Below are 69,147 nucleotides of genomic sequence, written 5' to 3' on the forward strand. Positions count from 1 at the left end.
TTCAAAAAATTTATGCAAATATATAAGATATAAATCACACTTAAAGTACTATGAGTGATAAAACAACTCGTAACAAAATAAATTATAATTATGTAAAATTTTTAAATAAGATGAATGGTCAAACATATGAGAAAAAGTCAACAGCGTCATCTATTAAAAAACGGAGGGAGTATTAGTTTATGACAAGCTGGGAGTAAGTGGTAATTAGGGTCAGCTCTTGATTTTAATTGTAATAATTCGTACAGTATTAACATCAAGGTTTGTCCCTTTCTCTGTTCCAATTACAGACATCGTGACGCGCAGTGAGATTGTTTAGTCTCTGGAATGGAGAGTTTGGTTGCATGGATGTACGTCCGGTCATAAAATGAGCGCAAATTGGGCTCGTTTTTTAAAAACCAACGTGTTGTAATTTCAACACCATTATCAGGACGGCGCCCCTGTTTCTGCAATTAAAGCACCCATAATAGTAAAGTAAGTTGCTCTCTATAAAACATGTACATCTCAGCAATAGACTAGATTAATAGTAAATCACCTCAATAGTATGTCTACATGGTTATCTATAGCTTTCTCATGCATTGTCTCGTTTTTCTCTATAGACTATCTCTAGGTTAGTAGATAGCTTTGCTCTCTCTCTTCATTTAATATCTTCCAAGTAGGAAAATATGCTGATATGGATCTTTTGTAGAGAGCCTATAGATAACCATTGCGGATGCCCTTAGTAGCCTATAAGCAACCTAGTCAAGTATGAGTAGCTCACAGCAACAGCAACCACTAACTAGTTTATTTGTAGATTAGGCACATTTTGTCAACATTTTTAACCCGGCCTCCTTGTGCTCGAATGCCTAACAAAAATTAAAACCTACTACCTCTGTCCTAAAATAAGCGCAGCCATAAGTTTCCGTATCTAACTTTGACCATTCGTTTTATTTAATTTTTTTTTGAAAAATCTAAAACACATAAGTCGCACATAAAGTACTATTCATATTTTATAATCTAATAGCAATAAAAATACTAATCATAAAACAATTTTTAATAAGACGAACGGTCAAAGTTGGACACGAAACCTCATGGCTGCGTTTATTTTGGGACGGAGAGAGTAGCGGCTAAACATGGGTATCTTTTCAATTCGTAAAATAGCTGAGCTTCTTCATGTAAAAATCATACATAATTTCTACATTTACTAAACTAGTCCACCACTTCCGCGGCCTCCTCTAAGATACAACAGTCTTACCAGGTTTGCCTAAATTCTCCTAAAATTTCTCCAGAATTTTATTGTTCCAAGGACCCCTTCTAACACAGCTGAGTTAATTGCTCATTTGTCATCTTCCGAGTAGTAGAGCCTGTTTGGGGAGCTTTAGATTCTGAGAAGCAGCTGTTTGTTAGCCAGCTTTTGAGAATCTGGAAAAGCTCTGAAACCCAGCTTCTCCAGCTTTTGGCTTCTTAGTTCATTTTTCAGAATCTGTAACTACAGATTCTCAGAAGCTGTGAATTGTTTGGGGCAGCTTCTAGCAGAAACAGTTTTTGGGAAAAAGCCGCATCTGGGACAAACTCCCTCAAACAGGGCCGTAGCGTTGCTCAGAACGCTGGGCAAACGACACCATCAGTGAGAATTAATCACCAATAATCCTACATTAACAACTAATCATGCGTCGAGACGGTGGTTGCTCAACGGAAGATTGTTTGCCTCTGTTTTTTTAATCAAAAGCTTGGTTAATTTAATCAGCGGTAGTACCTCATTTTAATTTTAGGTACTGTCTCCGCAAAGACTCGGGTGACAGTGAACGACACCGAGGTCACTGTCGCCTACAGTTCTGCTACACACTTTATTCTATGCATCGTAATGCCCGCCCGTGATCAACCGGAGCATGTACACACACGTGCTAATTCCACACAAATTTATATTAGTACTAACAGTTTTATGGTAACAGTGTTGAGACAGTAATAACTTTGTCGATAGCAGCTTGACCTGACGAAAATTTCGAGTCAAGATTAGAGTCTCGTCACATCGACAGTAGTGGAGTGTAGGTCCAATCGACGGAGTTGTCTTAGAAAAGTTATACGTAGTACTTAACAAATTTCTTGACATAGAAACATTGTATTTTTTTTTTGAGAAACATTGTATTTAACAAATTAACTTTTTAAATTGAATTTGAACCTATAATATTTTCATGTACTTCCTCTGTTTAACAATGTAAGTCATTCTAGCATTTCCCACATTTATATTGATGTTGTCTATCTAGATTCATTAACATCAATATAAATATAAGAAATGCTAGAATGACTTGCATTGTGAAACGGAGGGAGTATAAACCTTTGATAGAATTTTTTTTCAAACGAGCTGGTACTTAGAAAGTCTGAAGTTTCATGAAATATAGGGCCCGTTAAGTAGATCAGCAACTGCGGCATGCAGCTAGGATGCGTGCGTGTGGTACTGTTGGTTTTGGCTGCGGCACAGTCGTGAAATCAACTGTCGAACAGGCCCAAAGCATGAAAAAATTACAAGAATATAACCTTAAAAGATTACATAATCAGAAAAAGAAAAACAAAACATCACCACTATGCACACTTTACTGAGGAAGGACTAGCATCGAACCTGCTGCTATTAAGCTTTGACCGGTCATCGCTAAACCAACAATAAGCTTTAATTGTACTCTCCATCCTTAAAAAAGATATAGGATGCAGCACATTCTAGCACAACAAATCTAGACATATATACGTACAGATTTATTGCACTATTTTTTTTTTGCGGAGAACAGATTTATTGCACTATAATATGTCACAACTAGGAATAGATTGATTTTTTAAGGAACGGATGGAGTATCTCCAAAGTCGGGACTCCAAACAACCGAGGAAGATGTTTGGACGAGTATGTCGCGTGAGTTCGTGGCGCACAAATTGTTCGCGGATTTGCCATTTCGCTAGCAGGCTGCTCCACTAGCTGGCTCGAATAAACGGAGAAGCGATACGCGTATATACATACTTGTGGGCGTAACGTAACCGACGGAATCCAATAATACGCACTTAGTAAGTCTAATTTTGGGACAGCAACGTGGTCTACATATTTGGGGCAAGCAAACCGCCACCTTTTCTTCCCCAGCCCTTGCCCTTTTCAGGGTGACGTGGCATCCTTCCTCTCTTCAACCCTTTCTTCACGGGGCCCCACGTCGTTGCTTGTGGAGCTCGTCAACGTATATACGCACGTCCCGTGCCTTGTCGCCCATGACTTGTCAGTCCAAAAACGAGACAGAGTCACGGTTGAAATCTTGCTTCAACTGCACTAAATTTCGTCCAATTTGGACCAAGCAGGACACGATCTTTGGCTGTGTTCAGTTCATGTGCCAAAAATTTTTTAAGTATATGGACACATATTGAAGTATTAAACATAGACTAATAACAACACAAATTACAGATTCTATCTTAAACTACGAGATGAATCTATTAAGCCTAATTAATCCGTCATTAGTAAATGTTTAATATAGCATCATATTGTCAAATCATGGCGTAATTAGGCTTAAAAGATTCGTCTCACGATTTACATGCAAACTGTGCGATCAGTTTTTTTTCCACATTTAATGCTCTGTGCGTGTGTCTAAATATTTGATGTGATGGAAAAGTTAAAAGTTCAAAAAAAAAATTTTAACTCTAAACACGGCCTTTGATCAAATCGATAAATTTTTGTACGAGGACTAATCGTGGTAATTGATTACTAGTAGCAGTAGACTACCGTGGCAGGTCGAATAATGGGGGGTACAGTTGGCGAGATTATGAAATTGGATAAAGCCAAATTTAAATACGTAAAGAGATGATGATGGGGCTCAATTTGCGGTCGAGATTTACAAATATTTAAATCCGTCACAATATTCACATGCGCCGTTTGCTGTACACATACGACTACCACTAGTACCCTTTCTTCCCCAAACCCCCTCCCGATTTCTCGTTTTTGCTCTCCAATTTCTCGCGAGAAGCCGAAGAGGAAGAGAGCGAGAGAGAGAGAGAGAGAGAGAGAGAGAGGAGAGGAGGAGTTGGTTGAGATGGATCTGTTGGAGAAGAAGAACATTAAGAAGGGGGGAGAAGTGGAGGAGGAGGTGGCGCGCAAGGGAGAGGAGAGGAAGGAGGAAGAGGTGGTGGTGGAGGAGAAGAGCCATCAGCAGCAGCAGCAGCAAGGGGAGGAGGAGCTCGTCGGCCTCTCGCTCGCCGGCGGCAGGTAGTTTTCCGGCTCCGCCTTCTCCTCTCGCAAGTCGAGTCCTATTCAGCTTTGGGTTGATCGATTGGGTCGCGGGAGAGAGAGTATTTGGTTGGTTGTTCGGGAAATGCATCTCGCGCGGGATTCTAGCCGCTTTTCAGTTCATAGTATCGCCCCTTCTCCGAGAACTCGCCGCCGGGGAGCCGCTTCCTGCTGGGAGCCGAGCGGCGCCGCAGCCGCCTCCGAAGTGGTTTACCGGAGGGGATGGATTTTCTCCGGTACTGGACTCCTGGTGTTTGAATTTTTGGGTGGAACCGGAGACTCTTTTTTTGGTCGGGTGAAATTCCTTGGACCGACCAAAAAAATCTCGAATCCACTCGGAGTTTCCTCCGTTCCAGATGGAGCTCTTGCGTTGAAAATTTTCCTAAAAATAGAGTCAAAATGTTTCGACTTCGAGTTAAGAGTCCACCCTACACCGAGTTGCAACTTTCCCTTTTTTACGAGTTGGTGTAATCATGGAAGAGCCCTTAGCTTTGCTGCAGTGGATCAAATTGGTGGGGGTTCTTGCCTAGGTCATGTGAAGATTCTTCTGATTAGTGGTAGTCTCATGCTTCTCCTCGGCCTGCAATCCAAATCCCCTTTATTCCTTTCCCGCTCTCTTGCGCTTGGCGTCAGCTGTTCTTAACCTTGAACAAATTAGGGTGTCATTCTAGTTGCACGTGTTCTTATCCAGATGTTGGGAGTGCGGTGAACTGCTGATATTCTACTAAACCGATATCAATTATATGGATGTTCAATTTGGTTCACGTCACTAGGTAAATGATTTCCCACCTTAGACCAAACTTAACGGATAGGAAAGAACTTTTGGCAAGTGGCAGATCCAGGTAGTTTTTTTCCTTCCCTTTTTCTGTAATTGGCAGTTACTTGTTCTCCAAATACTTGGAACTGCTGTGAAAAGTTTCCAATTGAGCCTTGGAATCAGGAGCAATGGGGAACTCTTCTAAGTTACTTGCATTTCTTCTTTAAAGACTCAGAAATAATAAGCAAGAAACACACATAGATCTGGTGAAACTTGAGTTAGCGTGCAGTTTTTAACACCTCCATGTACCAAGGGGATTCAATGGTAAAGGCCTCATCCCCTTGTCTTATCTTTACTTCAAGACTAAATCTGTAGCTGGGGACCAAGTACCATAGTTTCGCAACTCTTATATAATCCACTAGGCTGCTGTGAAAACAATAGATGCAGTGTTTGTTTTGAAGTAAGTAAGGTGAAAGTAAAAATACCTGGTAATGGCTAATATGAATCGTGGCTATTATTAAATGTTTCAGCATTTTCTGAATAGGTAAACCACATATATGTAACTATGTAAGATGTTTTTAAATCTAGATGTTCTATTGAGCCTGTAACCTGGTCTTTTAGACTAGATTATGCTGAGACTTTGAAGAAAAAAATTTCAGTACATTCCGTCCATCTTGGACAACCTTTGGACAGATTATTAACTCTGAATCAGTCCCATCATGCTGCACATGTTGGATATTTCAGAGTGGACCATAAAGTTGCAGGCCTAGTTTGCTATTTTTAGATTTTAGATCTTGTGAGTTTTAATCTTGATCATGCTATTAGACTCAGAATGTGTGTACCAAAAACATTGATAATGGTATCTATCCTGACTTGGGTATAACTTGTGTTACTGGCAGCTGTGGGAGGGCTATGTTGGCGTAGCGTACTGACCAAGAGATAATCCTCTCATCAAGTAGAATATAGAGAGTAGAATAATTATTTATGAAGGAGATGGGCCTTTATCTGGCTGCAGACAAGGTGCATAGTAAAGCTCATTAAACCTCTAAAAAAGGCTGGAAATACGGCCTACGGTGTAATTGCACATTATACATCAGTTAGCTAGGTTGGCCTCCAATTTTATATGGCACTTTACCCTTGGATGCCCATCTTATGTATTGCCATGTACTCATGTATGCAATTAGTCAAGAACGGCCCACTTATGCCAATATCTGTGTAACTATGCAATCTGTTATTACCTTCTTGCACATTTACTAATTTCGCTTTGTCATAATCAGGCCCAAAGTATTTCCAATGTCGAGCCCTCCACCTAATCCTTCGCAACTTACAATTTTCTATGGTGGATCAGTATGTGTTTATGACTCAGTGCCGCCAGAGAAGGTCATATTCACCCCACTTATCTTCGTTATATCCTCCGACTAACTGTTGAAAGTTTATGCTAATTCGTTATCTGCAACATTGTCATCAACAGGCTCAAGCAATCATGCTTATTGCCGCAGCAGCTGCTGCAGCGGCGTCTGCCACCAAAAGCAATGCTGCCATTGCTGTTAAGCCCCCTGTGATGCCTGCAGCCAATGCTACCCAAGCAGCAGTCTCTCCTGTGCTCACAAGATCGCTCTCATTGCAGAGCACTTCTGTAGCAACTGGACAACCTCAAGTTGCCGCTGACCCTAGCTCAATTTGCAAGCTCCAGGCTGGTAAGACTACAAGATCTTTTTGTGAATCTAAAATGGGGCTGTTTTAATCCCTCGTCATATGATGTACTAAGTGATTGAAGATGCTACAAATTTATTCTTTATTTGCTGTGCAGATCTCCCCATTGCCAGGAGGCACTCCCTTCAGCGCTTCCTAGAGAAACGCCGTGACAGGTTGGCATGAATGAATGTAGAAATAGCATTCTATATTTGTCTGATGCATTTCCTTAGGTTTAGTGGTCCATTAGAACATGCTAAAAGAATGTGGATAGCTGGAAACTGACTTGTAGGGGATAAAACATTTGCTTTAGCTTGACTTGGATACGAACCAAGTATATGTGCAAGGACTGTTTTCAGTTTCATTACCATAGCCCATGTTTTCATGATACATAACAAAGTAGCCAGTAGTTATAGAAACACAGCTTTCTGCAAATTTGAGAAATCCTTAGCTTCAACTGATTAAGCCAAATGACCATGTTAAGCAGGTTGGTGAGCAAAGCTCCATATCCCACAAAATCCTCCGAGGGCATGGAAGCATCAGGGATGGAAGTAACTGCTGAGGGCAAGGCCCAGTAACTGTCAACTTCGAATGGTGGAGGCTGACGTTTGGAGGGGGAAGGAAGGAAAGGCGTCGCGTTCATTGTTTAGATGGTGTCGCACCCTAGAACCTTACTAATAATCGAACCTATGCCCTTATTATCGTTGTACTGTTCCTTATGTGCTAGTCTATTCTGTCATGAATTTGTTTACTCGAACAGCAAACTGCTATGATAGTAGTATATCATTGTACATCATGCATATCATTGCCTGACAATGTTATCGTGTTCGTCTAGTAATGATATCATCCAGGTTAATTGTTACTAGTAAATTTCAGTTTCAGCAGCTATGATAGTAGTATATCATTGTACATCATGCATATCATTGCCTGACAATGTTATTGTGTTCGTCTAGTAATGATATCATCCAGGTTAATTGTTAAGGTGGTGTTTACATCCAGGGACTTAACTTTAGTCCCTGTCTTTAGACACTAATTTAGAGTTTTAAATATAGACTACTTACAAAACTAATTACATAAATAAAAGCTAATTCACGAGACAAATTTTTTAAGCCTAATTAATCTATAATTAGAGAATGTTTACTGTAGCATCACATAGGCTAATCATGGATTAATTAGGCTCATTAGATTCGTCTCGCAAATTAGTCCAAGATTATGGATGAGTTTTATTAATAGTCTACGTTTAATATTTATAATTAATTTTCAAACATCCGATGTGATAGGGACTTAAAAGTTTTAGTCCCATCTAAACAGGGCCTAATTTCAGTTTCGGCACTGGGGTTTTACAGTGCCAGATGCATGAAAGTTGAGGATGGTTTTCTTGTATCTGGCATTCCGGCTGTTCCTCCATTTTACAAACAGCATTTGTTCCAGATCTTACGAAGCTTACAATTTTGCAGTGATGGATTCCTATACTAGCATTTTTTTCGCTGCCTCTGCTCGACTGCCGCTCCGGTACCATGCTGACAGTGTCAACCGGCGAATTAGCCCAACGCGGCAGTCTGACCGGCCGCCGGAGACGACTTGCCACCTGTTGCTGCCGGCCGCATTGAGTATTATAGTAGTACTGCACAACATAAGGTGTGTTTAGTTCACACCAAAATTAGAAATTTGGTTAAAATTGGAACGATGTGACGAAAAAGTTAGAAATTTATGTGTGTAAGAAAGTTTTGATGTAGTGGAAAAGTTGGAAGTTTGAAAAAAAAGTTTGGAACTAAACACGGCCATATTTCCCATATACAACCATGCCACTGTACATGCTGCCAAGGAGTACCGATGTTCAATCAAAATTCAAGACAGATTCACCAAACCTTTTATTTTTTCCATCTAGCATCTCACATGCTTAACCATAGGCCATATTGTACCAGAAAAGGAGTGAACTACGCCCACAACACAGGTACATGATCAAGAAGGAGAATGTCACACAGTTGCTGCAGATTCTAAAACACAAAAACGGAAGGGAAACATGAGGCTTAGGTAGGGAGTTGCATATAGTGATTGCCACGGCTACTGTCAGTTTGTCATGCATGAGTGCTGCGCAAGATCCCATGGATGTAACCACCGACCATGACCAAGGAGACGAGGGAAACGACACCAGCTGGGAATATCTTCCCGGACTTCTTGAAGCGAGATCCCATGACCGACAAGAGGGCAGCAGATATACCTAGAATGCAAAGCGAGACAACATCAGGGAAAGACTCCATGTTGAAGTAATTCCATGCCAAGGATAATAAGGACCACAAGGTCCACAACATAGGTGGCTCAGAAAATGATTTTGCATACCTAAACCAATAGATGATGCAAAGACAGGTCTCACTGGGAGTTGAGTGTGGACGAAGTACAGGACCAGGGCTGATATGCCTCCTGCGGCTAAGGATTTCTGGCTTCCACTCTTCATGTACCCCATCGCTCCACCGGCTACAGAATTTGGAATCACAATAGTCAATTTCTAACAAAAATGAAGCTCTCTTTTGATGGCAACAACCAATGCTTCAATATAATCTATCCTCAGATGCACCTTGAAGGCTAGAACAGGCTGTCAGGCTCTGATGTAGAACCTCACACAGGATGGTAACACCACACAGTCATTCACTCCAGTAGATCATAACGCTATTATTGAACCGATGATGCAGCTAAAATTATAACAGGACTATCATCTGCTAGTTTCACAGACATAATCACAATGGAGAAAAAATAATTCAAAATTTTAGGATGATCACTCTTGTGTTAATTTTCTTCTTTTTTTTTTTAGGATGTTCATTTTTAGGTGGTTGTTTAGCTGTACTCCATTTCATTCTTCCTAAGAGAAAATTTGTGCACATTGTGCTTGCCTGTAGGCCAAAATTTGTGCACATCCTGTGACCAGTGATATACAGAGTGCTAATGCACCATTTGTGTTTGTGTCTACAAAAAGCACATGCTGGTAGTTGTATCATCATTGTTCTGATACAAGCTGGACTTGAGAAACCAAAACTCAAAAAGCAGGCTGCTGAATCTGAATGTTGCATAGGTGTTCTGGTTTTCTACAGTTGGAAATTATCAAGTACCCAGTCAAGTCCAACAATTATTGATCTCATCAAATTAGTAATAATTCGACCTGACTAATAAGGATTTAATTTTATTCACGAGAATAACCTGACAAGTATGTGTGTTCTAACTTATTGGGAACTAGTTGGTGAACCAGAAGTTGAAATGCACACAATTACCCCAATGGCTAATCACTTTGATAAAGAAATGCAGTAGCTCTCATTCTCCAAAATCAAACTACTCGAATCCAAGGCGTTTGCACACTACAGTAGATCAGTAGGAGTACTAAAAATGAACTGGTCGTGGCATTACTGCATTTTTACCTCCGACGAGAGCGGCGTAGGCGAGGGTGATCTTCTGCGACATGGAGAGCCCCTGCCCCATCTTCTCCTCCTCCCCTTCCCCCTCCTCGTCGCCCCCACCACCCCGCGGCTTCTCGCTGTCCCCGCCGCCGCCGCTCCCAGAGCCGTCGCCTGCGCCTCCGCCTCCCGATCCGCCGAGCTCGGGCTCCCTGGCCGCGACGGCGACGAGGAGGCGCGCGGAGGGGCGGAGCGAGAGGGCGGCCGGGGCGCGGGGGCGCAGCAGGAGGAGCGAGCACTGGGAGATCGGGGAGGATGGCGGCGCGAGGGCGAGTGGCGCGAGTGGTAAGGTCGTCGTCGCGATGGCCATGGATGAGCTCGAGTTCCAACTTCGAGTGCTCGAGATGGAGGTGATGTGATGGGGATTTTTTACGGGGAGGTTGGTGGTGTGAGACTGTGGGTGGGCCCCCGGTTTTCTTTTTCTTTTCTTTTCTTTTCTTTTCTTTTCTTTTATTTCCTTTTCTTTCTTTTCTTTTTCTTTTTGGAATTCCTTTTTTTTTCCTTTTCTGTTGCTGGATTTTTGGGTTGGGTTGCATCTAGAAGGACGATTCGTTTCTTGTGGAGCGCGTGGGACGCATGACTGCATGTGCACCCCCTGCATCATACGCATGTTGCCCAATAAAGAATTTCACCACATTTCTGAATTATGATTTTAAAATTAAGTTTAATTTTTTTTCCCTGGTTACACGGAGCACACATACGCACACACCGTCGTACACGTATACCAGTGAAGAATATAAAAACCTTCAAGAGTTTAGGTAAACACGTACCACGCTTGCAAACCTGCGTACTCCTTCCGTTTCATATTGTAAGACTTTCTAACATTATTCATATTTATATAAATGTTAATTAATTAAAACACACACACATATATATATATATATATGTCTAGATTCATTAACATATATATAAATATGGACAATGCTAGAAAGTCTTATAATATGAAACGGAGGTAGTAATATATTTTGACTTACATATTTATAGAATAATTTAGGGAATTCTTTTGATCTAACAAACTATAGAGCATCGTGAGCACGCCTTTTAAGCTTCTAAACAATACGATTGTGGTGTAACTTGCATTATCAATATTTTTTAAACACTTTTCTAAACCAACCTTTTCAAACTTTATAATACTAGTTGATTAATTCATTTATTTGTATCTTAAATAATTACCATAAGAGCTATATTCTACCGTGCTACTAGTTGTACAGCCGCAGCTGTCAGACAACCATTGCTACCGAACATCCCTATAAGCTAAGGCCGTGTTTAGTTCGGAGTATTAAATATAGAAAAAAAAATAATTATATAGATTATGTGTAAATTACGAGACAAATCTTTTAAGTCTAATTGCGCCATGATTTAATAATGTGGTGCTGCAGTAAATATTTGCTAATGACGAATTAATTAGACTTAAAAAATTTGTCTCGCAGTTTACATGCAGAATATGTAATTTGTTTTATTATTAGACTACGTTTAATACTTTAAATATGTGTCCGTATATTCGATGTGACACGCACAAACTTTAAATAGGGCCTAAGTTTCATTTACAATACTATCCCCTTGGACCAAACCTTTGTAATATTCATTATAACAAACCTTTGGTAATGTTCATTATTGGATTATGATGCTTCACACGGCTAAACAAAAAAGCTTTCAACTTTATACATACCTAGTCCAAGATTGTGACTCTGACCAGTAACACCGGCACACTTGCAATCTTTACAAACCGGAGAAAACGACTTGCAATCTTTACAAACCGGAGAAAACGACCGTGTTTCTCACCCAACCTCAATATCAAAATCTCTCTTTTTTTAGTTTACTTCCAGTATATACAAAAAGCTTCAAAATTTATAGCAACCCAAAACTGACGAACTCGATCGCTTCACTTTCCACCAAGACTTCACCTGACCTTGCCTTGCCGGCCAGCGTGGACTCAGAAAACAGTAGCCAAGTCTCGGCAAAGAGGAGGAAATTGCCCAACCAAAACACCCACAAAGAAGAAGAGGAGGAGTCGCCAAGACGTCGTAGGCAACACCTCCCTTCCCCCCTACCCTTGAACCGAGGCCGAGTCGTGGTCGCCGCGAGTGGAAGGCAACAACTCTCCAAGGCAGGCACAGGCAGCAGCAGCAGGAGGAGAGGAGGCAGGCGCGGGCGGCGTGAGCAGCAGCGGCAGCGCCGCATTACAGCCTTGGGAGTAGGAGGAGGAGGAGGCAGCGGATGATGATCCCTAGGGAAGGGGCGGTGCCGGAGCCCGCGGCGGCGTCCTGATCCCCGACCGACGATCGCGGCTGCTGCTGTTGCTATTTTTTCAGGTTGGTTTTGGTGCTATTCGATTCGGTTTGGTTATTCACGAGTTCTTGGATTTGGGGTAGTTTGGATTTAGGATTAGTGGGTGTAGTGCTTGCTTTGGTTAGGTGCGGCGTGGATCTGGGAGGTCGATTTAGTATGCTCTAGTTTGGTATATGTGAATTATTCAGCGCGATTTGAGAATATTGAAGCTGATTTATGAACTTGAGCATATCATAGAGAAAGGAAGGGAGCGAATTTGTGGAGAAAGTTGCTTCTTTTTCACACTTAGAATAGTTTTATATACTTTTAATCAACTGATTAGACTTCCTGTGGTGGTGGTTATAGAGGATGGAGAATCCTCAGATTGAGATGGGGGCCTTCAAGGCGAACGGTCCGCAATTGCAGAATGGTGGGCTACGTTCCAGCATGGTTCAGTCCTGGAACCTGCAGAGATTCGTTGAGAGCGCGCTGCGGAGCATCAGGATTGTCATATTCACTTCTAAGCTCAATCTGCTCTTGCCGTTTGGGCCTGCGTCGATCATTCTACACTATACTACCAGCAGACATGTAAGTCCTGTTCACAGCAACTGAACTCTATTCGACCGCATTTTGTTTATATTTATCATTGTTCGTAGGCTAGAAACCAGAGTACCCTATCGAGATGAACTAATAATTGGGCTCACTGCTCTTTAGTAACATTACTAGTTTTGTATTTTTTGTTAATGTTTCATCAATTGAAGACTATCTGATTTAGTCAATAGGTTTTTCTTATGATGATCTCTTATTGCTACTCAGTACTTGTAACTGATTTCTACTTTACCAAAATTGCAGGGATTGGTCTTCCTATTCAGCATGCTAGGAATAACACCTTTAGCTGAGCGCTTGGGTTATGCAACTGAGTGAGTTAGTGAACTCTAGACCTATTTTTTTCTGACCTTATTTCGTTTAACCTAAACTACTGTTCTACAGGCAGCTCGCAATATACACTGGTCCAACAGGTATGCATTTTTATTTTTATGATTTATAACCTATTACAAAATGGAGAACCAGTGAACAATAACAGACATTTTCTTTTAATACCGATTGCAGTTGGGGGGCTTCTAAATGCTACGTTCGGAAATGCAACTGAAATGATCATAGCAATATATGCTTTGAAAAATGGAATGATCCGAGTAGTTCAACAATCATTGCTTGGTTCCATATTATCAAATATGTTGTTGGTTATGGGCTGTGCTTTCTTTGCTGGCGGTATTGTTCATCGGAACAAGGACCAAGTCTTCAGCAAGGTAATTTTGATGCAACATGTTGTGCGTCCTTTCCACTCAAAAGTTCCTGATATGAAATCAATTTTTATTTACTACAGGCAACTGCAGTTGTTAACTCAGGTTTACTGTTGATGGCTGTCATGGGACTAATGTTTCCTGCTGTCCTTCACTTCACGCATTCAGAAGTGAGGCAAGGAGCATCAGAGGTTTCTCTTTCAAGGTTCAGCAGTTGTATTATGCTTGTGGCATATGCAAGCTATCTCTATTTCCAACTAAGTGGACGGAATAATGCTTATAGTCCAATTGGCAGTGTAAGTGTATACCTCAATTTAATTCTTCATTGATGGTGACAAATATGATATGCTTGCACTTTGAATTGGAACAACAAGCAATGAACTAATCTCCTTGATAACAGTCAGTTACATTCCCTAAAAATAAAAATGTAATATCCATGTTCCATCGCCTGTCATAGGAAGAAATGCCCAATGAGGATGCAGCAGAGGAAGATGAAGAATCAGAGATTGGCATGTGGGAGTCCATAGCATGGCTCGCGATGTTGACATTATGGGTGTCTATTCTTTCTGAATACCTGGTTAATGCCATTGAGGTATTCCTTCTCTTCTAATTTAGAATGACAGCACAAAAAAAAAGTAGCTGTTCTTAATATGTGCAACTGACAAATGATTTTTTTTGGCCTGTTAAACTTGACAATTAACTCTATTTTGTTTATATTGGGTTACTCATATCAGGGAAAATGTCCACCTTAAATTTGGAAATGATTATTTGATATATGATAAGAGATGTTTACCTCTTTCTGATGAAAGTCCATGAATATTGCATCTCTAATACTGTATTTTAGGACAGATTTAACTGCTCTGGCCATGTTATACATTGTTTGTCTTACAGGTCACCTGAGTACCTCTGCATGGGTATACTATTGATCACTGCTTTGCTCTTTGCTATTTGCTATCAGGGGGCATCTGATTCACTGAACCTACCCGTGGCTTTTATCAGTGTTATTTTGCTTCCTATTGTGGGAAACGCTGCTGAACATGCTAGTGCAATAATGTTTGCCATGAAAGATAAACTTGTAAGCATTTAGATGTGCTCAGTTTTGATGTTTCTTTCTGATTCTTCTGTTGTCTCCTAACTGTCTGTGTACATGATTGTTTCTCTGCTGCAGGACATAACACTGGGTGTTGCAATTGGGTCATCAACGCAGATATCAATGTTTGTGGTAATGCATGGTCAAACTTGTTATCTCACTATGATCTGAGTATGCATTTCCGCACTTGTTCATCAAATACCATGCTGGCATGAACGTTCTACAGAATACTGTGTTCATTCCAGATCTTGCATTTGTTCATTTATCATATCCTATTTTCATCTTTGTTATTTTTTACATATGTTATTCTCCATATACAGATTCCATTTTGTGTTGTCATTGGTTGGATGATGGGGCAAAAGATGGACTTGAATTTCCAACTATTCGAAACAGCAACGCTCTTCATAACAGTACTAGTCGTGGCATTTATGCTACAGGTAGGTTATTGTGTGAAATATTAAGAATTATTTTGATAAGGGATGCCTGCTTAATGAAGAGTTTGTCAAGCTGTGTTTGTTTTTGTATGCCTTGGCACATATAACCCCTCCAGAGTAAACATGTTCTAGCGGAGTAGCGGTACTAAACGATTGTTTTAACATTATTAAGTATACAGTCAAGTCTTTCTCAAGCATAATGGTCGGTGGTTGCTATTGGTTAGTGTTGTAATGTTCATATTATCCAATGAACAAATGCTTACTCTTTAAAGGAACTAGAACTGACCTACTTTATGTAATACTTTTTACCTTCAGTAGTGGCTTTAATTATCTTGTCCCACCTCGCTTGTAATATTAGCCCAGTAAACCTTCAATAGTAATATGCTGATCAGGCTTTCTTGTTATTTCATTTTCACACTATCTGCTATAGCTCTCTTATGAATTACCTGGCATAGGTTCTGATATCTCAACCATCACCAGTTGATCACACGCTCTTTCTATGTTTCCACAGGATGGTGTTGCGAACTACTTGAAAGGACTTATGCTGATCTTGTGTTATCTAATAGTTGCCGCCAGTTTCTTCGTTCACGTTGATCCACAATCCAGTAAGTAGAGTTACAGACTACTTTTTCTTCATTTCAATGTCACAATCAAACTTCATTAATTTCATGAAAAGAGAAGAACTCCGACATTGACAGCTTACTCCATGCATGTTTTGTGGTGGTCATATGTAAGAAATTGTTCTTGCCATGGTTTGATAGTACTAGTAGTAGCATTTGGCATGTAGTTGAAATCAACCAATGGCTATATTAGATGGTTGATCTCTGGAAGGCATATGAGCAGATATACGCTGTGATCTTAAGTGTTGACTCCCAATTTTTTTGCAGGCGATGATTGATGCCACGGACACTGTAATTATTGTACCAAATACCCTTGAAGCCTTTACTAATCTTAATTCTGGTGAGTTGCTCCTCCGTAGCAGAGCTCAGCCTGCTGGCAGGAGCTGGCAGAATGTTGACACGGCCGGGAAAATCACGTGGTGTCGGTTAGTTTGTCCATGATCTGCAGCAGCAATTATTGCACGTTGCAATAGTCAAAAGATCTGAAGGGCATCTAGGAGGAGGGGTGGTTGTAATGTATACAGATTACAGAAACAAGGAAATGCAATGCAATGTCGCCCATGTAAAAAGTCTCCTTGCATAGTTGCATTCAATTAATTCAGTTAATGTGGCCCTGGCCCGTTCTCTCCTGTTCTGCTTTGGTTGCTGTCATTTTTGGGGCTTAATTGCCGTGTTGTGCACTTGTGCTGCTATCCTGTGCCAATGGGAAATCTATTGAACTAGCAAATGCAGAAGATACCTTAGATCTAAATAACCGACCTGGGCAGTTGCCAATGCGCAGGCTCATATCATCTGCTTGTTGGCTTGTCAGCCATAACTGAATTCTGAAACATTATTTTAGATTAAAGCTGTAAGCCTGTAACTGAATTATGAAACTTAGTTGCTCTAGGATTTTTCTTTTATCGTAGCCTATTTTCTAGCCTTTTAACTTTTAAAGCACTAATAACATATAGACAAAAATTTTAGTCATATTTTTTTCCTGGTTGCTTTTTTTTCTCGCAAGTTTTTTAGGAAAAAAACTTTCAAAAGTAACTATAGTATAGTATAGTTGTATAATTATACTATACTCATAATGTAAAACTCTTTTTAGCATTGCTCACATAATATATGTCTATATTCATTAACATCTATATGAATGTGGATAATGCTAAAAAGACTTACATTATGAAATGGAGGAAGTAGTTACATTGTAACTACAGTGTAACCGCACTGTACATATACTCCCTCCATTTTTTAATAGATGACGCCGTTGACTTTTTCTCACATGTTTGACCATTCGTCTTATTCAAAAAATTTACGTAATTATAATTTATTTTGTTATGAGTTCTTTTATCACTCATAGTACTTTAAGTGTGATTTATATCTTATACATTTGCATAAAATTTTTGAATAAGACGAATAGTCAAACATGTGAGAAAAAGTCAACAGCATCATCTATTAAAAAACGGAGGTAGTATTATTTTAATACTTATATATAACTTATACTTCATTTGTTTCATATTATAAGACTTTCTAGCATTGCACACATTCACAGGGATGTTAATATATCTAGACATAAATATTATATCTAAATTCATTAATATCTATATAAATGTAGACAAAGGTAAAAAGTCTTATAATATAAAACGGAGATAGTATTATAGTTATAATTAGCTATAGTGGAATTATATTACAATTATACTGTAGTTAGAGTTGAAAGTTCTTCCTTAAAAAACTTGTAGTGGTTTTTCGGATAGTCCCTTTTTTTCTCCCTTTTTACAACTGAGGCGAACAGCCGTGGCAACAAGCGCAGCAGTGCGACCATCGCGTGCATGGAATTCAGAAAAGAAACCACGCTTGCATCGAAGCTCTCGATGACATTGCGAGGCAACCACGCAAGACGCAACCGATCCCGAGCACCGCATGCACGCGCGCGACACACCGACGCAAACGCAATGCACCGCGCGCCCAGCCACGCGCGACGGCGCCGGTCGGGCGGGCGTGCGTGCGTGCGCGCGCGCGTCCGCCTCGTCGCACGTACACGCATCGGCGATTGGGCGGCGGACGGGCGGATGAACCGAATTGAAGAAGCCAGCGTACGCACATTTTGCCAGTTGGCTACTGCCTACTACTGCACTGCTGCATGCAGGCCAGAACATTCGTCTTGTTCGACTTAAATTTGATCGGGCTAGTACTTGCCGGATAGTGGGTAACTAGTGTACGCGTACTTCTAGTAGTACTAGCACTTGAATTCGCTGCCTAAAAATGTCCAGCAGCGCAATAGCTGCAACAGCTAGCCCACGCACGTACGCAATGCGCGCATGGACCGGTTCGATGCATGGATTAGTTTTTTTAACCATGACCCAAGTAAACAGTGTTGAGTACTGCTGGTATCATGTGTAGTGCGGGAACAGGGTGACTTAGGGACAGAGCTAGAAATAACTTTAGCTAGCTTTGGTAGCTCACCATCCATGTGCGTGCTGCATAGTAGAGCACATCGATCAGCCTAGGAAAGCATGCGGCCGGCGTGCATCAGTGCATGTACGTTTGGATCGGATGTATGCAATGCCTGCCGAGCTGCGTACGTAAAATGGACACTTTCGTGTTGGTTAATTGTATAAAAGAAAGAGCATATGCAGTACATTTTTGCGCATAGTCGCAATAGATGCATGAGATTACCATGCATATGCGATGGACAAGAAAATTAAGGCATGCAATTCATTCTTCCGTTTCTTGCCTGTTTTAATTGTCCCTTTCAATTCCATTTATTGATCGATGTTGAGGCTCTGAAACTCTTGACAGTACTAGAGGATGCCCCGCGCGTTTGCCACGGGATTTGGTTTACATCAATTTGTTAAATAGAAGGTACAATCTCAAGAAGAAACTAATAGCTTTCTTGGAGAAATTCTTTTTAGCAGTCATATTCAAAATTTATAGATAAATTAGGTAGCACATGTCAACTGAAGGGGCGTTCAGCCACAAAGCTCTTTTATACGGATTGACGGGCTAGATACATGTAGATGTGTGTGGAGATGGGCCAATGTGTTTATGTGAGCTACATTTGACACTGAGGAGGCGAAGAGACTCACCCGGTGACTAATGGGTTGGGCTCTATGCTACATTCCATCCAACGTCTGAGAAACGATCTATTGCATTCATCCAACGGTTCATAATTTGATGATGACGTGAAAGCATGAGGTTTGAGCTTTTAGTCTTAACTTTATATAGAAAGAAGGGATGTACCCACTTTCTCGAGACGATCGATCGAGAGCATGTCCAAGCTATATATATGCGTTCAGTCCTCATTGTTATCGGACATGCACACCATGCATCACACATCTATATGTCGTACAAGTACTCGCGTTACGTGCGTTATTTTATTGTGCTACGTACCGTCGGACGACGTTGTTTAGTTTTTGGTGCCAAACTGCCAACTATGTAGAGCATATAGTACGAGCTATAGCAGAGAGAGATCGTTCATAGATGCACGCGGGCACGTACACATACATGACCTGTCAATTGCCGTCGTAACAAATAGCACAAAGATACATGCACAAACAGGTCGTAATAAATATAGATCAGAGAATTGAATTGTACTACGTACGTAGAGTATACACATAGATCTAGCTATATATGTTCATGTGCATCGTTGTAAGGCTTGTTTAGTTCGTGAAAAGAAATTTTTAGATGGCACATCGGACGTTTGACCGGATATCGGAAGAGGTTTTTGGACACGAATAAAAAACCTAATTTCATAATTTGCCTGGAACCGCGAGACAAATCTTTTGAGTCTAGATAATCCGTCATTAGTACATGTGGGTTACTGTAGCACTTATGGCTAATCATGAACTAATTAGGCTCAAAAGATTCGTCTTGCGATTTCCATACAAACTGTGTAATTAGTTTTTGTTTTTATCTATATTTAATGCTCCATGTATGTGTCCAAAGATTCGATGTGACGTTTTTGGGAAAAAAATTTGGGATCTAAACGGGGCATGAGGGCCTGTTTAGTTGGTGAAATAAAAATATTTGGGTGTCACATCGGACGTTTGACCGAATATCGGAAGGGTTTTCGGACACGAATAAAAAAACTAATTTTATAACTCGCCTGGAAACCGCGAGACGAATCTGTTGAGCCTAATTAAGCCGTCATTAGCACATGTGGGTTAATGTAACACTTATGGCTAATTATGAACTAATTATACTCAAAAGATTCATCTCGCGATTTACATGTAAACTGTGCAATTAGTTTCTCTTTTTATCTATATTTAATACTCCATACATATGTCCAAAGATTCGATGTGATGTTTTTGCGAAAGTTTTTGGCGGACTAAACAGGGCCTAAGGGCAGTCCCAACCCATAGTGTCCATAAGCAGTGTCTATGGTGCCATGTCAATAAGACATCACAATAGAAACTACACTCTACAACCCATGGTTTCTTAAAGTGGGACATTAATAAATACGTCACCTCTCTTCTCTACCAATCATATTTATTCTTCATCTATTATGAAGACATTATTCTCTCCCAATGCAAAACTTGATAGTGTCTAGTGCATAGGTTCTTGTGTTGAAGCTGTGTCTTGCATGAGATCCAGTTTCTTCCTTTCTTCACTCTCTTTCTTAATTAATATAGTGCCACATAAGTTAAAAGTCCTACGTGACAATGTATTTAATGCCATAAATATCATTCTAGGTGGAGGGTTGGGATTGCACTAAGAGCACCCGCAATGGTAAAGTAAGGTGCTCTCTATAAAACATGTACATCTCAGCAATATACTAGATTAATAGTAAACCACCTCAATAGTATGTCTACATGGGTATCTATAGCTCTCTCATCTATTGCCTCGTTTTTCTCTATAGACTATCTCCAAGTTAGTAGATAGCTTTACTCTCTTTCTCTTCATTTAATCTTTTTCAAATAGAAAAATATGCTGACATGGATATCTTCTAGAGAATCTATATATAACCATTGCGGGCGGCTAGGTAGATCGATCGAAACAGGGGGTTCCGTACAGCCGAAGCTAGCATTAATTCGTCGATCCTTGTGGTCCTGTAGCTTATAGCGCGCGCGCACACGTTGTCTTGCGACGTGCTGTGCATGCATGCTGCTATCGATGGCCGGCCGGCCGGCAGCCACACGGCCATGGACGTAGGACGTTAACTTACGCGCTGTAGGTGTACACTGTATCACACCCAGATCGATCGATCTGCACGCACACGACCGTACGTGCGCGCGATCACGAATTTAATCCACACGGACATTATTTATGACCTTTAATTTACTACAGACGCAATATTCATGTAATTAAGAGCAGCGGGCTACAGATTTGTAGCCAGTTGTAGCACAAACTCCAAAGCGCAGTGTGTGTATGATAGGTGGGACCAGATATTAATAGTGTAGTATGTAACTATTGTATAAATGAGCTATTAGATTAACTATAAATAAATTGGAACTAGTAGTTGACTATACTATTGAACTTGCTCTAACACAGACCTGGTAAGAGCACAATTCAACCAACCACAACGATAGAGGCAGCAGTAACTGTAACTCACATGTTTCTCGCACCAAATCAACCGCGCATAGTACTCCGTAGCTTAGCTCCAATCCAACGTCTCCCCGGCCGCGCGGCCGCCCGTTTTTCCAGCTACCACGACGGGTGCAAAGACCGGAGAAACGTACGTACGCGAGCTAGCTAGATCGGTCGCCGCGCGGGCGGCGCCGATCGAGATGCTGCATGCGCATGCGAGAAGCCCCCGCGCGACCTGCAGCGGCCAGCTGCGCGAGTCGCACGTATACGAAGGTCCATCGATCGGCACACGGTATCCGCGGTGGTCTCGTGCGGTGCGCGCGCCCCCCACCACGACCTCCGGGATTGCACGAGCAGACTCCCGTTTTTTCTTCGTTTCTCTCCGGACGCCGCTGCATGCGGACGCGCGCGCACGCCCCGGGCGGCTAACCCGATCGATCGATCCCCAGGGGGAAAGAAAATGGCAAGAAGGCTAGTTTTGTTTAATTCCTGTCTCGGGTTTGGTTGGTTGCTGGCACTGCACTACTGCTCGACCCCTTTACTCACTTGCAAGCAACCCGATCGACGTCCCACCGGTCGTCCCTGCTGGCAATTTACTTGTGTGTTTGTGTGTGTTATATATATATATATATATATATATATATATATATATATATATATAACACACACCGTGCACGTACTAGCACTGTAGCGCACCCATGACTGTCTTTCTTCAATTGAAATGAATTATTGTCGTCCCTAGTTAATTACTAGCAATTCTCAATATATAATTTTGAATTGAAACCAAGTTCATTACGACAAAAAGAAAAACTGAAAAGAATACTGGTATTGTATTAAATGCAGTACAGTGATCTCGTTAATTTGCAACCATACCTTAGCTCCACACTCCACGAAAACTATTCTAAACTTAACTTTCGAGGGATATCTCCTCGTTATTTACATGTCATCTAAATAATTATAAAAAAATTTAATAAGATAGATTAATATATGATAAATCACTAATATCAAATTTAACTTCTACAAGTTACAACTGAAAAAATAAATTTGAATGTAAGTATACGTTAGTTAGCCATAGTTTAATTTATTTTTCTAAGTTATACAAGCTAAATTTTAATCAATTGGATAACATACAAATAGTGAGCTCCACTCTAGCCTCTATGACTCCATCTTCTCCTACAAAACGGTCACACGCTTCACACGGCAAAGACACAATTAACCTTCCACAGAACGGTGCTCCAATCACTCCACTTCATCCTATTTAACCCACCCCCTCTCACTGTGCGTCTGTGCCTCTCTTCACACACACACGCACAACCAACCGCGCCGCCCACACGCCACGAGCGCCGCGCCGGCGAGCTCTTCGATCAATCGCGCCGGCCGCCATCGTCCCATGATAAGCGGCGCCGGCGGTGAGCAGCAGCAGCAGCAGGACACGAAGCGGCGGCTACCGGCGCCGACGACGTCCGAGCAGGAGAGGCGGCAGAAGCAGCACCGCGGGAAGATGCTGAGGCTGTCGGTGCAGCAGGGCGACGACGTGACCGCGGGCGTGGTGCCGCCGGTCACCGTCGTCCTGGACGGCCGCTCCATCTGCCACCGCGTCCACCTCAGCAAGCACACCGGCTACCGCAGCCTCGCCGCCGCGCTCCGCCGCATGTTCGTCGACGCGGACGACGACGTCGGCGCCGCCGACGAGGCAGCTGGCAGGAGCAGCTGCAGCGACGCCGACCGTGGCGGCCTCGACCTGTCCAATGCCGTTCCAGGGCACGTCGTCGCGTACGAGGACATCGAGAACGACCTCCTCCTCGCCGGCGACCTCAACTGGAAGTAATTAGCTTCACACTCATCTTGTTAATCTCACTTCGTGTTCATCTCGTGCTTTGTCTGAATTATTCTTGACGCATTTCTGTGTGCTGTTCATCTGATCTGATTCTCCTGCAATACATCCATGTCAGGGATTTCGTCCGTGTGGCGAGGAGGATTCGGATCATCCCGGCGAAGCCATCTAGCCGGATGAGGCCTCAATCTTAATCTGCTCGCTTGTAACTAAACCACATAAACCTCTAGCTACTACTAGATCCAGTATTCCTCCTTTCGAAATCGAAATAGTTTGTGTTTTTGTCATCAGTTTGTAACGTCGTTAAGAAAATTCAGTTAGTTATTATAATCCCGTTTTAATCGTGACCGGTAATGTGCACGTACGGTTGAATTGATCTGCAAATTAGTAAGGTTAATTAATCGATTCATTACAGGTTAGTTAATCAAATCGCTGCTCGTGTCACATCTTGTTCGCTGTACATGCTTAACTGTGCGTGTACGTGGAGTACGTCGTGTGCCGTGTCCGTCTCTCTCGTGAGTCATCGTCTGCGATTGACTTGTGTGTTCTTGCTTTGAAAGTGAGGGCTTGTGTTCACTGATTGCTTGTGTTTCTCAACTGCTCGATCGATCGATCAGTCTCTCGATAGCTTCTTGAACACCGACGCTTTGTCCGAACGTGCAGATATGCAGGTACATATATACAGAGATGCAGTTACAAGTAGCCGTCAGTTAACCAGCTCGATCAGTACTCGTCGATCTCGATGATATCGAATCTATCAGTGTAGCATCAGCTACGTACTATGCTATAAAAGTCGATTTCAATTAAGCGTCTGCTTCTGTTAATTTGGAGATTGGATCGATTTACACGCGTATGCACAAGAACAGTTTGGTCGATCGAGTTGACGATAGCAATGGATGAGACTGAGATTGGGATGGCCGCTGTGTCCAGAAGCATAACTGTCATGAACAGCGTTCTATTACTGCCTGCGTACGTAAGGAGTACGTGGATATGTACTTGGTCTCCATTAATTACTGAATTTTCGTGATAAAAACAGGCAGATGGATCGGCGACATTGGAGGACTAGTGGTTACTGCAGATGGATGTGACATTGACGGCATGCAAGCTCGTCCATGCATGGCATGGATGGATCCCCTTTTTTATCAGATCTTCTTCAGGGTAATTCTGATGCACCTAGCGATATGCCGATATCTAAGCCAGGAAAGAACATATGCAGATTAGACAGAAACTGTATAGGATCAGTCAGGGTCATGCTCATGCAGACATTCAGGGTCAGTCATGTGTACCGTCGTTGGTGTAACCAAATTAGCCGGGACAGAGAGGAAAAAGAAACTCAAGGCATACGAACGAGTCAGTACTGTTCAGTGGCCGTCAGTGACGTTCAGGGTTGGAACTCGGTGGAGTCATGACGCACGAGAATTGAGAAAGACAGCGGGGGATGCGCGTACGCATCTGCCTTGCACCGATCTAGATATATTTGTCACTCACTCACTTGTCAACTCTGAAAGCCTGGAACGCAACAGGATGAATCAGTCGTTTTTGCTGATTTAGATGCAGACCATGGTCGCCTTAATTTGTTGCCTCAAATTCAGTTTCCGGATATGATCATCCTTCCATAAATTCTTCGTGCAAACCGATTGAGTGTTTTGGCATGTTGTCTGATATATTATTTTCTCCTCAAATTCATCTTGAATGAGTTCAGAGTTCTCCATCGAGGCTCTGCATCTCTGATTAATTAATTACTTCTGGATCAATTAACCAATGGCAGTCAACGTTGAACATTCATATCCTAGATATGTGATTATCTGAGTATACAATTCTCGTAAGATCTTCTCACAGTCGTATTGCTGCCAAATGAGGCTAAGCTGTTCAGTTTTCACCTCTTTCCACATGGGCGGCTGGGCTTGTATTCAGTAATCAGTAGCTTCTCAGCACCTGCACCTGAAGTTTTTTTTGAGAACAACCTGCACCTGAAGTTCCCTTCGCGTTTGTACGTACTCTTCCTTGAGATCTGGGTGTTGTCAGTGCCGGCGATATATCTAGCTTTGGAAACTCGCAGTATCTTCTCTCCGTATATATATACATATCGCGTTGACACGATAGTACGATGAATAGTTTACAACTGCAACTTGCAAGCACTCTGTTCAGAACTCAGGTGTTTTCTGAAGATCATGTACACAGTGACAGTGAAACCAATTGGTAACCTGTTATGAAGAAAATGACAACCGGCAGTTTAATTTGGTTCTCTCTTTTGCTCATATATAAGACTGGCAAAAAAATAATCCACTCTATGCAAGTACTGGCTAAAGAATTAGAGTTTTCTTGTAGGGAACAAACAACCTTTTTATTCAGTCGGTTCAGATAATTTACACCTGAAACTTTGCAACTCCTCTTTTTCTATGTTTGGTTGTTACTATAACCTAATGCAAGTGATCACTAATCAATAACGGACTGGTCCCATCCGTAACCACAGCACATAGTATCTCCCTTGATGAGACATGCAAAGCACACATAACCATTCTTTCTTATATGGAAGTACATAACATAATTCTCAAGTGGTGCTTCCACGGCACTACTTGCTATTTATATGTTCGTTTTGCATGCCATTTGGTTGGCTTCCTCGCCTTAAATTCTGCCATCACATCAACTCTTCTCGTCGTTTCTCTAATCTAACTACCGCCCTAGAAGCAGGATCAAAGGTGAGAGTATGTGATATAGAGTGGACACAACAATGCTAACTTGTACTTCTTGACTATACAGCATTGTCAACCACTAGTGTCATAGCATATCCGCTCCTCACCATTCGATTGATCGGTTCGGTTGGTTAACTTGTATAAGAACTTATTAGAGCCAGCACGAGGCAAATATAGATGCCTACTATCATTATTATTTCTTTAAAACACTGTATAAAAGCAAGCGAACATCTTTTTTTTTTAGACGACGAATCACATCCTCATTAACTGCGTGTTCGCTCGACAGGTCTAATTCCGTGTGATGTCCCCTCCTGGCTGAGTTGCCCTCTCTCCCCCTCGTGGTAGCTGGCTCCAGGATTAGTGGTCATCCTCCAGGGCCTGTTTACCTGAGCACCTCCGCATCGGTTTCGACTCCTTGGTTCTCCTAGTCTCCTGGCAGCTGTAGAAGGAACGAAACTCCAGGGTTTTCGACTCTGCGCTCGCTTCGGTCCTGGTGGTTCTGGAGTCCATCCGCTCAGAGGGCCAGCTGTGTTCTTTAGCCGGTGTTGCTGTTTTTAGGGATTTCTTGGGAGTGTAGCGTGGCTCTACCCCCTCCCACGTGTTTGGAGTTGTGTTTTTAGCCGTCATAGTAGTTCCTAGCTCGGGTTATTTTATTTTTCTTTTTCTCCCTCCCCCCTTGGGCATAAGCTGTTTGGATTCGATGCGACGTACAATCCTTTTACGCGTTTGAAAAAAAAAATGAACATCTTCTTATTATCGAGATCTGCTAGATAGCCCGAACAACTGTCAAGCATCGCCAGATACTTTCTTACTTCCATTTATCAAATAGAGCATCACAGCTCTACATACTTTCTTACTTCCATAAAAACCTCTTATATTCGGAACGGAGAAAAAAATAGACGCTGTACTAAAGCTCTTGTAGCTGTCACATCGCAGGAAAAAAATATTTGTTTAAGTTGGTACGAAATTGAAAGCAATAGCAAAAATATTAATGGCATGTTTTCAACTTTCTTTAGTAGGCTTATAATTATTTTAAAAAAACGAAAAAGTCTTTTCATCTAGCAATTTTTGCATCACAAGATGGATCATCCAGGACGGCAGCAGATGCTGAAAAGAGATCCCAGTGCAGGGTTCAGACAAAGGCAGCTTTCTCCTCTTCTGCTGGGGCAAAAAAAAAAAGTTTTTAATCAGGCGAGAAAGGCAACAACAAGCGCAAAGCACGTCAAGATCACGCCGCTCGCCTCCTCCGTTGCAAAAGACAGCGACTTTATAAAAAACAGCAGAAAAAGGCGAGACTTTTAGCCCCCGCAACAACTCGTCTTCCTCCCCTCTCCAGCAGCGTAGGCCAGCGAGCGGCAGCGGCAGCAGCAGCAGTTGTTGTTGGGGGTAGGTGCGCCTCCTCCCCAACCAAACCCTCGCTTCCCTCGCGCGCGGCGCGGCGATGGCGCTGGCGCTGGAGGCGGCGAGGTCGTGGGCGGCGTCCGTGCTGCCGCCGGAGCTCGCCGCCGCGGCGGGGGGCGACCCGCTCGCCGCCCTCGCCGCCACGGCCGCGGCGCTCGTCGCCGGGGTGGTCATCCTCGCCGTGTGGTTCCGATCCGGTGGAGGGGCGCCGCCCAAGGCCGCCGCGCCGCCGCCGCGCCCGCCGCCGGTCAAGATCGAGGCCGACGCCGACGCCGACGACGGCCGGAAGCGCGTCACCGTCTTCTTCGGCACGCAGACCGGCACCGCCGAGGGCTTCGCTAAGGTCGCTGTTCGATCCGATCCGCCTCCGATCCAAAAGTTCCCCTCCTTTGTTCTTTTTTTTGCGCGATTTTGCCTTTTTAATCTTCGTGTACTTACTCGATTCGATTCGATTCGGTTTGTATTGCTTTGCTGCAGGCGATGGCAGAGGAGGCGAGGGCGCGGTACGAGAAGGCGGTGTTCAAAGTTGTGGATCTGGTAATTGTGATGATCTTGATCTGCATGTGTTTGTGTGTATGTGTATGCTAGATCGCCTGTCTGAGCTTTGGTGTTAGGAATCTGAGATATGTGTGGGACATATGTAGGATGACTATGCAGCTGAGGATGAGGAGTACGAGGAGAAGCTCAGGAAGGAAACTATCGTGTTGCTCTTCCTAGCAACGTGAGTCCCCTTGCTATTTTGATTGGTCGATTGCTGAATTGTGCCTTTTGTCGCTAGCGGGGGTTACATAATTCACCTACCTTTGTTGTAAAGCTCAAGTGACATGTATGTCATACAAAAATTGTTGAGATTCTATAGTTACAAAAGCTACCCTAAGTCTATAACATAGGGAACATCGCTATGCCGTCAATCAGCTATGCCATTAGCAAACATCGCAATTCAGATGAATTATATAGCAGCCTAATGAGCCTAATGGTAGAGGGATTCATTGCTATCTGAGTAAGAGTTGAACAAGTGGGTTTTTTGTGGGTGAGAGTTGAACACGTGGGCTTTTTGTGGGGGAGCTAGCTCAATTATTCTTGTCCGGATTGTTATGAACTAATGCCATTGAATGGCATCTTGAAAGAACTTAACTAGCTTGGGGGTGAATTTCCTTTCATTCTAGAATTTATGAACAACAATCAATCTTTGCCTTTACATGAGTTGCACATACTGTATCTCTTGTGGCTATATTCACTTGCTACGTGTCAATGACTTCTGTAGCTAATTATGTTTCATCGAGTGTAGATATGGGGATGGGGAGCCTACCGACAATGCTGCAAGATTCTACAAATGGTTCACTGAGGTGTGTAAAGTCATTTTGACTCCATTTCGTTGACATATTCTAACTACATTATTTTATGATCTCCTTATTAATTTTTGGCATTGAAGCAGGGGAAGGAAAAGGAAGTCTGGCTTAAGGATCTTAAGTATGCTGTTTTTGGCCTGGGAAATAGGCAGTATGAGCACTTTAATAAGGTTAAATTTATTGACTATGAAATGCTAGTATAAATTGGTAAAGGTTGACTAGTGTTCTGGTAACTGATGCTGGGTTATTTATATTGAAAATATAGGTTGCAAAGGTGGTGGACGAACTGCTAGAGGAGCAGGGTAAGTACTCTTTGCTCTACACTTCATTTGGAGAAAAGTTGGGAAAATAGGGCGAGTGCATTGCTATATTGAAACAACTTGTTGCACAGGCATGGGGCACACTTCCATTGTAGCAGTTTCTAATTAGTTTACTAACTTTTGTAACAAGTCTATTGTGGAATTTAGTTATCTTGTGAGCAATTTAATTTTGGCATATAGTATGACCATTCCAATACATGTTTATATTTGTTCCTTATTATGCTTCCATCATAGGTTTTACTCTGTTTTACATCTTGTTCTGATGTAAACCTTTGAGCTTGCTGCCTGATATATTCATCAGTTAGTCATTCCTGAATGTAGTAAAATCATGTTGAACTTTTCTTATGTCGTGCATTACGTAACAAAGTGATATTTCCTGACATATATTCCTGCAGCCTGATCCTTTATTGGGTGTAATTATTCTAATTTATGCTGCATATAGGTGGCAAGCGTCTTGTCCCAGTTGGCCTTGGAGATGATGATCAGTGCATTGAGGATGACTTCACAGCATGGTATGGAGATCTTTGTGTTCTCTTTTCTATGTAAATATCTGTCGTGTAGGGACAAAAGTGGGTTGGATATCTGATTTGCCTGATTCTATATCCGCAAAATCTAGGCTTGAACTCCAAGTTTTCTCTTTGATTGGTCCTGGATTTGGATACTGAATAAAAACCTCTTTTGTCATATGTGAAACAACAACTTGTCTTTTTGGTGAATGTGGAATGTTTCCGCTTTCTGGAAAATGGATGTAGAAGATATACCCCATATCTAGTTCAACAAATATACCACATGCACCATTTTTTTTTCTTCAGTACACAGAAACATTGATACAAATAAGTGTGCATGGTATATTTTTTGAACTATTTATGGGGCAGAGCTTAGGCTTCCACATGTACCTGCATAGTTTTGGATATATTGAGCCTTCCTTTACAACAGAAATATATTTTACTAAAGCAAGTTAGATTTGTTGTAGTTAGATTCTTTAATACTCCCCTTTATTGTTCTTAAATCTATCCTGTTTTTGCGACTAAATTAAATTGATACTAACAATATCAACTTGGATTCTGGTCTATAGGTTGAAACCCCACCAAAAATGATTATTCCTTGGCAAATGTTCTGTTAAAACAATTTATTGCTCCTTGCCTGAATTTTATTGACAAAGTGATGTCTAGATTATGTTATTACTTTCTAAGTATACTGGTATTTTATCTAAAAGCATTTTGGCAATTCTAATACTTGTAGGAAAGAACAAGTTTGGCCAGAATTGGACCAACTGCTCCGTGATGAAGATGATACAACTGGTGCATCCACTCCTTACACTGCTGCTATACCTGAATACAGAATTGTATTTATTGATAAATCAGATGTATCGTTCCAAGACAAATCGTGGTCACTTGCCAATGGCAGTGGTGTTATTGATATTCACCATCCTGTCAGGTATTCATATGTCAAGAAAATGATTTAGCTACACCTTCCTTCTGTTCAGTTAGAATACAGTATATGCATTCTAGTTCATCATTTGATTATTGCCCAGGTCTAATGTTGCTGTTCGAAAGGAACTCCATAAGCCAGCTTCAGATCGCTCTTGCATTCATCTGGAGTTCGATATCTCAGGCACTGGTCTTGTGTAAGTTCTTTGGTATCCTAAAACTGACATTTTTTATGTCTTCTCGTGTAGTTTTGACATTTATGTGTGAAGTCAAATGACTCAACGATGATCCTTCAATTTGTATTTTATTGATAACAACTTATATTTCTAAGAACTTTGTATCAGGTATGAAACTGGTGACCATGTTGGTGTTTATTCAGAAAATGCTATCGAGACAGTGGAGCAGGCTGAAAAGCTGCTAGATCTTTCCCCAGATACATTTTTCTCCGTCCATGCAGACGCAGAAGATGGATCACCTCGTAAAGGGGGTGGTTCTTTGGCCCCACCTTTCCCTTCTCCTTGCACCTTACGGACTGCACTTCTAAGATATGCTGATCTACTTAATTCTCCAAAGAAGGTCCTCAACTCCGCCTGATCAACCTACCATATTCTTTATGCTAATATGTTGTCCTATGATAATTTGACCAATCCTCGCTTGATGTATCTACAATAGGCTGCTTTGGTTGCTTTAGCTGCTCATGCGTCTGACCTAGCTGAAGCTGAAAGATTGAGATTTTTGGCTTCCCCTGCTGGAAAGGTAGTGCCTTTCTAGTTAGAACTTCCATTCTAGGATCTTTTAAGTGGTATATATATTCTCTGCTGACCGCTAGACTTGCATGTATACAGGATGAATATTCTCAATGGGTAGTAGCTAGCCAAAGAAGCCTTCTTGAAGTTATGGCTGCATTCCCTTCAGCTAAGCCCCCACTGGGAGTATTCTTTGCAGCTGTTGCACCTCGCCTACAACCGCGTTACTACTCCATATCATCATCTCCAAAGTAAGTATATTCTGACCTCTTAGTTATTATTTATTTAAAAGGACACAGATGGTATCCTTGTGCTTGGCAAGGAACATCCACTTCATTTTGTGGGGTTCAAAACAGCAAGAAGCTTACACAAATTTTTATTAGGAGTGCCTTTCATGCCTTGGTCAGCATGAATTCTTCAACTGCTAGATTGCTGCATTATAGTGTAATGAAGTCATTTTCGATTTCAGACACTGCTGCATTGTTGCATCATGGTGTCATGTTAGATTTTGGACACTGTCTGATAATGTATTTTTTGTGGTCATTTTGAGGATATGACTTGCTGTTCTATTTGTTCTCTTGCTGCAAGATCTGACTCCTTGAATATGTCCCTACAGGATGGCTCCTTCCAGAATTCATGTAACATGTGCGTTAGTTTATGGACCTACACCAACGGGAAGGATTCACCAAGGAGTTTGTTCGACATGGATGAAGGTGAGTTTCTTGTACAAATTATAACTCTCTCTCTATATATCTCTATATTGCATTGCCTGCAATGACAATGAGAAGGTTTCCTACAGCAGTTTGACTTATTCCTCCTCCACAATATCTACTTTGTAGAACGCAATCCCATCAGAATATAGTGAAGAGTGTAGCTGGGCACCAATTTATGTGAGGCAGTCAAATTTTAAGTTGCCTGCAGATCCGACCACTCCAATTATCATGATTGGTCCTGGTACAGGGTTAGCACCATTTAGAGGCTTCTTGCAGGTTTGTTTTCCCAAATCTTCATTTCTGTTTACTTTGGATTTGAGATGGCCCTAGTAACTTTATCTGTTATTTATGCTTGCTCAGGAAAGATTAGCTCTAAAACAATCTGGAGTTGAACTGGGCAATTCAGTTCTCTTCTTTGGATGCAGGAACCGTAATATGGTATGCATCAAAAGATAGTTCATGAGATACATATTATGATCATGTTGCTCTTACTGGACCTCATCTGAATGACCAACCTGCAGGACTACATATATGAAGACGAGTTGCAAAACTTCATTCAGGAGGGTGCACTTTCTGAGCTGATTGTTGCCTTCTCTCGTGAAGGACCAGCCAAAGAATACGTGCAGCATAAGATGACAGAGAAGGTTAGTTCGATACACGCTCCACATTTCTACCGCACTATGCTGCTTTTCTTGAACTTCTATACAGAATTTCCCCACACATGGCTATACTCAATGAGGTTTTCTGCTGATATCAGGCCACAGAAATTTGGAACATCGTCTCACAAGGTGGTTACATATATGTGTGCGGTGATGCCAAGGGTATGGCAAGAGACGTACACAGAGCTCTTCATACAATTGTTCAAGAGCAGGTAGACAGAGAGACACTTTGTCTCATCAATATCTTTATTATTTATCGATTGAGAGATGTCGAATTAGTCATGTATTTTCCTGCTCCTAACACTTACATTTTGCACCTTGTTTCAGGGATCTTTGGATAGCTCCAAAACCGAGAGCTATGTAAAGAGCCTACAGATGGACGGCAGGTACCTCCGTGACGTATGGTGACACCATCAGAATTATCAGAAATAGCTCGCTCTAGCTTTGTAGAAGTGAAGGTGTCAAGAGTCGGATTTGCCTGTAAGGCCATGGTGCATGCCAATCCAATCGTGAGTTTTTCAGAACGAAGCGTGCCGTTGCTTAGAAAATTGGAGTTAAAAGTCGGTGTAATTCTTTGACATCTAACATGGTTCCGATATTTATTATTATTATATGGATGATTGAAAGAATAAGTACCTGTTGTAGATTTGTAGAACCTGAAAGTTGGCCCTGTCCCTTCAGTTTGTAGTAAGAGGGATACATCATACAGTATGAGACAATCAGATTATATCGTGTATACATTGAAAGAACACCAAGCCAATTTTGCATCTGGTTTATGAATTAAAACATATGCTTTAAGTAGCTACCACTGTTGTTTTGCCATCCTGAATTATTGGAATGGATTATTTGCTCTACTCTTCAAAAATTATATTTTCTTAAAAGCTTTCTCCTACCATATTGCTAAGATCCACTTTGTTTAGCTTATTTGTTTAAATATTTATTTTCTATAAGCAAGTAGATAATTAGTCGCAATAATTTGTGCCTCTTTCCTTTGTGCTTGTCTACGTCAGCACGGCCAAAACATACATGCCCACTTGTCTCCGTGATTTTTCGTCAGAGATAGCATAGCAGCTTGGTCGTTTTCGCCGATCAGATTTCGCGAAAACCACCAACTTGATCAGTGTCACCCACACGCACCGTCACTGAGATCTTGTCCATTTGGTTGAAAAAATCACTGCAAAATGCTGAGAAAATTGAACAGAATAACTGCAACCGACAACACAGTCATGATGCTCTGATGGTGAGGCATCGGATCTACTGCTCCACAAATCCACAAAACTAAGACCCTGTTTAGATGGGACTAAACTTTTAATTCCCTATCACATCGAATGTTTGGATACTAAGTAAAAATATTAAACGTAGACTATTAATAAAGCTCATCCATAATCTTAGACTAATTCGCGAGACGAATCTATTGAGCCTAATTAATCCATGATTAGCCTATGTGATGCTACAGTAAACATTCTCTAATTATAAATTAATTAGGCTTAAAAAATTTGTCTCGCAAATTAGTTTTCATTTATGTAATTAGTTTTGTAAGTAGTCTATATTTAATACTTTAAATTAGTGTCTAAATATAGAGACTAAAGTTAAATCCCTGGATCCAAACACGACCTAACTCAAGTCCTGAGATAGGATAGTACAGTCAGTCTCGATTTGATAGGGACACCTTTGTCTCAATCACTTCAATATCAAAACAAAATGCATCGTTTTTTTCTCTTGATAATAACAAATATGCATTGCTATGGCTAGTGACTTGGTAGTGCATAGGAAAATGTAGCATTTGCTGACTATGCATGGTGACACTCCGAGAAGTTAGCTGCAATATGGAGGTGACGATGCTGTCGCCGGTTGGCCGGCGAGTGTGACAAGAAGCAGCCACGTCGCCTCTGCATGTGCCACCTTCTCATCACACTTCTTTCTGTCTTTCTTTTCTTCAGACATGTGAAGCTTAGCACCGAGCTGCAGGAAATTAACGTGCTGCACACTAATCGCCGGGCATGCACGATATGCGCACACACACACACACACATATTATTATATGGTCAACGGCAATCAGTTTATAACAAAATCACTGTACCATCTTTGACTGTCAATCTCGGCCGGTCGGCCTACGTACTTACGTCTTCAGATACAACGGCCACTTCATGTTCATTTGGCTCCCAGCTTCATGCTAGTGGCAATTAGAGTATTAATCAAGATTCTGCCGAAGACCAACCAACTAATCATGCAAAATATGGCACCTTCCTACTTGCTAACATGCTGCATGTTTTAGCAGTTGCAAACTTGGAAATCAGCTGCAAGCAGCTTGCATTACAACCTGCTCTTCCCGCTGCAGGTTTCGTCAGAGCTAGCAGACGATCCCAACTTTGCAAAGGGTAGTAGTAGTAGCAGCAGCAGCAGCTGTACTAGATACGGCATATTCTACGTAGACATATACAAATAGTGCAGTGCTTCCACTGACAGATCTACACGTCCATATGGACCATATCTGAACAGATATACTACCATTGAACACGTCAGAACATACATCAGATAGATTATAATTTGCCTAGCAGATGTATACAAAATGTCTCATCTTTTCTGGAGGGGATTGAGACGACGTAAGGAGTTACGAACCAAGCTTAGCCTTTGCACCTAGAACACCAAGGAGAGAAAAAAAGTTGTGCCAGGCACGTGCAGACGTTGAACTTTCTGGCAAATCAGGCTTAGTTTAAGCCTCTTGGTTAGCACCGGAAGCAAAGAAAGGTAGCTAAGCTAATATCAATTCAAGCTGAGCTGAGCTGAGCTATAGGTGTCTGGTGTGTTTCCTTTAGAATCACTCGCGTACTGCTTAATTAACCAATTCGATCATCAACAACCTCATTATCGACCGCAATGAGATGGCCGTAGGGCAGCATGTGTGTTAAGTACTAACCTTAGCTTTAGTTCTTCTTCGTCGTCGTCCCTATCCTGTTTGGTTCACTTTGATGACGTGCTGCGTGTCCCAATGGGTAAGAGGATCCGTGGTTATCCGTAGGACACATTGTTTAGGTTGTTGGGTTGTAGACAATATGGAGTAGCATCGCTATGGTTACTGGCTGCGATCTCTCCAGTTGTATTGCATATGTATGAAAAACAATTCTTTCCTGAATAAGACACAGGGACCGAAGGACTGTTTGGTTGTTATCTTCAATTTACCATGGCTAAGGTTAGATATGTCAACTTCTTAGGCAATCGTCTGATTCATTGCCACAACTGAATTTAGATCTGTTCTTCAGAGTGACATAGCGTTGGAGGTTCAGAGACAAAAAACTATTCGGCGAAGTGCCTCGCTTCTCATCAAATCAAATCGTTATAAACAAGTGTGTAGATTAATTTGACTGTACTTACTTCCCTACCAACCGCATCTGACTGAGTACTTTTGTCGTCCCAGCAATTCTTTTACCTGTAACTCAGAATGAAGCCGCTCTTCAGTTCAGAGTTCAGACTTTCAGCGTGGCACTCACAGCGCAGTTTTTCGCCGATCGATCGATCGACAGCGCCGTTGAACCGAACACGAATGTGAAACGTAACGCAACCGTGGGGCCATAGCGAATTGCATGCCATTCTGAATTGAAAAACCAGTAAAAATGGGCATGTCCACGTGATGCCCACCATCTTCTTCTTCCCCCGACCTGCCCGGTGATGAGTAGTCCTACTACTCGTGCGATGTATGGATATTTTGACCAGATTCCCCTTCTCCCCCAACGACGACCGGCACGGACGGCGCACGTGCGCCGGGGTGCACGCGTCGCAGAGCCGCTAGCTCCGGCCGGTCGACCCGCCGGTACGGTTGCACGCCTCTCTCACGTGCTGCCTCCCTGCCGACGTGAAGGGATCGATCCGGCGTGTCCATGGCATCACTACAGTACACGTCATCCAGCCCTGCTCGAGGAATCCTGAACGTCCGATCGATCCGTGCAACGATCGGAGGGTGCCGATCGATCGACCAGCCTCTCCGTACCCTTTGAAGCCTTGGAGTAAGATGATACGGCGAACGGTCGTCGCCGCCGTGTGAAGCCAACCAGCAGCAGCTAGTGCATGCAGTGCAGGCGTGGCGGGCGGCGGCGAAACGTGGCGACACCCTACACGGCGGCGGTGGCGGCGGCCAAGGTACTGGCCTACTCCGTCAGCTCCATGCTCCATCGATTGTCGTCGCACGATTAGAGTAGGTTCAATAGCCAACTATGAACATGTATCGAGGAGATAAAAAGAAAAGAAGAGACCAGGTGTATGACAGGTGATTCCAGAGGCGGAGTTAGAGTCTTCCCATGAGCCGGTGAAAAAAAATTTGTAACTAAACCTTACCTATTTTTATCATGTGTGCACCCTCTCAATATAAATTTAGAAACATGTATCAACTTAAACTCGATATAAAGTAAATTAAATTAAACAAGTGACACCCCCTTCATTTCGTTATAGCTTCGCCCATGGGTGACTCTAAGATGCAATGTGTATGACAAGTGAGACCATATAGTATTTTTTTATAGGTAACTATTATATGTATTGACTATTAAATTGATTATAGATGATTTTGAGTTATTAGTTAGATATAATAGTATTAAACTTTCTAAACTTTCTCTTAGCTGAGGTAGATAGCGAGCGAGGAAAAGACGCAATGGTGTACACGTACACGTCGTTTCCTGTCATCGGTGGCTGCTTCCTCCGTGCCGTGCATAAAACCCCCTCCCATTTCTGCTCCATCTCCGCACCATTTTTGTCATATATTTACCGGTTGTTTGCACGACTACAAAGTTTGCTCCACTACATCATGTTTTTGTGGTCGTACTGTTCTTGAGGGGACAGGATACAAATATACTAGGGTCAATGCGCATACATAATTAAATACATAAATGTACTTGTCTCTTTAGAGGTTTTTAAAATTATCTACAATATCTAAATTAGACACACCTGTAGCGATGTAAGTCGGTCGGATCATATGGTGCAAAATGTTAATGATTTTGGAACATAATTTCAGCGGTTCGTTGTTGAAATTTTTCGGTGCGCTACCATATGGTGCTGCCAGTAAAAAAAAGAAATTTATTTGTATACAGTTAAAAAATAAAATTCAGCAAAAAAAAAAGTTGGGGGAGGGTCGGAGTAGTCTTTAATTTTTGCATTCCGGAGTACAAAACACTTCTAAGATTGGAGAAATATCAGTCCTTGATTAATAACATTAATTAGGATGTAAAACAAGGAGGGTAATATATAATAGGATGAAAATGGTCAACATGGGAAAAATGTTCAAACCATTTCCAAAAATATATATTTTTTCTTGGAAAGAAAATCGAAATGGTATAGTCAGAGACGAAAATAATGTTGGTCCTACGATTGCAATGGCAACAAAATTACATTGAGAAATATGGAAACATAATTATCGGAATTGAACACATTGGAAAATATCACATTAACAATGAGAAGCAAATATTTTTTTATATTACAAATTTAAATGATATTTAAGTAGATATTTAAAATAGTAAGTAACTAATTTAAATACTTTATAACGATGTTATAACATCAGCACTCTACACCACACAAATGTTATGGTTATTTTCTTTATTTTGATGGGTTGTCAGTACTTATATGGGATATTCTGGCAATTTAGGTTGAAAATGGTACTTCCCTCTATCCAAGAAAATCTTATATGGAACATTTCATAGTAAAAGAAATCTTGACAAAGAGCATATTTTAGATTCATAGTATGTTGCTAGTAAATGATTAGGAAAATCTAAACGATCTATACAAATAGAAATTATATCATCTTCATTATAAAATGTTATAATCTAGGATGACGAGATCTATTCTAAAACAACTAATCTCAACATAGATATGTGCGGTCAGAAAATTACGTACTCCCTGTCTCGCTCCGTTTCAAAATATAAACATTTTTAAAATAGTGCCAAGTCAAAATTTTTAACTTTAACTATTAAAAAAATAAAAATGATAAAACATGTAAAAATGATATTGCTAAGTCAAAGTAGCATCATAATATATATAACTTTTTTATTTAAAACATCTTACTTCTATAGATATTGCTAGTCAAAATGGTATCTCGAAAACTGTGTCGAATTTCAAAAATACTAATAATTTTTAACGGAGGGAGTATAGCCAACTACTACCTCCAAATCATATATAATCAATTTAATAGCCAATTCATATATTAGTTACCTATAAATATATACTACCTATTAATATCCGGTCCCACAACTTGTGTTGCAGCTGGCTATAAATTTATAGACCGTTGTTCATCTCTCTTCTTTCATATTCTCGATATATGTTTATAGCTGGCTTATAGTCTGCTACTGTACATACTCTTACCTTAAATAAAGCTATAAATGTGTAGCCTACTGTTTATCTCTATCTTTTTTTCATCTTCTCTCTATATATATTTATAGCTGGTTTAAAGTATGCTATTGTACGTACTCTTACCAAGTAAACATCAACTCGGCGTGATTGTTCTAGGGTGACCTATCTTCATGAGCGGCCGGGCATGCAGAACCAAGCCTATCCATCCATCCAGATTTGAAGCGAGCATTGCCCCTGCCTGCAATGCAACTTTGCTTCCAAGGCGGTCAAGGATACCGCCGGCGCCGACCGCACCCTGCCCTCCACCTGTAAAACGCCACCTCTTCACCGCTGCCACCACACCTCTCCTCTCCTCTCCTCTCCTACTAGCGGCCAAGCTTTCAAAGCCATGGAATAGTAGTACTAGTAAAAAGCATCTCTCTCTCTCTCTCTACATACATGGCGCCTCCTCGAAACCCTCATATAAATATACCGCGCCTCGTTGCCTGTGCGGCGCCCCTCTCTCTCTCTCTCTACAGACTACAGTGCGTCGTCGTGTCTTCTCTTTCCTCTATTTTATCACCATCCACCGCCCCATTCCTGCTCTCTTCATCTTCACCTTCACCTAGCTGCTGCTGCTGCTTCTTCTTCTTCTATCTGCTACTAGTAGCTCGCAGAAAAATACTCGCCTCGATCGACAAGCTCTCGTTGTTACCTTACCATGGACATGGACACCTCGCACCACTATCCATGGCTCAACTTCTCCCTCGCCCACCACTGTTAGTACTCATTCTACTTCGTTGTCTGTTCATCGATCACATGTGTGTGTGTTCTTGGTCATTTTTTGGAGTAAGTGCCGTGCTTATGCGTTGGTATGTGTGTGTGTTTGTGCAGGTGAAATGGAGGAGGAGGAGAGGGGCGCGGCGGCCGAGCTGGCCGCGATAGCCGGGGCGGCTCCGCCGCCGAAACTGGAGGACTTCCTCGGCGGCGGCTGCAACGGGGGATCAAGCGGTGGCGCTTGCCCGCCGGTCCAGACGACGGCGCCGACGGCCGCCGAGCTGTACGAGTCGGAGCTCAAGTTTCTCGCCGCCGGCTTCCAGCTGAGCGGCGCGGCTGGGGCGGCGCCGCCGGTGCCCGCGCTGTTGCCGGCGGCTGCTCTAGAGCAGACCGACGAGACGAAGCAGCTGGCCTTGCCGCCGCAGGCCGCGGTGGCGCCGCCGCCGGAGCAGAAGAAGGCGGTGGACTCGTTCGGGCAGAGAACGTCTATCTACCGCGGCGTCACACGGTAAGCTATAGCTAAGCTAAGCTGAGATCGATCAGTCTATGCATGTGTCGGCCATAAAATCTAAAAATAAATTCTTAGCTAGCTCGTCTAATTTCTTGCACGCAAACTAATCATCTCGTGTTCGTGTGCATCCTTCATATATAGATTCACATGCATCATCGATCGTATTAATAGGATTTAGTAGTAGTTTTTTTTGTTAATGGGAGTAGAAGAATCAAATGACCAATATTTGTTCAGAGATTTTAATTAGGGCATAAAAAATCCTTGGTTATGTATAGGCATCGGTGGACCGGAAGGTACGAGGCGCATCTGTGGGATAACAGCTGCCGGCGTGAGGGCCAGAGCCGCAAGGGACGCCAAGGTCACTACTCAATAATTTTACTACTGCATTTTGCTAGCTATTTGCATCTAATCTCATAAGTGCATCCAGCTAACTTCGATTTTCTTTTTTGTTCTGTCGACTTGTTGGCAATGCTTCTTCTCATTTATGGCTGATGTTTCTGGTGTCTTCGATCTACAGTGTACTTGGGTAAGAAAAGACACATGCATCTAGTCTCTTGGCCAGCTACTAGCTAGTAGTAGCAGCTATTGTAACTTTGCATCGTTTGGAACATTTTAAGGTGAATGATGCAGAGAGTTTGTTCGATGATTTTACAGGTGGCTATGATAAGGAGGAGAAAGCGGCGAGGGCGTATGATCTTGCCGCGTTGAAGTACTGGGGTCCTAGCACCACAACCAACTTTCCGGTAATTAACTCTCATGCATATATATAAAGATGGATTTATTACATATTTACAATGCATGCATGATCAAAATATATAGCTCCTGATTGATGCAAGTGTGTAGTAAAAGCATGTGCATCATGCGTATATGTGTGTGTGTTTTTGGTTGATGTATCTTTATGGGGCAAGCTGTTTATAATCTTTCAGGTTGCCGAGTACGAAAAGGAGCTTGAGGAGATGAAGCATATGACACGCCAGGAGTTTGTAGCTTCACTTAGGAGGTACAAGCTAATGATCACTCTTTAGCAATGTTTAATTATATGTTGTGATATTCCATGCATGGCCATTCATCAAAGTATATATGCTCCCATGCAAAGCCATTCTATGCATGCATGTTTCATCATGATCACCTGTTTTTTTATATGTATGTATGTAGCTTTGTTAATTTATTTGTTCATGTCAGCTTGATGAAAAACTTGTACTGGTGCATGCAGGAAGAGCAGTGGATTCTCTCGTGGTGCTTCTATATACAGGGGTGTTACAAGGTTCATATATATATTGGTCTTGTACTAATCTTTCACTTGTAGCCTAGCTAGCCATGTTTGGCCTCTTGCACGTAAGTCTCAGGTAACTGATGTTTTGTGTGATGCAACCATGTAGACATCACCAGCATGGGCGATGGCAAGCAAGGATCGGAAGAGTGGCTGGCAACAAGGATCTCTACCTCGGAACATTCGGTAATTAAGTTTGTACATTAATTTCCATGTTGAATCTGTCGTCCATGTTCATTTTTTTTGTTTAGCAGAAATTTGTTAAGCCTTTTTTTGTTGCCCTCTTCTTCAACAAATGTATGACCTGATAAGAAAAAATGATATCAATAACCCAACAAAACCTCTCAACATTTGACTAATTATATCTGGGTGATGTTTGCAGAAAACACGCATGTAGGCAATACTTTCATGCATGTAGGCAATACTACTTTCATACTAATGTTTTCTAATACTAGTGGATCTACTGACAATGCAATGTCAGTGTGCTCATCATGTAGAAGAATGCTCAAGAGTTTTCTCGACGCTAAGCTATACATAATCTTTGTCATTAGAACTTTCTTTTATCAAAGATGAAATTGCAAGTAGGAGGGTGCATGCACGTGTTGGGCCCCTCATTAGCTAGCATTAGTCATTTTCTTACACTCAACATTACAATATTAAGCCCTTGCACGTAGGTTCCATCTTAATTTATGCTTTGCACACACAGGGCTTGTAGCTAGATTCGTCGACATATTTTATGCAGGTCAAAAACATCTACTTTGACCAAGATGTAAGCATGCCCACATTTGATTCGAAATTTGTCATCTTTTGCGCGCCATGCATGATGGTTTTGGGGCTTTATGCAGCAGGCAAGGAAAAAAGAAGACACACCATGCTTAGACCATGGACGCATGTATATATCTATGGCTGATTGATTTGCAAACCTGAACACTACTGCCTTTCTTCGTTCACTGCATGTAGCAGCCCGTGTTTGGAATATCATTATTACTGCTATTACCGCGCTCGGCTTTCCACAAAGCATGTGATTGGTGATTAATTTACTACTGCCTTGCTGAACCGGCCATTATTATTGTACTATGTTGGATTTAACTAAGCTTGATCACCACACTGGGCTACAGTTTCGTCAGTTGTTGCTTGGTCCAAAGTCTTACTGGTGCAACTTGCTGGTTATCTATAAACTTACTGGAAGGCTCACTGCACTATGATGCCATACTTTGTTAAGTACAATTAGCTAATTCAAATATGTTTCATGTGACATTACTATTCAGCCATTAGTAATTTACAGGTGGTGTTGATTTTACTTCAAGTACCTAAATAAAATTGACAATAACGCATCGTTCTTCTGCATATGTGTGGTGTTCAACAGCTGATTGTTGCTTGCTTCCTTCTTTCAGGCACTGAGGAGGAAGCTGCAGAAGCTTATGACATCGCGGCGATCAAGTTCCGTGGCCTGAATGCTGTCACCAACTTTGAGATCGGCCGGTATAACGTGGAGAGCATAATCAGTAGCAACCTTCCAATCGGGAGCATGGCCGGCAACCGGAGCACCAAGGCCGGCCTAGAGCTCGCTCCGTCGAGCTCCGCCGACGCCATCGCCGCCACCGAAGCGAACCACACCGGCGTCGCGCCACCGTCGACGCTTGCGTTCACAGCTCTTCCAATGAAGTATGATCAGGCAGATTACCTGTCATACCTCGCATTGCAGCATCACCAGCAAGGAAACCTTCAGGGGCTAGGCTTCGGTCTCTACAGCTCAGGTGTAAACCTGGATTTCGCAAATGCCAATGGCAATGGAGCCATGTCAAATTGCTACACCAATGTCTCATTACATGAGCAGCAGCAGCAACATCAGCACCAGCATCAGCAGGAGCAGCAGCAAGATCAACAGGATGATCAGTCACAAAGCTCCAACAACAGCTGCGGCTCCATTCCGTTTGCAACACCCATAGCTTTCAGTGGGTCATATGAAAGCTCCATGACAGCAGCAGGCACCTTTGGATACTACCCAAATGTTGCAGCCTTTCAGACACCAATCTTTGGGATGGAATGATTTGGGGAGGTGGCACTTTGCAGGCAAAAAGGATGAAGAGCCTGATCCCTGATCAGAGGTGATGAGGATCAAGACTGACATAGTTCATTCTCACACAACAACAACAACAACAAACATAAAGAGCAGGGGAAAAGAGAGGTAATGTAGTAGTAGTGGTATGATGATAAAGTATGATGCAAACATAGTAGGAAGCAGTATGCAGGAGAGAGATACTGACAGGTCAGAGACAGGAGGAGAAGACTCTGCTAACAAAACGATGCAGCGCAAGCATATTGTTTTATTTTACTGCCCTTTTACCCTTTTGTAGCTTTGTTTTCTTGTGCTTTTGTCATCGCTGAGCTTTGTTTGCCGCTCAGCTTCTTTTGAGCTTTTCTTTCTACTGACATGATTCTGCAAGTGCCATGATAGCTTAGCCCATGTACAATGGAAGCAGGGACGTCTCTTTGTAGCTTTTGCTTCTTTTCTTTTGTTAGATCGCCTTTGGTAGCGGCCCCTGTTTACTCAAGAAGTTGCTCTCCCTCCACAAGTATACAATGAAATGTACTGCAGGAACTAAACAATATAAGTTTTTGTAACATTTTCCATAAAGTTTAGTTCCTAGTTTTCAAACACCCCCTAAATATTTCATTCAGTACTTTAAAAGAAGTAAAAAAAATCAGTACTCATCACGAGTTATGCTTGTACTTTCTCCGTTTCACAATATTAACATTTTTTATATTTATATTAATATTAATGAATCTAAATAGATATATATGTCTAAATTTATTAACATCAACATAAATTTGGAAAATGTTAGAATGATTTACATTGTAAAACGGAGAGAGTACTGTTTACGTTGCTGAGATCTGTTACAGGCTGATGGAGCATTATCTCCGTAAAAAAGGACGAAACAAAGTTCTGTACCAATATTTTCATCATGGGCCGAAAAGGATGAGATGGTCGGCCTGACCCACAATCCTTTTTTGATAGTTCTCGTTGCGCCCTGGCCCAAGAAGAATGGCCTTCAGGCCGGCCCAACTACTGGCCTGCAGGCCGGCCCAACTACTATGGGAATTCCATCCCAGCCGAAAAAAAGATGGGCTGCAAGTGGGCGGGAATCTTATCATCTACGTAGATGGGAGTCCCGTTTCGGCCCTATTATGGGCTGCACCTACACTAAACTTCTATTCTGGCCTAAAGATAATAGCCTTCTAAGCAACCGTATCAACCTCCAAGTACACATGTGTTCACATGTGAATATGAAGATTTCCGAGCGCACTTGTGAAACGGATGACTACGAAGATTAAGTTGTCGTATGTAAAATGAGAGAGCGCTATTAGTATATAATTAATTAAATTTTAATTATTATAAACTTGATAAATGGATATATTTAATATTTTAAAACAACTTGAAAAGTTTCCGCCCAAAACGTATAGTTTAATAGTTTAAAAAATATACTAATGTAAAATAAGATAAAATCTAAATCTTAATCAGAAAACTGAGATAAAATTTGAATCTTAATCAGAAAAGAATGGAATAGTGCCATGCACGAAGTGTCCACGTCAACTCCCCTCAGGCTGTCGATAAGTAGGGTGACTAGGGTGACAACGACGATCGTCACCGGGCCTAGGTGCTTTGGGCAGCGCGAGGTGGCACACGATAAGTAGTGGGACACTCTAGAATTTGTCTTAATCAATTGGATAACATATATTCAAATAAGTACTTCCTCTGTTTCAGGTTACAATGAGTTTTGACTTCGGTCAAAGTTAAACTGTCTTAAATTTGACTAAGTTTGTAAAAAAAAGTAAAATATATTTAATTATTGATTTGATGAAACTAATTTAATATTATAAATATTATTATATTTCTCTATAAATTTAGTCAAACATGAAACAATTTGATATTGACCAAAGTCAAAACGTCTTGTAACCGAAACGAAGGGAGTAGTATATGTATAATAAAGTACATTTTACCCATAAGAAAGTATAGGTAGTTTTTGCTAATATAATACATAAACATGTAAGAGGATGTTTACATATAGTGACACATAAGCAAAACTACCAATGTGTTTATTATTCTTATTCCACGACTGATGTAAATGAAAAACACTGCAAAGCAAAATCAAACTGGTGTGTAGATCAGAGGGCATGAAATTCCATAGGAAATATCGTTTCCACAACACGCCCTCTCCTCCATGCTCTGTTCCTTTATTAACAGCCACCTCCGCCGCCGCCACAGCCACCTCCGCCGCCGCCACACCCGCCGCCGCCGCCACAGCCACCTCCACCGCCTCCACACCCGCCACCTCCTCCATAGCTGGGCCGCTTCCGTCCACCGGAGCTGCCCTTGCCATCGGCGCAGTTAAACACGACGAACGCCACGATCGCTACGGCCGCCACGAAGACCAGAGCTATGCCGACAACACTCCTGCTCACGTCGGGCATGGAGCCGCCGGCGGCGGCGAAGCCTGCGTCCACGGCGAGCCTGACCATATATATATATCAAGATCGAGCTGCCCCGCTTGTTGGTGAGATCGGGTGGTAATTAAAGGGTTGGAGGGAGCTAATAGCTTAGCTGTCTATATATATATACTACTCCAGGTGAAACGGACACGGAACAGCGGAACTGTCAAGTTGAAATATCTTCATCGAGTGGTGAGCTAACTATTTCTACGAAATTGCTACGTTATACTCCATCTCAAAAGAAAAAGAACTTAGGAGAGAATACATGATTCTCTCTTTCTAGTATAATGAATCTGAAGAATATCACACCTCTTTCTAGATTGTTTTTTTTTTTTTATAAATAGAGTATACCTGTAACCTGCATGCAGGATGTATATAGGATCATTGCCTTGAGAAATCTAGCTCAGAATGGTACGTTACGTTATTTTCTTGTCTCCTTTTTTTCTTTGCGAGAACAATATACGTTACGTGTATTACAGATATATAGCTTGATTGACCGGGAGGTTTTCATATATATCTAAGGATGACTGATTCAATCGTTGTCCATCTAGAAGTTAGCTAATTGGCAATTGTTCCCACGGCGGCTAGTTTTACATATCAGCTTAAATGCTTAATTATCTGTATTGCGCGTCCTTGATTGTACGTCATGTCGACAACGTCACGACCACGTTGCTGTTTGACCTTATTGCTAATTAGCTCGATATCTACTGAAATTAGGCTTTGTTGGCCGATGGGGACAAAGTACTTCTACATCCAAAACATGAGATGCACTTACACTACTACATGATAAATTTTTCTGCACGCCGTCCCCTTTTATTTTCATGCAATCCGTATGTGGAACCGCACGAGAAAATAGGGGAACCGGCGCCGGGTTGTATCCTGTACGAGAAAATGCATTTTCCCGTGTGGGCATCTTAATCTAACCGCACGGGCAGTCGACTTAAGAAGACCGTACGGAAATATCGATTTTCGCGTGCGAACCTCTTAAGTGGACCGCACGCGAAAATACTCTCCCTTCTCTCTAATTTTTTTCCCTCCCAACACTTCAAAATTTTCATCCTTATCCTTATTTCAACATATCCTCTCCTCTTCTCTCTCTCACATCCCCCCTCTTTCTCTCATTTCTCCCTTCCTCTCCCCATCTTTTTCTCTCTCACCGCGAGCAGGGGCAGTGGGCCGATGAGGAGGCGCCAGGCCGATCTGGCGGCCGCCGCCCTCCCCGGCCTTCCTCCTCTACGGAGACAGCAGCGATGATGATGAGGTGGCGCGCAACGGTGGCGGCGGCGGCCACCCCTCGCACGGATCCAGTGGCGGCGGACCTCCGTCGCACAGATCTGGCAACAGCGACGGGAGCGGGCGACGGCGGATCCGGCCACGGCTACGGCAACGATGACGAAGACGGGAGGGTGGCGGCGGCGACGACGAGGTGGCGCGCGACAGCAGTGGCGGCCACCCCCTGCGCGGATCCAACGGCGGCGGACCTCCGCCGCACAGATCTGGCAACGGCGATGGGAACGGGTGACGGTGCGGACGGCGGATCCGGCCACAGTGACGGCGACGAGAGGGCGGCGGCGGCGGCAACGGCTAGGGTAAGGGTTTCGTATATTTCAATATTGTTTTTTTTTCGATTTTTTATTTTTGCCTGCAGGCGACATAAGCACCCGCACGCGAATATTTTCACGTGCGGGTGAGCCACCCGCGCGCAAAAATAGCGATTTTCACAGGCGATTTGCTCCATACGGACCGAAGCTCCGTACGCGAAAATCCGATTCGACCGCACGGGAAAATCTATCGTGTAGTAGTGTTAATTTGTTAACTATATATTAATTATACATTGTGTTCATGGAAATTGGCTCACGATGACCACGCACAGTGTTAATAAACCTGTAATCGCGAGCGACGAGCCGTATACGTGGATCATTACGGCGAAACGCACGGACACCCATCTGCTGATGATTCGCCGCGAGAAGCTACTCTCTCCATCCAAAAAAAAAAACTTAACCTAAGAGAAGATGTGTCCCCTCCTATGTGGAGATGTGTTCCCTCATAGAAGGATGAATATGTACTACCCTTACTCCAGATTCATCCTCCTAGAAGGGTCGTAATCCAGATTCATCCTCTCCTATGTCCAACGCCGACGGCCGCGGAGCTATACGAGTCGGAGCTCAAGTTTCTCGCCGCCGGCTTCCAGCTGAGCGGCGCGGCTGGGGCGGCTCATGTACAATGGAAGCAGGGACGTCTCTTTGTAGCTTTTGCTTCTTTTCTTTTGTTAGATCGCCTTTAGTAGTGGCCCCTGTTTACTCAAGAAGTTGCTCCCCCTCCACAAGTATACAATGTAATATAATGCAGGAACTATCAGAAATTCTTAAGTGTAGTAGCCAGCTTCATAAGCTAAATATTGCATTCCGTACTTCAAAAGAAGTAAAAGATTCAGTACTCATCACGAGTTATGCTTGTACTGTTTACTGAGATCAGTTACAGGCTAATAGAGCAGATTTATCTCCGTAAACAAGGACGAATTGAAGTTCTGTACCATCATTTTCAACATGGGCCGAAAGGATGAGATGGTCGGCCTGGCCCACAATCCTTTTCTGATTGTTCTCGTTGCTGCCTGGCCCAAGAAGAATGGCCAGCACGCCGGCCCAACTACTATGGGAATTCCATCCCAGCCGAAAAAAAGATGGGCTGCGAGTGGGCGGGAATCTTATTCCCCACGTAGATGGGAGTCCCGTTTCGGCCCAATAATTATGGCCCGCACTATACTAAACTTCCATTCTGGCCTAAAAGTAGTAGCCTTGGGCTGCGTTCTTCAGTAAGTTTCCAACCTCACTCTATTATTTCCCTTGCGCACACTTTACAAACTGCTAAACAGGGTATAGTTTACGAAAACTCTATAGAAAAGTTGCTAAAAATTCATATTGATCCTTTTTAAGTTTTTTAAACTAATAATTAATTAATCACGTACTAATCCATTGTGTTGTTTTCGTGTCGGAGGTGAGAGTTCCCAACCCTCACGGACTCACCTAAGAATACAGTGCACATGTGAAACGGATGAATATGAAGATTAAGTTGACGTACGTAAAATGAGATGGGGCTATAATTAGTATATAATTAATTAAGTTTTAATTATTATAAACTTGACAAATGGATATATTTGATATTTTAAAGCAACTTCTATATAGAAAATTTTTCACATAACATATACCGTTTAGTAGTTTAAAAAATATGCTAATGAAAATTGAGATAAAATCTGAATCTTAATCGGAAAAGAATAGGGCCATGCACCATGTCGACTCCCCTCATGCTATCGATAGAGGGCGGCGAGCCAGCGACTAGGGTGACAACGGTGATCGTCAGCGGATCGAGGTGCTTTGGGCAACGCGTTAGGTGGCACACGATAGGTAGTGGGACTCTCTAATATTTGTCTTAATCAATTGGATAACATATATTCAAATAAGCACATGTATAGTAAAGGATGGACATTTTACCCATAAGAAAGTATTGTTATATAATACATAAACATGTAAGAAGATGTTTACATACAATGATACATAAGCAAAATTACCATAGCGTTCATTATTTCACGATTGATGCAAATGAAAAACAGTGCAAAGCAACATGCGTCAAACTGGGATAGATCAAAGGACATGAATTCCATAGGAAATCGTTTCCACACAACGCTATATATATACCTACACCGCTATATATCTCTCCTCCATGCTCTGTTCCCTTCATTAACAGCCACCTCCGCTGCCGCCGCCGCCGCCGCAACCACCGCCACCTCCGCCGCCGCCGCCGCCGCCGCAACCACCGCCACCGCCACCTCCGCCTCCGCCACCTCCGGTGCGCCTCCTCCGTCCACCGGAGCCATCGGCGCAGTTAAACACGACGAACGCCACGATCGCTACGGCCGCCACAAAGACCAGCGCTATGCCGACAACACTCCTGCTCACGTCGGGCACGGAGCCGCCGGCGGCGGCGGTGAAGCCTCGGCCAAGGCCGGCGTCCACGGCGAGCCTACCCATGGTGATATATCGATCGAGCTGCCGCTTGCTAGTGAGATCGGGTGGTAATTAAAGGGTTGGAGGGAGCTAGCTAGCTAGCTTAGCTGTCTATATAGGCTGTGTGTTTAGATCACACCAAAATTAAAAGTTTAATTAAAATTGTAACGATGTGATGAAAAAGTTGAAAGTTTGTGTGTGTAAGAAAGTTTTAATGTAATAGAAATATTGGAAGTTTGAAAAAAAAAACTTTTTAACTAAACACGGCCTTCACAGACACGGAACAGTGGAACTGGCCAGTTGAAATATCTTCATCTGGTGGCACGAACTATTTCTACGAAATTGCTGCGTTGTACTCTGTCAAAAAAAATAATTAGAAGAGGATATATGATTCCTCCTAGAACAACGAATCTGTACAATATTATATCTCTTTCTAGGTTAGTTTTTTTTTTTTGACTAATTGAGTATACCTGTAGCCTGTAGGATGTATATAGGATCATTGCCTTAAAAAATCTAGCTCAGAATGGTACGTTACGTTATCTTCTTATCTCCTTTTTTTTTTTTTGAGAGAACAATATACGTCATTGATTGTACGCCAAGTCGCCAACGTCATGACCACGTTGCTGTTTGACCTTATAACTAATAATTAGCTCGATATGTACTGAAATTTGGCTTCGTTGGCCGATCGGGACAAACTACTTCTACATCCAAAACATTATACGCACTTAATTTGTTAACTACTATATATTAATTGTACATTGTGTCGATAGAAATTGGCTCATGTTGACCACAGTGTTAACCGCTCATCATCGCCGGCGTACGTGGATCATTACGGCGAAACGCACTGACACCCATCCGCTGAATGATTCGCCGAGGAGCTAGGCTACTGCCAGGACGGTGACGGAGTCGTTAGGCCCATCCAAATGTTTGTGAAAAGAAAATTTTTAGATGTCACATTAAATGTTTGACTGGATATTAGAATGGGTTTTCGGACACGAATGAAAAACTAATTTTTATAACTCGTCTGTAAACCGCGAGACGAATCTTTTAAGCCTAATTAATCCATCATTAACACATGTGGATTACTGTAGCACTTATGGCTAATTATAGACAAATTAGGCTGAAAAGATTCGTCTCGCGATTTCTATGTAAATTGTACAAGTGGTTTTTATTTTTATCTATATTTAATGCTCTATGCATGTGTTTAAAGATTAGATGTGATGTTTTTAGGAAAAAAAATTAGTAACTAAACCAGCCAAGTGCTCGATCGCCGTTTAATTCTGACCGCTTGCTTGTACGCCAAGACATGATCGACAACGCTGCTGTTTGACCTTGACAATTGACGGTCTCGATCACTTTTGAAAATTATCACTTGGCGAAAAGAAAATTTTTAGATATCACATCGCACGCTTGACCGGATATCGGAAGGGGTTTCGAACACGAATGAAAAAACTAATGTAACGCTCCGCTTTTCGTGAGTCGTTAAAAACTAATTCGGCAAAAATCCTAATTGCGAAAATTTTCGTTCTTTGTGTAAGAGTCTAAGTTGTGCCAAGGATCTCAATTTAATCCCGTTGTTCCCTCTCATCGAAATCAAAATCCTCCACCTCGAAAATTCCTCTTCCGATTCGAGTCTCTGAAATCAAATTCCGAAAGTCAATCCCTTCCCTTGAATCCTCTCCAAATAATTGTTCCCATTCCCGAAAGTATCAAACTCCCACTTTGTTTCCTTACTCGTCTCCTTGAACCCTTGTGTACAAGTATCAAATTTAGATTCAAATCCCCTTTTTTGAATCCCGTTGGCGACTCCTCCATCTCATCCAAATCCTAATTCCGGAAGTCAATCTCTCCCTTCCTTGAACTCGTTGCCAAATCTTTCTCTCGATTTCGAGAGGATCGATCCTCATCCGAATCATTTCCTTGACCTCACCCTATGCTCCCTTGAACAAATACCCAAGTATTCCTTTTGAATCTTTTCCATGACTTCTCCTTGAGTTTCCCTTGATACATCCCTAAACCCTCGAGTTCGAATATCAAATTTGAATTCGAATCTACTCCTAATCAGTTTTCTCTGCAAAAGTCTATTTTACCTCCCTCGGGTGTTGTGGGCCGTATTCCCCCTTAGCCCACCTCCCTCCCTCAGCCGTTTCTCCTCCCTCAGCCTCGCACGTGCGTTGCACGTGCTGAGCCGAGCCGAGCTCCCTCTGTTTCTCCTTCTCTCTCGGTTCTCTCTCTCTCTCTCTCGTTCTCTCTGTTTCTCTCTCTCTCTCCCTCGTCGAACTCCCTCTCCCCGGCGTCGATTTCCCGCCGTCGCTGTTTGAATCCGGACGCGCCCTCGCGTCCGCGCGCGCGCGCTCGCGCATGGCCGACCGCCCGGTCGCCGCCGCGTCGGCCCTGCCGCGCCTGCGCCGCCCGGCCCCGCTGCCCTGCCGTGCTGCACCACGCAGCCGCACGGCCCCGCGCGCGTGCCTGAGCCGCTCCACGCGCGTCCTGCCAAAACCCGGAGGCCGAGCTCTCCCTCTCCCTCCTACTCCCTTCCCGAATCGGCTTGGAGCGAGCCTCTCTTTTTCCCCCTTCTTTTTCCCTTTCCTCGACCACCGCCGGCGTCATCACCTGTCGCCGCCTTGGCTGCACGCGTCGATGACCGCCAGCTCGCTCTCCTTGACCGCCAATGTCGGTTCTTCCTCCCTAAACCGACATTGCCATCTATTAAACCGAGCCTCCCTATCTTCCTCTCGTTCATTCCCTCGCCACCACCGTGCCCTTGCCACCTTGCTACCGCCATCCTCGCCTCCCTCCTCCATCGCTCGTGCTGGTGAAGCCGGCGTGCGCGCGAGAAGCTGACGCGGGACTCCAGGCGCCGTCTCCTTCCCCTTCCCCGGCCCGAGGCCGAAGAGCTCGCTCCCCCGTCGTCGGCCGCTCGTCACAGCGTCCGTCTCGGCTCGGTAGTGCATCTCCCGTTCTCCCTCCTCGCTCCCTCTCCTCTCCTTAGCTCTGGGTAGTAGTGCGAGTAGCCTTCCAATAGCAAGCTGGCACCGTCCCGACCGCCGCCGCTGCTCGCCGTAGGCTCGCCGCCATCGCCGCCCAAACTCGGTAGTAGCCGCTCGTCGCCGGCCTTCCTCGGTATAGCTCCACCCAATCCGACTCTAGAAATGAACTCAGGAGGTCGCGTAGATGCTCAAGTCCCTAGGAATCGAGCTCTCGTCGCATCGTCATCGTTTCCCTCTTTTGCCGCCGCCGGCAAGCGCCGCCGGGATTCGTCGTCGCCGGCCTCCCTCCGGCGAATCCGATCCGGTGGCTCACTCCCTCTCGTCCGTCCCATTGTTCAGATGTACTCCCTCTCTCTCGAATCGTCGCGACGAGCTCCGGTGAACTCCGCCGCCATCCGCCGTCCATCCCGGGCGCCTCCTCCTCCTTCCCTTTCGCCCCTGCCCGCGTGGCCGACCACGTGGCAGCAACCTCAGCCCCGGGCCCGCTTGATCGGGTCAAGCACCTAGTCAGCCGCCCCCACCGCCCTTTCTTCTGTGCGCGCGGTCCACGGAGAGCCCTTAGGCTTCGCATGGGCCCTCCACCTCTTGGTCCACCCGCGTGCCACGCCGTGAGCCGCGACCGCAAAACCCTAGCACCCCGCGCCGCATGAACCCTTCCCCCGTGCGCCGAGTCGCTGACTCGTGGGCCCGTCCCGGGACCCGGCACGATGGATCCGGTCCACCCGGACCCATCCCCCTCTCTCCTCCCGCGCGCCCACCCGCTTGGGCCGCGCGCCCACCCGCTTGGGCCGCGCCTTGCCCGGCCATGGGCCGCTTCCTCGCGCCCGCGCCCGGCCCATTAGCTCGGCCGCGCCGCGCTTATTCCTTGGGCCGTACCCGAGCCGCCAAAGGAAGTCTAAATCCCATCCCTCCTTCCTTTTCTTATCCAAAGGGATTAATAAATCCTTTTCCCTTTTTCATAAATCAATTCCTTATTCCCAAAATTCCATAAATCATTTCCTTGGTCCCGCACGTCAGTGACGGTCAATAATATTCTTGAGAATATTATTTCTATAAATTTCATAAATCAATTTCCCCTTTTCCACAAATATCTTCCTTTGCCCAGAAATTCCAATTAAACTTCCAAAATTCATATCTCTCAATCCGTAGCTCAGATTGACTCCGTTCAACTTCCAGTATTTCCATAAAATTGAGATCTATTTAATGGCAGTACTAATTAGTCTAAATAGGATCTTTCTTTTGGTCTTTTGTTTAGGTTTTTGATTGTTTGCGTATAGTTACGGTTACCAGATTTTCGTCGATCGCGAGTTTTCTCGAAGATTCGTGAAGCTTCGTGAAGACCTTGAGCAAGGCAAGTCACCCTTTGACCAATTGCTCCTATAATTGGAAAATCATTATTATTTTGTTTGCAACTTGCATTATTAGAATCACACACTTAACTTGCTTGGCCTCGGTTTGCGTGCCAAACCGACGGACCTACCCAGTAGTCGCACTAATTCCTGTAGGTTGTACTACCCTGATTTCCTTGTCGCTCCACCTTTGTGGTACCTCGGTATCCGTGCTCTCTGAGCGCATATACCAAATATCCCACATACACCGTTGTTTGTCGAAAACTTGGGAAATGGGTTTGAGAAGCCTTGAAAACCCGACATGTGGCGTCGGTGTGTTGGAAAATAAAATGGATTGTGAAAACTCGCGATGCGGGGGTTGTGCTTGTGTGGCACTGTCCCGTATTCGCATATAAGTACCGATTCCTGTGGGAAATTCATCCGAGCATATAACAAGTGCGACCACACGGGTGCAATGGGACGCCCCTGGCTGAGTAATTAGTTAATCGGGGGAGCCATGATGCCAAGAGACATGTGGATTCAACGGGGTGGTGTCGGGGAGAACCCTCGGGCTTCCTGGCACAGTATGGTCTGGGACCTAATCTAGTGTTGGTCTGGGACCCCTCTCGTTGGCATATGGTGAACCTGTGTCGGCTTTCCAAATGCCTTGTCATGAAAGCCTTAAGGTCTCCCGACGTGGCTGATCTCACGGGCTGGGTGATCCGGGTTAGTAATGTCGTGTGGGTAAAGTGTACCCCCTCTGCATAGGTTAACTAACTGTTCGAACAGCCGTGCCCGCGGTCATGGGCGGATGTGAGGTGTTTCCTGTAGCGTAGATTTGTTTGCCTATGCTTTGTGAAAAGTTGTTGTGGTGTGGGAATCGTTACCAGAATCAGCCTATGTGGCAGATGGACGACCTGAGTGGTCAAGAAACGAATCTGTGTAATTCGGGATGTCTATGGGCATCATAGATTAGGCTTCCCGAGTGGAAGCGGATTGTTGTGCTACTGGGCAGCTGGACTCTGGGAGTCCGAGAAAATGAAAAAGGCTCTGGGAACCGATTAATCAAGTGGAATGGCTCTGGGAGCCGAGAAGTAATGATCTGACCCGGGAGGTCGGTACATTACCAAATGAGCTATTGAAAAACATCTCTTAAAGTCGAATCGAGACGCAAGTCTCTTTTCGGCCCAAACTTAGAAAGAAATAAATCACTTAGTGATTTCAAAATGTCTTCAAATAAAAGATTTGCAAAACAACCTTGCCTCTCTTCCAAGCTTGCATTAAACACCTAAATTCTCGTGACTTGCTGAGTACGAAAGTACTCACCCTTGCTCTATATAAATATATATATATATAGTTCCTCTGCCTTAAAGAGAAGATGAAGTGAAGTGAAGAATAGGGTTTCGTCCTGGTTCCCAGCCGTCGCCTGTGGTGTTGGGTGTTAGTTCGTTGGTTCCGCTGCTGCTGCTGTTGTTGGTGTTCTCCTCGTCCGTGTCGTCGGTTGCATTCTCGGGCTGTCTGAGCTGCAACCTAAGTTAAGGTAAAGAAGTCATCTATTTATTTTAAGGATTGCAATGATTCATATTTGTCACCGTGGTACCAGCGCTATGTCCTGGGACTGGTACTGTGATCGCGGTTTCGTAGGAAGCGGTTTGCGCCGTTTTTCCTACGACATGCTCCTATCAGGTGCCATTATACGGCGGTGCCAGATTGGGGTGTGACAACTAATTTCATAACTCGCATGGAAACCACGAGATTAATTTATTAAGCCTAATTAATCCGTCATTAGCACATGTCGGTTACTGTAGCACTTATGGCTAATCATAGACTAATTAGGCTCAAAAGATTCGTCTCGCAATTTCTATGCAAGCTGTGCAATTAGTTTTTTATTTTATCTATATTTAATGCTACATGCATGTGTCTAAAGATTCGACGTGACGTTTTTGGAAAAAAAAATTATGAACTAAACAAGGCCTTAACCTATCGAAGTATCTTTAGGGTGTATTTAATTCCACGCTAAAATTGGAAGTTTTATTGAAATTGGAATGATGTGACGGAAAAGTTATAAGTTTGTGTGTGTAGAAAAGTTAGATGTGACGTTTTTTGGTTCAAACTTTGCAACTAATTAAACACGGCCTTACCCAATAAATAATTTGCACCTCATGTTCTTACATTGTCCATATATATATCTTTTTAAATTAACAGCACAAAATGCATCCAATAATTAAACTGATCATATATAAATTCAAACTGAGACAAGAAGTAATACTCAACCGGACAACCTCGAGGAGCTATGATTTTTTCACAATCTATTACATTCGTCGTAAAATAAATATAGCCGTGGATATTCATATTCAACGTTTAACCGTTCGTCTTATTTAAAAAAATTTAAAAAAGTGTACATGTTTTATCATCTAATAACAATAAAAATACTAATCATAAAAAAATCAAATAAAACGAAAACCAAATGTTAAACATTAACAATGTAAAACTACAATTAGTATTAAGGAATGACAAAGGATTTTTGGAGGAATGAGATTCCAAAGAATTTTTTCCTTCAAGCCTCTTTGATTCATAGGAAAGGCAAGTATAAATTCCATATGATTGCATTCCTATGAGTGGATTCCAAAGGTAACTTAAAAAAAGAGGTCAGACCTCTTGGAATTCTTCTAGGCGCAGATTCCTTTGTTTTCCCTATGCCTCTATCAAAGGGATCTTCTTACGTTTTTCTCTGTTTTCTCTTCCTGAGGATTTCAAAATCCTACCACTTCAAATCTTGTGTTTTTTCTAATCCTGCGTTTTTCCTATCCTGCGAATCAAAGGGACCCTTATTTGACTATGAAGGTAGTCAGAGTATCTCGTGTTACAAAAGTTAGTCAATATAGTGGAACGACGACTAACCTTCCTGATCGCTTTTAGTAGTGGCCCCTGTTTACTCAAGAAGTTGCTCTCCACAAGTATACAATGTAATGTAATGCAGGAACTATCAGAAATTTTTAAGTGTAGTAGCCAGCTTCATAAGCTAGTATTGCATTCAGTACTTTAAATGAAGTAAAAGATTCAGTACTCATCACGAGTTATGCTTGTACTGTTTACTGAGATCAGTTACAGGCTGAAAGAGCAGATTTATCTCCGTAAACAAGGCCGAAACGAAGTTCTGTACCATTATTTTTAACATGGGCTGAAAAGGATGAGATGGTCGGCCTGGCCCATCCTTTTCTGATAGTTCTCCTCGTTACGCCCTGGCCCAAGAAGAATGGCCTGCACGCCGGCCTAACTACTAGGCTGCACGAAGATCGGAATTCCATCCCAGCCCAAAAAGATGGGCTGCAAGCCTACAAGTGGAAGGGAATCCATTCTGGCCCAACTTGTATGAGCACCACGTAGATAGGAGTCCCGTTTCGGCCCAATAATTATAGGCCGGACCTACACTAAACTCCCATTCTGACCTAAAAATAATACGCCTTCTTTGGAAGCCACCGTTTCAAAAGAATTTATGGGTGTTTGTTGGTAATATAATACATATAAACACGTAAGACGATGTTTATATATATATAGGAGGTCTATTCACTTTGATGTCATTTTTAACATTATCAAATTTTGGTAAAGTTACCAAAAAAAATATCTACATTTAGTTTTCTGTCAAATTTTGGTAATTATCACAAAATTTTGACAATACCAAAATTTAGTAAGGTTGAAAGTGGTATCAAAGTGAATAGGCCCATAATGATACATAAGCAGAATTACCAAAGGGTTTGTTATTTCACGACTGATGTAAATGAAAAACACTGCAAAGCAAAATCAAACTGGTGTGTAGATCAAAGGACATGAAATTCCATCACCTACACCGCTATCTCTCTCCTCCATATGCTCTGTTCCTTTATTAACAGCCACCTCCACCGCCGCCGCCGCAACCACCGCCACCGCCACCGCCACCTCCACCACCTCCACAGGCGGGGCCACCGCAAGCACTACCTCCACAGACGGCGCCAACGCCAACAGTACCGCCTCCTGGATTGGTGAGCCGCTTCCGTCCACCGGAGCTATCCATGCCATCGGCGCAGTTAAACACGACGAACGCCACGATCGCTACGGTCGCCACGAAGACCAGCGCAATGCCGACAACACTCCTGCTCATGTCGGGCACGGAGCCGCCGCCGCCGCCGCCGGCGAAGCCTCGGCCAAGGCCGGCGTCCACGGCGAGCCTAACCATTGTGATATATCGATCGATCGAGCTGCCGCTTGTTGGCTGTGATATATCGATCGAGCTGCCGGCCGCTTGTTGGCGAGATCGTTCGGGTGGTAATTATAGGGTTGGAGAGAGCTAGCTAGCTGGCTATACTAGCTTATCTTCACTGACACGGAACAGCGGAACTGGCCGGTTGAAATGTCTTCCATCGAGTGGTGCGAACTACTCCCTCCGTCTCAAAATATAACAACTATATACATAATATAACAACTATATACTAGATGTGATACATTCTACCCTGTCCAGATTCGTTGTACTAAGATGTGTCACATCTAGTACATTGCTATCTATATTTTAGGACGGAGAGAGTATTAATTTCTACTCTCTCCGTTTCACAATGTAAGTCATTCTAACATTTCCCACATTCATATTGATGTTAATGAATCTAAACATATCTAGATTCATTAACATCAATATGAAAATGCTAGAATGACTTACATTGTGAAACGGAGAGAGTACGAAATCGCTGTGTTGCACCTGTAGCATGTAGGTGCGCCGCAGGCAGGGTTAAACCTTTCGGTTTAGCCGATTTGATCGGACTCACCGGAATGCCAAAATTTTAGAAATTTCCAAAATTTTGAATAAAATTTAGTTGAACTTGAATAAATATCACCAAAATTCACGGAAAAAATTAAAAAAAAATAAAAATTTCAACCAAAATAATATAGTATCGGAGGGGTCTGAAATGACCGCGGAAATTTCGTTCCGGAATTTCCAACCCTATGTGCTCTCTCTCTCTCTCCATAAAAAACCAAATTCTATTAATGTATCTAGATAATGTGTCTAGATTTATCTTTAGGATTTAGTTTTTTTATGGTTCAGAATGGATACACTACGTTATCTTCTTCTTCTTCTTTTTCGACAACAATATATGCGTTACGTGTATTAGAGATAGGTTGATCGATCGGTTTTCATATATATCTAAACCAATCGAAGGATGACTGATTCGATCGTTGTCCATGTAGAATTAACTAAGGCAATTGTTCCCACGGCGGCTAGTTTTATATCAGCTTAAATGCTTAATCATGTGTAGTGCGCGTCCTTGACTGTACGCCAAGTCGCCAACGTCATGACCACTGTGGAGATTATGGGTACCCCATACCCACACGGCATGGTTATCCGACTAGTTATAGGGGATAACTTATATCTATGTAATATGTAACAGATCATGGCTTGGGTGTTACGTTTCCTTGTATATTACGGAACAGCCTAAAGTCCAGATTTAGGAAACCGATACCGTATTGGTTAAGGTTTCTATCTTGTAATCCTGCCCCCCATCCTATATAAGGTGGGCAGGAGGCCCTCTAGGGGGCAGATGAGACAACCTGATCGTCAGATCAATACACACTCGGCGGATTCAAATCCCCAAACAGGAGTAGGGTATTACCTCTCATTGAGAGGGCCTGAACCTGTCTAAATCCTTTGTCTCCGCATCCATCCACTTTTAGTTCTCGTGCGCTACCCCCTTTTATTATTGCCGAAATCATGTTTCGACAGTTGGCGCGCCAGGTAGGGGTTGCGTCGAGTTTCTTATCAACAAGCGCGATGGAATCAATTTCATGAGTCGCCGACTTCGTTTTCGCTTTGGGAGTTTTCACTTCCTTTCCGTCGACCACTTCTTCAAGCTCCTCTTCTCTGACTTGATCCAAATCAGTCAGGGGGAAACTCAATCTGATTTTTATCATTATTTATCGTACTGATTTTTAATCCCAGATTAATCTCTTGCTATTTTTTGTTGTTGTTCGCATATAATTACGCGGCACTATTGAGGCGATTGATGCTGGTCATGGACTCGAGGCGTCTCAGCTTTCCGGTCGATCGGCCGCGAGTCCACTCTGCCGGCTTGTCTTCGCCACCGCCATTGCTGATAACAACAACGACTTCACCGCCGGCCTGCCTCCGTCGCCGCCGATTGGTGCCTCCGCCTACACGGCTGGCCTATTATGCCGCCGCTGTTGGGCGTCTACGACTTCACCGCCGGCCTGCCTCCGTCGCCGCCGATTGGTGCCTCCGCCTACACGGCTGGCCTATTATGCCGCCGCTGTTGGGCGTCTACGACTTCACCGCCGGCCTGCCTCCGTCGCCGCCGAGTGGTGCCTCCGCCTACACGGCTGGCCTATTATGCTGCTGCTGTTGGGCGTCTACGCTTTCACCGCCGGCCTGCCTCCGTCGCCGCCGAGTGGTGCCTCCGCCTACACGGCTGGCCTATTATGCCGCCGCTGTTGGGCGTCTACGCTTTCACCGCCGGCCTGCCTCCGTCGCCGCCGATTGGTGCCTCCGCCTACACGGCTGGCCTATTATGCCGCCGCTGTTGGGCGTCTACGACTTCACCGCCGGCCTGCCTCCGTCGCCGCCGATTGGTGCCTCCGCCTACACGGCTGGCCTATTATGCCGCCGCTGTTGGGCGTCTACGACTTCACCGCCGGCCTGCCTCCGTCGCCGCCGAGTGGTGCCTCCGCCTACACGGCTGGCCTATTATGCCGCCGCTGTTGGGCGTCTACGACTTCACCGCCGGCCTGCCTCCGTTGCCGCCGATTGGTGCCTCCGCCTACACGGCCGGCCTATTATGCCGCCGCTGTTGGGCGTCTACGACTTCACCGCCGGCTTGCCTCCGTCGCCGCCGAGTGGTGCCTCCGCCTACACGGCTGGCCTATTATGCCGCCGCTGTTGGGCGTCTACGACTTCACCACCGGCCTGCCTCCGTCGCCGCCGACTGGTGTCCCCGCCTATACGGTCGGTTGGTCACACCACCGTTGATGGGCATCGTCATCTTCACCGCCGGCCTGCCTCCGTCGCCGCCGACTGGTGCCTCCGCCTACACGGCTGGCCTATTATGCCGCCGCTGTTGGGCGTCTTCGCTTTCACCGTCGACCGCCTTCGTCGCCGCCGACTGGTGTCTTCATTGTTATTGATGGACAACTTTGTTCCCACATTGGCCACTTCTGCCATCACCAAGGGGAATATTACAAAGCTAAGTCATCATTTATTTTATTCTTTATATGATATTTTTCCTTTTCCTCTGCCTCACTACACCAATTGGTCTTCCATTGAGTAGTGAGTCGGGGGCTACAGATGTTATATCATATTTTTTATAATATTTATCTTGATTGCTTGCGACATAATCTGAGTACAAAAGTACCTATCGAGTTATGGAGTTCTATCTTCCTATGCTTTCCGTTTGGTTTGCCAATGGATGGCTGCCTTTGGGCCGATTCCTAGCACCCGGGGGCTCGTTGGATGGACCGAGTAACGCAAGGTGCTAAGTATTATTCGGAATAAATCAAAAGCATAGAGATAAGATAAATTCATTTTCTGCTCTTAATAATTGCAAAAGTACCCGAGTAGTAAATTCTGATTCGTGAAACTTTGTTCCATTAATGGCGAACTCATGTCACTCATATGCATGTCTGGGAAGTGCCTAGGCCGACTCCCGGTGCTTGGGGGCTATGACTAGTCGGACAGAGCGTTTAAACGTAATGAATCATCTGCTCGGGGAAATCAAAATTGACAAGAGGAGAAATACATATTTATAAATATTTTAAAATACTTGATTTTTTCTCGAGTATTATATTTATATCAGATACTACTCATCCTATATGTTTGTTCTGCAGGATCCAGATCCAGATATGCATAAAAGGGATTCATGGCTTTAAGCTTACCTCTTACGCTCCAGGAATGGATCAGTCAGAACATCACCACCGGCTCGCCTCGACCGCCGCTGACTGGTGTTTCCGCCTGCACGGCTGGCCTATTATGCCGCCGTTGTTGGGCGTCTACGTCTTCACCGACCGGCTTGCCTTCGCCGCCGCCGACTGGTGTTTCCGCCTGCACGGCTGGCCTATTATGCCGCCGCTGTTGGGCGCCTACGTCTTCACCGACCGGCTCGCCTTTGCCGCCGCCGACTGGTGTTTCCGCCTGCACGGCTGGCCTTTATGCCGCCGTTGTTGGGCGTCTACGTCTTCACCGACCGGCTTGCCTTCGCCGCTGCCGATTGGTGCTTCCGCCTGCACAGCTCGCCTTTATGCCGCCGTTGTTGGGCGTCTACGTCTTCACCGACCGGCTTGCCTTCGCCGCCGCCGACTGGTGGTTCCGCCTGCACGGCTGGCCTTTATGCCGCCGTTGTTGGGCGTCTACGTCTTCACCGACCGGCCGCCTCGTCCGCCGCCGACTGGTGCTTCCGCCTGCACGGCTGGCCTATTATGCCGCCGTTGTTAGGCGTCTACGTCTTCACCGACCGGCTTGCCTTCGTCGCCGCCGACTGGTATCCTCGCCTGCACGGCTGGCCTATTATGCCGCCGTTGTTGGGCGCCTACGTCTTCACCGACCGGCTTGCCTTCGTCGCCGCCGACTGGTGTCCTCGCCTGCACGGCTGGCCTTTATGCCGCCGTTGTTGGGCGTCTACGTCTTCACCGACCGGCCGCCTCGTCCGCCGCCGACTGGTGCTTCCGCCTGCACGGCTGGCCTTTATGCCGCCGTTGTTGGGCGTCTACGTCTTCACCGACCGGCCGCCTCGTCCGCCGCCGACTGGTGCTTCCGCCTGCACGGCTGGCCTATTATGCCGCCGTTGTTGGGCGCCTACGTCTTCACCGACCGGCTTGCCTTCGTCGCCGCCGACCGATGTCCTCGCCTGCACGGCTGGCCTTTATGCCGCCGTTGTTGGACGTCTACGTCTTCACCGACCGGCTTGCCTTCGTCGCCGCCGACCGATGTCCTCGCCTGCACGGCTGGCCTTTATGCCGCCGTTGTTGGGCGTCTACGTCTTCACCGACCGGCTTGCCTTTGTCGCCGCCGACCGATGTCCTCGCCTGCACGGCTGGCCTTTATGCCGCCGTTGTTGGGCGTCTACGTCTTCACCGACCGGCTTGCCTTCGCCGCCGCCGACTGGTGTTTCCGCCTGCACGGCTGGCCTTTATGCCGCCGTTGTTGGGCGTCTACGTCTTCACCGACCGGCCGCCGCATCCGCCGCTGACTGGTGTCACCGCCTGCACGGCTGGCCTGTTATAACGCCAACTGATGCTATCTTCTTCACGGCTGGCTACATCGCTGTCACTACTAATAGGCATCAGTATCTTCAACACAAGCTGCCTACGTTTGCCATGGCTGCCGACTGGTTTCTTCACTTCCATGGCTGCATGATTCTGCCAGTGTTGATTGGCCTTACCATCTTCATCGCCGGTCATCTCGTCTGCTGCTGACTAGTGCCCTCGCCTCTACATCTGGTTTATACAGCTACCACTACTGATGGACATCATCGTCTTCCGCCGCCGACTCGTGTTATGCCGCCGCCGACCGGTGCTTTTATCTTCACAACTGCGTCTTCACTACCGGTTCACTTCATCACGGCAACACAACTTTGTCATCATGGTGGAGCGACTTCATCTTTATTATCTTCGGAACCAGCAAACTCTATTGCTGCTACTTCACAAGTTTTGCTACATCACCAACCATGACGTTGTTGTGAATCTCGACATCTCGGCATGCGATGCCGTGTTATTTTACTACAACAAGTGGCTCTCCAATATTCAGGATTTCTACTTGGACATCTTCAACACATATCTTCAATCAAGCAATGACTACTCGACGACAAGAAGCTATAATTCTCGACTCTATGTTCAGTTGTTTCCCAACTAACCAAAGAGTCGGGGGCTACACAAATATAAGGCTCAAAATTTGACAAATTTTATATAAGCCAATGAGTCAACTCCAGGAGTCATTATCTTCATCTTTGCTTCGGAACAGACATTCTACTTCAACAACTTCAAATATTTCGGTTTAGACGAGTTGGGCAACAACATCAACTCTCCTCCAAGTGAAGCATCTACAACAGCTATAACATTAATTTGATGGATTATTGTCACTGACATCATCACCAGCACCTCTGCTTCATCGACCCTGACATCTCTGCTGTTGCTAATGGATGATTATGTTTTCGCTGACTTATTATTTCACCTTCACGGTTGACCTACTATGCAAATGCTGATGAGCGTCTTTGTCATTATCATTGGTTGCTACACTGCTATTGGCTGGATCACCGACATCGTCATCTTCATCATGTCGGTTGCGTTTGTTGTCGTCAACTACACAACTTTATCGCTGAGCGCCTTCATATTCATTGCTGGCTGACCTGACTGCCGCCGACTGGTTTCTTCGCCTCCATGGCTATGCGACTTCAGTACTTTTGATTGGTATCACTATCTTCACTACCACCAATATTTTTGCCACCTCTGGTGGGCAATGTTCTCTCTATATTGGTTGTCTTGTCTCTATGCCAACTGCGTCAGCTACCATCAATGAACAATTGTGACTACGTGCTCAGGGGCTTACTAGCTCAAATACAAGTATTATATCTTCAATTTGGACTTGCTCCGGATACATGCAACATGAATTCATGATCATGGGTCTATTTTATATGCTCAAAGACTGGACTATTTATTATTCCCCGTAAGGGTTATCAACTGAATACTTGCGCCAGTCGGGATTCAATTGTTACATCTATTTTGGAGTATCCCATAAGGGATAACCACTCAGATCAGAAGCTATTCATATGAGCTACGCTTGGTCTATATTACCCGGAAGATTTATTACTCGGGAGCATGTTACATGCGTCATCCTTTAAAGGGTGTCGAAGGCATATTTTTTGGCCTAGGCCTAATATGTCTGCAGCCCATATTTTCAGGTGTGGCCTGTCACGTTCTTTTAGGGACTTAGGCACTTTTTGCTTAGGCCAAAGTGCGCGTGATCAAGTGCCCAATACCTTAAAATCCTTTTATACCGCAGTTACTTAACTTTTTAGGAGTTGGTACAATGCATCTTAAAAGGTGTCAAACAGTAAAGCTTTATATAGCTGTCCCGCTGACTTTTTTATATATAAGTCAAGGTGCTGTTTGGGTTTTTAAGCAATTGATTGGATACAATATCATTGCTTTTCGCCACGTAAGTGTGCATTTTTATTGACCAATATTATGGCTTAGGCTGATTATATATTGTGGTCATTTTCTAGGCGGTTGGTAAATCCTTTATGAGTTTATTTACTCGGATTTTACACCACATATGCCATATATTTCCAGGTGTGGTGAAACCATGTGTCTTCTAGGGACTAAAGCACATCTGTTAAAGCAGTGTGCGCATGGCGTATGCCCAATACTTTGGAAATTTCTTTATTCACAATATACAAGCTTCTTTATAGCTATTTTGCTATATCACTCATCATATTTTACAAAGCAGTTGGTATATCACTCGGATCATGTTATTTGGAGGATTCACACCGCATATGCTATATATTGATATCAAGTCACTTGGTTGATTACGATTATCAAAACCACTCGGTTGGTTGGATTATTTATTCCTTGACTATATGCTTGGTTTGTTCAATTAACCACATTGTCGGGGGCTACACCTATTAGGTGCATCTAGTCGGTGCACCTGACTTTATTTTCCAGCCCTCCACAGTCTTCAGATTTGGTAAAAGTACTCGGGAGACCATGACGAAGATGATTGAAGCACTCGGCCTTGGAGTAATCTAGTTCGAGAGAAGGTTATCTTTCCGACTGTGAAGGTCTCAGGGGCTACTGTGGAGATTATGGGTACCCCATACCCACACGGCATGGTTATCCGACTAGTTATAGGGGATAACTTATATCTATGTAATATGTAACAGATCATGGCTTGGGTGTTACGTTTCCTTGTATATTACGGAACAGCCTAAAGTCCAGATTTAGGAAACCGATACCGTATTGGTTAAGGTTTCTATCTTGTAATCCTGCCCCCCATCCTATATAAGGTGGGCAGGAGGCCCTCTAGGGGGCAGATGAGACAACCTGATCGTCAGATCAATACACACACGGCGGATTCAAATCCCCAAACAGGAGTAGGGTATTACCTCTCATTGAGAGGGCCTCCCTAGTATTTTAATATATGACGCCGTTGACTTTTTGATAAACGTTTGACTTTCCGTCTTATTTAAAAAAATTATGTAATTATAATTTATTTTATTGTGATTTGATTTATCATCAAATGTTCTTTAAGCATGACATAAGTATTTTTATATTTGCATAAAAATTTTGAATAAGACGCGTTATCAAACGTTGATTAAAAAGTCAACGGCGTCATACATTAAAATACGGAGGGAATACTTCCTCCATTTCACAGTGTAACTTATTATAGTATTTCTCATATTTATATTAATATTAATGAAATTAGATATATATTGTGAAACGGGGGAGTAGCTCGATATCTAGTGAAATTATGCTTCGTTGGCCGATCGGGACAAAGTACATCCAAAACATGATATGCACTTAATTTGTTAAATATATACTATTAATTATACACTGTGTTCATAGAAATTGGCTTGACCACAGTGTTAATTAACCGGCCATCGCCGGCGGCGAGACGTCTGGATCATTACGGCCAAAAGCACGGAGCCACGCACACCCATCCGCTGATGATTCGCCAGGACGGAGTCGTTAGGCGGTTAGGCCCAGCCGCCCAGCCGGCTGTGTTTAGGCCATGTTTAGTTCCACCCAAAATCCTAACCTTCTGTTACGTCACATCACATCGAAAACTTTCCTACACATATAAACTATCAACTTTTTCTCTAAACTACTAACTTTCTCACAGCTTCATAACTTCTCCACCATCTAAACACACCCTTAATTAGTTCACATAAAAAATTGAAAGTTTGGTTGAAATTGAAATGATGTGATGGAAAAGTTGGTAGTTTAGAAAAAAACTTTGAAGTAAACACGGTGCAAATTAAAATGCTCGATCATATCGCCGCTTGATTCTCACCACTTGCTTGTACGCCAATCCATGATTGACAACGTTGCTGTTTAACATTGACCTTGTCTCGGTCACTTTTGAAAATTAACCTGACAAAGTACCTTTACCCAATAAATAATTTGCAACTCTGTTCTTACATTGTCCACGTACTCCCTCCGTCCCATAAGGGATTTTGTAGCGCCCGTTCCGTCGTGGCGCCTAGCGGAAAAATTATCTCCTAAAAATCCTAATTGCGAAATTTGTTTCTTCGCTTGTCGTCTAGTGTCCGTGCCGTCTCAAGATCTCAAATCCCCGATCTATCGTCGAGTTCAATTCCGAATCCAAATCCTTCCAAATCAAATTCCTCCGCAAAAGTCTAGTTTGCCTCCCCCAGGGTCGATGGGCCGAATCTCGCTCGGCCCATCTCTCCCTCCCTCCCCGGCTCTCTCTCTCTCTCTCTCTCTCTCGCTCCCCCTCCGCTCCGCGCCGCCCGCGCGCCGCGCGCGTGCGCGTGAGCCGCTCGCGCCGAGCGCCCCCTTTCCCCTCGCTCTCCTTCTCCCCATCCCTGGCAAGCTCCCCGCCCGCGAAGCCGGCTCCCGCGCGCCGTTGTTCGCGCGCGCGCCCACGTGGTTCCCCGCCCGCGCCGAGTCGAGCCCTCGCTGCTGCTCCCCGCGCGTCGTTCGCGCGCGCGCCCGCGTGGTCCTCACCCGCGTCGCGTCTGCGCCGCCCGGCCCCGCTGCCCTGCCGCGCTTGCTGCCGCGTAGCCGCTCGGCCCCGCAGCCAGTGCGCGTGCCCGAGCCACGCCACTCCATCCGCCGCGCCTCCCGTTGCGACCCGCGCGCGCGTGCCGTGGTGGCCGACCGCCCGGTCGCCTCCGCCGTCAGCCCATGCACGCACCTGTCGCCCGTGTCGTCGCGCCGCTCCAAACCGCCCCGCCGTCATCGCCGTCGTCATCGCCTCGGCCCCGTCACTCCCGCGCAAGCCGCCAAGGGACGGAGGCAGAGCCTCCCTCCTCCCTCTGCCGCGACGCCCCGCTCCCTCCTCCTTTTCCCGAAGAGGCAAGGGGACAAGCCCCTTTCTCCCCCTCCTTTTCCCCCTTTTCCTCCCGCCGGCGTCATCCTCCCTCCCTCCTGTCGCCGTTTTGGCCGCTAGCCGGAGCGCCAGCTCGCGCCTTGACCGCCAAAGTCGGTTTCCAAACCGACATTGCCGCCCCCTATAAACCCGAGCTCCCTCCCTTTTTCCTTTCCTCTCCCATTCGCCTCCGCGCCATTGCCGCCGCCTCCCGTGCTCTGTTCGCCGTCGCCGTTCGTCGTTGCGCGTGTCGGAAGAGCCGGCACGAGCAAGGACGCGGAAGGGGACTCTGGGCGCACCCTCTTCTTCCTCTTCCTCGGCCCGAGGCCGGAGAGATCACTCCCGCGCCGTCGGCCTCTCGTCACTGCGCCCCTCCTCATCTCGGTAGTGCCTCTCTCCGTTCTCCCTCCTCGCTCCATCTTCCCCCCTTAGTTTTCGGTGGTAGCATGAGTAGCCTCCCCGTAGCTAGCCGGCGCCGCCCCGACCGTTGCCGTCGCTCGCCGTGTGCTCGCCGCCGTCGCCGCTCGAGCTCCGTAGCACCCGCTCGTCGCCAGCCTCGCTCGGCGTAGCTCCGCCCAATCCGACGCTAGCATCGGATTCCCATGGCCGCGTGGATGCTCTCACCGCCGGGAATCGACCCCTCGTGACCTCGTCGCCGTTTCCCTCTTCCCTCCCCGCCAGTTGCCGCCGCCGCGATTCGCCGCCGTCAAGCTCCCTCCGGCGAATCCGAGCCGTTGGCTCGTCTCCCCTCGTCACGTGCAACCACCCGGTGTGCTCGCTTTTGCCTGTATCGCCGTGGGTTGCTCCGTCGCTCGCCGCTGTCGACCGCCGTCCGTTCCGGCCGGCGTCGTCGTCTACCTCCCGCCGGCCCGCGTGGCAGCCACGTAGGCGCCACGTCGGCGCCAGCACAGCC

At 44.2% G+C, this 69,147-nt stretch overlaps 8 protein-coding genes across 10 annotated transcripts; 5 read left to right on the forward strand and 3 right to left on the reverse strand.

Moving 5' to 3' along the window:
• The first annotated feature begins 3,885 nt into the window (after nt 1-3,885).
• LOC4337240 (protein TIFY 3-like) lies at nt 3,886-7,655 on the forward strand. 2 transcript variants are annotated; one of them, NM_001402446.1, is made up of 5 exons: nt 3,886-4,204; nt 6,260-6,362; nt 6,454-6,679; nt 6,793-6,850; nt 7,159-7,655. In NM_001402446.1, exons 1-5 carry the CDS (start codon nt 4,032-4,034, stop codon nt 7,250-7,252), a joined length of 654 nt encoding a protein of 217 aa, NP_001389375.1. In that variant the 5' UTR covers nt 3,886-4,031; the 3' UTR covers nt 7,253-7,655. The 2 variants fall into 2 exon arrangements, with proteins under 2 accessions (NP_001389375.1, NP_001389373.1); NM_001402444.1 differs by having other exon boundaries at nt 7,162-7,655.
• Nucleotides 7,656-8,510: 855 nt separating this feature from the next.
• On the reverse strand, nt 8,511-10,458 carry LOC4337241 (protein FATTY ACID EXPORT 7). The gene is made up of 3 exons (XM_015780205.3): nt 10,082-10,458; nt 9,015-9,149; nt 8,511-8,895 (listed from the first exon to the last, which is right to left on the reverse strand). The coding sequence occupies exons 1-3, from the start codon at nt 10,425-10,427 to the stop codon at nt 8,753-8,755; spliced, it is 624 nt and encodes a 207-aa protein (XP_015635691.2). The 5' UTR covers nt 10,428-10,458; the 3' UTR covers nt 8,511-8,752.
• A 1,594-nt stretch (nt 10,459-12,052) lies between these two features.
• LOC4337242 (vacuolar cation/proton exchanger 3-like) lies at nt 12,053-16,692 on the forward strand. Its single transcript, NM_001402448.1, has 12 exons — nt 12,053-12,429; nt 12,752-12,973; nt 13,238-13,305; nt 13,376-13,404; nt 13,496-13,692; nt 13,770-13,982; nt 14,144-14,278; nt 14,645-14,761; nt 14,855-14,908; nt 15,097-15,213; nt 15,722-15,815; nt 16,098-16,692. Exons 2-12 carry the CDS (start codon nt 12,755-12,757, stop codon nt 16,106-16,108), a joined length of 1,254 nt encoding a protein of 417 aa, NP_001389377.1. The 5' UTR covers nt 12,053-12,429; nt 12,752-12,754; the 3' UTR covers nt 16,109-16,692.
• A 5,854-nt stretch (nt 16,693-22,546) lies between these two features.
• LOC4337243 (auxin-responsive protein IAA33) lies at nt 22,547-23,519 on the forward strand. Its single transcript, XM_015779791.3, has 2 exons — nt 22,547-23,162; nt 23,291-23,519. Exons 1-2 carry the CDS (start codon nt 22,729-22,731, stop codon nt 23,364-23,366), a joined length of 510 nt encoding a protein of 169 aa, XP_015635277.1. The 5' UTR covers nt 22,547-22,728; the 3' UTR covers nt 23,367-23,519.
• Nucleotides 23,520-27,146: 3,627 nt separating this feature from the next.
• LOC4337244 (NADPH--cytochrome P450 reductase 1-like) lies at nt 27,147-33,288 on the forward strand. Its single transcript, XM_015781206.2, has 18 exons — nt 27,147-27,609; nt 27,744-27,803; nt 27,911-27,987; nt 28,555-28,612; nt 28,702-28,785; nt 28,881-28,917; nt 29,378-29,447; nt 30,178-30,372; nt 30,470-30,562; nt 30,710-30,941; nt 31,038-31,121; nt 31,211-31,362; nt 31,728-31,824; nt 31,951-32,100; nt 32,185-32,262; nt 32,346-32,468; nt 32,582-32,695; nt 32,811-33,288. The coding sequence occupies exons 1-18, from the start codon at nt 27,307-27,309 to the stop codon at nt 32,889-32,891; spliced, it is 2,088 nt and encodes a 695-aa protein (XP_015636692.1). The 5' UTR covers nt 27,147-27,306; the 3' UTR covers nt 32,892-33,288.
• Nucleotides 33,289-39,400: 6,112 nt separating this feature from the next.
• Nucleotides 39,401-43,845, forward strand: LOC4337245 (AP2-like ethylene-responsive transcription factor AIL5). Of its 2 annotated transcripts, XM_015778215.3 has the most exons (9): nt 39,401-39,568; nt 39,684-40,074; nt 40,353-40,435; nt 40,595-40,603; nt 40,732-40,820; nt 41,004-41,077; nt 41,291-41,341; nt 41,457-41,533; nt 42,742-43,845. In XM_015778215.3, the coding sequence occupies exons 1-9, from the start codon at nt 39,511-39,513 to the stop codon at nt 43,395-43,397; spliced, it is 1,488 nt and encodes a 495-aa protein (XP_015633701.1). In that variant the 5' UTR covers nt 39,401-39,510; the 3' UTR covers nt 43,398-43,845. The 2 variants fall into 2 exon arrangements, with proteins under 2 accessions (XP_015633701.1, XP_066165977.1); XM_066309880.1 differs by lacking the exon at nt 40,595-40,603.
• Nucleotides 43,846-45,586: 1,741 nt separating this feature from the next.
• On the reverse strand, nt 45,587-49,863 carry LOC4337246 (glycine-rich cell wall structural protein 1.0). Its single transcript, XM_066309850.1, has 3 exons — nt 49,584-49,863; nt 46,190-46,196; nt 45,587-45,860 (listed from the first exon to the last, which is right to left on the reverse strand). The coding sequence occupies exons 1-3, from the start codon at nt 49,861-49,863 to the stop codon at nt 45,587-45,589; spliced, it is 561 nt and encodes a 186-aa protein (XP_066165947.1).
• Nucleotides 49,864-58,040: 8,177 nt separating this feature from the next.
• On the reverse strand, nt 58,041-58,370 carry LOC136356246 (glycine-rich protein DOT1-like). Its single transcript, XM_066309851.1, has one exon. It carries the CDS (start codon nt 58,368-58,370, stop codon nt 58,041-58,043), a length of 330 nt encoding a protein of 109 aa, XP_066165948.1.
• Nucleotides 58,371-69,147: the final 10,777 nt, after the last annotated feature.

This window comes from Oryza sativa, chromosome 4 (assembly GCF_034140825.1).
Source record: "Oryza sativa Japonica Group chromosome 4, ASM3414082v1".
Lineage (NCBI taxonomy): Eukaryota > Viridiplantae > Streptophyta > Magnoliopsida > Poales > Poaceae > Oryza > Oryza sativa.

Coding starts and splice junctions, on each gene's coding strand:
- LOC136356246 (XM_066309851.1), bottom strand. CDS start 58,370: ATGGTTAGGCTCGCCGTGGACGCCGGCCTTGGCCGAGGCTTCGCCGGC.
- LOC4337240 (NM_001402446.1), top strand. CDS start 4,032: ATGGATCTGTTGGAGAAGAAGAACATTAAGAAGGGGGGAGAAGTGGAG. Junction 4,205..6,259: donor CTCTCGCTCGCCGGCGGCAG/GTAGTTTTCCGG, acceptor TGTCATAATCAG/GCCCAAAGTATTTCCAATGT. Junction 6,363..6,453: donor ACTCAGTGCCGCCAGAGAAG/GTCATATTCACC, acceptor TGTCATCAACAG/GCTCAAGCAATCATGCTTAT.
- LOC4337241 (XM_015780205.3), bottom strand. CDS start 10,427: ATGGCCATCGCGACGACGACCTTACCACTCGCGCCACTCGCCCTCGCG. Junction 9,150..10,081: donor CTACGCCGCTCTCGTCGGAG/GTAAAAATGCAG, acceptor CAAATTCTGTAG/CCGGTGGAGCGATGGGGTAC. Junction 8,896..9,014: donor TGCATCATCTATTGGTTTAG/GTATGCAAAATC, acceptor TTTGCATTCTAG/GTATATCTGCTGCCCTCTTG.
- LOC4337244 (XM_015781206.2), top strand. CDS start 27,307: ATGGCGCTGGCGCTGGAGGCGGCGAGGTCGTGGGCGGCGTCCGTGCTG. Junction 27,610..27,743: donor CCGCCGAGGGCTTCGCTAAG/GTCGCTGTTCGA, acceptor GCTTTGCTGCAG/GCGATGGCAGAGGAGGCGAG. Junction 30,373..30,469: donor GATATTCACCATCCTGTCAG/GTATTCATATGT, acceptor ATTATTGCCCAG/GTCTAATGTTGCTGTTCGAA.
- LOC4337242 (NM_001402448.1), top strand. CDS start 12,755: ATGGAGAATCCTCAGATTGAGATGGGGGCCTTCAAGGCGAACGGTCCG. Junction 13,405..13,495: donor AATATACACTGGTCCAACAG/GTATGCATTTTT, acceptor TACCGATTGCAG/TTGGGGGGCTTCTAAATGCT. Junction 13,693..13,769: donor AGGACCAAGTCTTCAGCAAG/GTAATTTTGATG, acceptor TATTTACTACAG/GCAACTGCAGTTGTTAACTC.
- LOC4337243 (XM_015779791.3), top strand. CDS start 22,729: ATGATAAGCGGCGCCGGCGGTGAGCAGCAGCAGCAGCAGGACACGAAG. Junction 23,163..23,290: donor GCCGGCGACCTCAACTGGAA/GTAATTAGCTTC, acceptor CATCCATGTCAG/GGATTTCGTCCGTGTGGCGA.
- LOC4337245 (XM_015778215.3), top strand. CDS start 39,511: ATGGACATGGACACCTCGCACCACTATCCATGGCTCAACTTCTCCCTC. Junction 40,075..40,352: donor ATCTACCGCGGCGTCACACG/GTAAGCTATAGC, acceptor GGTTATGTATAG/GCATCGGTGGACCGGAAGGT. Junction 41,342..41,456: donor ATATACAGGGGTGTTACAAG/GTTCATATATAT, acceptor GCAACCATGTAG/ACATCACCAGCATGGGCGAT.
- LOC4337246 (XM_066309850.1), bottom strand. CDS start 49,863: ATGGGTAGGCTCGCCGTGGACGCCGGCCTTGGCCGAGGCTTCACCGCC.